This window comes from Myotis myotis, unplaced genomic scaffold, assembly GCF_014108235.1.
Source record: "Myotis myotis isolate mMyoMyo1 unplaced genomic scaffold, mMyoMyo1.p scaffold_m19_p_50, whole genome shotgun sequence".
NCBI lineage: Eukaryota > Metazoa > Chordata > Mammalia > Chiroptera > Vespertilionidae > Myotis > Myotis myotis.
Window position 1 is genome coordinate 758,681 of NW_023416358.1, and position 57,500 is coordinate 816,180.

The following is a 57,500-nucleotide window of genomic DNA, read 5'->3' on the forward strand; positions in this document are numbered from 1 at the left end:
CTTCCTCTTCCTTCCTTCCTTCCTTCCTTCTCCTTCTCTCCTTCCTTCCTCCTTCCTTCCTCCTTCCTTCCTTCCTTCCTTCTTCTTTCCTTCCTTCCTTCCTTCCTTCCTTCCTTCCTTCCTTCCTTCCTTCCTTCCTTCCTTCCTTTCTTTCTTTTTCTTTTTTAAACACATGTTTCTTGCAGGAAACCTGACATTTTGGAAGCCTCCCTCTCCCCTTTGAAAAAAACAAAAAAACTATGCTAGCCCTGACCGGTGTGGCTCAGTGGGTAGAGCGTCGGCCTGCGGACTGAAGGGTCCCGGGTTCGATTCCTGGTCAAGGGCATGGACCTTGGTAGCGGGCACATCCCCAGTGGGGGGCGTGCAGGAGGCAGCTGATCGATGCTTCTCTCTCATCGATGTTTCTAACTCTCTATCCCTCTCCCTTCCTCTCTGTAAAAAAATCAATAAAATACGTTTTTTTTAAAAAAACAACTATGCTAAGAATTTACAAACCAGACCTAGCAGGTTTGACTCAGTGGCTAGAACGTGGGCCTGCGGACTGAAGGGTCCTGGGTTCGATTCCTGGTCAAGGGCACAGGCCCGGGTTGTGGGCTCAATCCCCAGGGTGGGGCGTGCAGGAGGCGGCCAGTCCATGATTCTCTCTCCTTATGGATGTTTCTCTCTCTCTCTCCCTCTCCCTTCCGCTCTGAAATCCATAAAAATCTATTTTAAAAAGAAATACAAAAACCGCACTGGACGGTTGCATTGGTAGATAACAGACATTTCTGGAAATTCGATGCATGTCTGAACGATGCTGTCGGTTCAGGACTGGGGAGATGGGAGGAGGACCCTTGGGTCAGACTCTGGGGGTGGCAACTCCCATACTTTTTATTGTATTTTTTTAAAAATATATATATTTTATTGATTTTTTACAGAGAGGAAGGGAGAGGGACAGAGAGTTAGAAACATCGATGAGAGAGAAACATCGACCAGCCGCCTCTTGCACGCCCCCCACTGGGGATGTGCCCGCAACCAAGGTACATGCCCTTGACGGGAATCGAACCCGGGACCCTTCAGTCCGCAGGCCGACGCTCTATCCACTGAGCCACACCGGTCAGGGCAAGTCCCACACTTTTTAAATCAAAGGCCATGACCTTCACTGACCGTGAACTGGGGAGATCAAAGGGTGTTTGCGAGCAGAGGGGGTGTTTGCAGTCCCAGCGGGGGATCCGTTTGCCACCCTTTCCCTGAAACTTGACCTTTGATGAAACGCATCTCCTGCCTCCTCATTAGCTGAGGCCTCTTCTTTCATGGGGCCCAAGGGGGGTCCTCGTTAATTGTCAGCCACTGAGTCAGGGTCCTGGGGTGCTGGGGTCCTGGGGTGCTGGGGATCTGGGGGTCCTGGGGTGCTGGGGGGCTGGGGTCCTGGCGGGCCCGGGGGACACATCAGTAGCTGCCCCAGGAGAATGGCTCCCTGTTCCAGCACCCACATCCCTGCCCTGGGGTTGAAAAAAATATGTTTAAATGTATTTTTTTATGGATTTCAGAGAAGAAGGGAGAGGGAGGGAGGGAGAGAGAAATATTAATGATGAGAGAGAATCATGGCTCAGCTGCCTCCTGCACGCCCCCCACTGGGAATGGAGCCCACAACCCGGGCAGGTGTACCCTTGACCGGGAATCGAACCCGGGACCCTTCAGTCCGCAGGCCGACGCTCTATCCACTGAGCCACACCAGCCGGGGCCCCTACCCCCATGTTCAAACTGGACGTTTCACACTTTGTTATCTTTACGGCGTTTCCCCTGGAATCGGCCCATCTCCCCGGCTGTGTTTAGCCGGAATCACCCGGTTTATTTATATCCAGAAATGCCAAGTCATATGATTTGAAAAAAAAAAACACCAAAAAAACAAAACATGTATTACCTCTGACAATCCCTTTGGGGGTTTATAGAAATCAGAGAGAGATGAGCAGCTTGGGGTGACCTGATAAGAGAGAGGTTTCCTGATATTGGGGTGTGTGTGGGGGGGCCGGGGGGAGCCCCCCCAAATTGATGTGTCCACGTCCTGACCCCCAGACCCGGGGAACAGAACTCTGGGTCAGGGTGGGCCTCCCTCCAAGGACAGGGTCCGAGTCAGACACAGAAGAGCCCTGGCTGGTGTGGCTCAGTGGGTAGAGCGTCGGCCTGCGGACCGAAGGGTCCCGGGTTCGATTCCCGGTCAAGGGCACCTGCCCGGGGTTGCGGGCGCGATCCCCAGTAGGCGGCGTGCGGGAGGCGGCCGGTCCATGATTCTCTCTCATCACATGGATGTTTCTCTCTCTCCCCCTCTCCTTTCCTCTCTGAAATCAATAACAATATATATTTTAAAAAATAAATAAAAATTCAAAAAAAGAAGAGAAAAAGGATTGAGAGACAGAAGAGGAGAAGCCACGTGGAGATGGTGGCAGAGACGGGAGGGAGGCGGCCACTGACCCATGGATGCCTGGAGCCCCAGGGAGAGGATGGATGGATGGATGGCTGGATGGATAGATACATAGACACATAGATCGGTAGGTAGGTGGGGGGGGTAGAGAGAGAGAGAGAGAGAGAGAGAGAGAGAGAGAGAGAGAGACATCAATGTGAGACACACACATGGACCGGCCCCTCCTACATGGGCCCCCGACCAGGGCTATTGAAGACTTCCTGATGGAAGGTTGACCAGATGTGTTGACAAAAAGGACGTTCCCAGGAAAGGCCACCAGGGGGCAGGCGTCCGTGGTTGCCATGGCGACGGGCGTCCGGTGTCTGGGGCCCTGACGTTCTGAGAGAGGCCGGGAGAAGGGATGCCATGCACTTCAGTGTGTGTGTGTGTGTTGGGGGGGGGAGGCGAGGACGGTCCCAAATAGTGTGTCTCCACCCCCCACCCCCACCCCACAGATTTGTCCAATCATGGATTTCCCAGGAAACGGGTGGCGAAGTGTATTCTCTTGAATAACACACATGATCCCCGTCATGGTGGGCATTTGCCCAGCTCTTGCTGTGTCTAAGAATTTAGATGGATTGGATTATTTAAATTAATGGCCTCCCGTTACAGGTATACCATTATTGTAGATTGATTGATTGATTGATTGATTTCAGAGAGGAAGGGAGAGGAGGAAACATCAATGATGAGAGGGAATCCTTGATTGGCTGCCTCCAGCTCATTGGACCGAGCCCGCAACCCAGGCGTGTGCCCTTGACCGGAATCGAACCCGGGACCTCCTGGTTCCTAGGTCGATCGATGCCCAACCACTGAGCCACACAGGCCGGCCGGGTGTGGGTACATCATTATTACCCAAAGTTTTCTGTCTGGCCGAGGACTTGCAGCCACGGGTCTGCAGGGCAACGAGGCCCTGGGCTGAAGAACACCCCAGATTCTGTATCCTCGGCACCAAGGGGGGGGGGGGGTTTGGGGGAACCTGCTCTCACGCCGGTTTTCGGGGAGGGGTTCAGGGTTTTATCTGCGTCTCTGCAGCCCTGGAAGGAAGCGTTGAGTCACCCCCTTCTGGGGGAGGCAGCCATGACCTTCAGGGCGCCTTGGGGAGCCAGGGCTGCTCACTGGACTGTGTCTGCCTCCAGGAAATGTCAGACTTAGAGGTTCAGTGCCCTTCTCACGGGGTTGCTACCCGTCTCCGCTAGACGAACCCCCCCTCCACATGCACCCCACATCCCAGCCTGCAGAGAGATCCAGGTTTGCTTTTCAAAGGCTCAGGGACCCAGGCTCTGGTCCAAATGTCACCCCTTAATTCGAGCAGACAGGCTGCCCCCCAGCGTGGAACGGAAGGGGCCTGGTTTTCCAAGACGTGTTGACTCCACGCTGCCAGGAAGAATCTGGGCTCCGGCCCTGGCCGGTGCGGCTCAGTGGACGGAGCGTCGGCCCGAGGGCTGAAGGGTCCTGGGTTCGATTCTGCACGCCCCCTATTGGGGATCGAGCCCACACCCCGGGCATGTGCGCTTGTCCGGGAATCGAACCCAGGACCTCCTGGTTCCTAGGTCGGCGCTCTAACCACTGAGCACACTGGCCAGTGCCCCCCGCCCCCTTTTTCCCGTATTTCCAGCCTCAGCCAAACCTCCCCTGATGAAAACCAAGCAACGGGCCTGGTTAGGAGACGCACAGCACAAGCGGCGCGTGTGTCTCTATTTTATCTTACTTAATTTTAATTTAATTTAATTTTGTTTTTTTAATATATTTGTACTAGAGGCCCCGGTGCATGAATTCGTGCACGGGTGAGGTCCTGCTGGCCTGCCCCGATCCGGGCTGGCTGGAGAGGGGCGCCCCGCCCCCCGGTCGAACTCCCGTTCGAGGGGACAATTTACATATTAGCCTTTTATTCTATAGGATTGACTTCAGCGAGGAAGGGAGAGGGAGAGAGAGAGAGAAACATCGATGATGAGAGAGAATCACGGACGGCCGCCTCCTGCACGCCCCCTGCTGGGTACCGAGCCCGCAACACGGGCCTGTGCCCTTGACCGGGATTCGAACTCGGGACCCTTCCGTCCGCAGGCCGACGCTCTACCCACTGAGCCACACCGGCCTGGCCAATTTTATTTTATTTTTTGACTTTCTGCATATTCGGATGAGAAAAGAAATGAGACATCTCAGAAATCAGTACACACACACAGAAAATGAGGCCAGAAATAGACGCCGTCGCGCACGTTCCCCAATTAAGGCCCCAACGAGGCGCCTGTGTGAGTCAGAGGCGAATCCGAAGGCGCAATTAGCTGGGCTTTGGCAAACACGGCGTCTTTGCAAATGGGGAAATCGCCTGTTTTGGGGAGCTTTAATTTCCGCCGGATCCGCCCGGAGTGGGGGTGCGGCGACTCACGGAGGTTGGATGCCTTGGGAATCCACCCCATGTCCTAACTCGTAGATTCGGGCCTCTCTCTCTCTCTTTTTAAATTTAAATTATTGGGACCTGGCCGGTGTGGCTCAGTGGGTAGAGCGTCGGCCTGTGGACTGAAGGGTCCCGGGTTCGAATCCCGGTCAAGGGCACATGCCCGGGTTGCGGGCTCCATCCCCAGTAGGGGGCGTGCAGGAGGCGGCCGGTCCATCATTCTCATCATTGATGTTTCTCTCTCCCTATCCCTTTGTCTTTCTGAAATCAATAAAAACATGATTATTTTTAAAAATATATATATTTTATTGATTTTTCACAGAGAGGAAGGGAGAGGGATAGAGAGTCAGAAACATCGATGAGAGAGAAACATCGATCAGCTGCCTCCTGCACGCCCCCCACCGGGGATGTGCCCGCAACCAAGGTCCGTGCCCTCGACCGGGAATCGAACCCGGGACCCTTCAGTCCGCAGGCCGGCGCTCTATCCACTGAGCCACACCGGCCAGGGCTACCTGGCAATTTCTGTTAAATTTCTTCGTCTTCGTCCAAGAACGCCGCCCCGTGCATCCCGCTGCCTGAGGCCGCCAGGACGCCCCGGGGAAGGTCAGAGGCCGAAGGGACGAGGGAGCCACTGGCCCTCAGTTCGGGCGAAATAATCGTCCCCCGTCGGGTACAGATTGTGCCGCGAGGAACCCGTTGGACACTGATTTCTTTCGAACTCAGTGCAGCGTCCGTGTTCATCTCTGTCGGGCGCGTCGTCTCGGGTGTGTGGCTCAGGGGTTGAGGGTCGTCAACCTGGGAACCAGGAGGTCACGGTTCGATTCCCGGTCGGGGCACCTGCTGGGGTTACGGGTTCGATTCCCGGTCGGGGCACCTGCTGGGGTTACGGGTTCGATTCCCGGTCGGGGCACCTGCTGGGGTTACGGGTTCGATCCCCCATCGGGGCGTCGACGAGAGGCGCTGATCGATGTTTCTCTCTGTGTCTCTCTTCCTTGGTCTCTACAATCAATCCTAGAGAATAAAAGCCTGATATGCTAAGTGTCCGGTCGTCCGTTCAACCGATCAAAGCGTAATATGCTAATGATATTCTCAGGCCGCTCAAATAGTCGCTGTGACGTGCACTGACCACCAGGGGGCAGACAGTCGACCGGTCGACCAGTTGCTATGACGTGCACTGACCACCAGGGGGCAGATGGTCGACCTGGACCCTTTGGGGGACGTCGGAGAGCCGGTTCCAGCCCAATCCCGCAGGCCAGGCCGAGGGACCCCACTGGTACACGAATTTGTGCACCGGGGCCTCTGGTAAAAATATATTCTTGCGTGAGCATTAAAAAGAGAAAATTCAGCCCTAACCGGTGTGGCTCAGTGGATAGAGCGTCGGCCTGCGGACTGAAGGGTCCCGGGTTCGATTCTGGTCAAGGGCATGTACCTTGGTTGCGGGCACATCCCCAGTGGGGGGCGTGCAGGAGGCAGCTGATCGATCTCTCTCATCGATGTTTCTGACTATCCCTCTCCCTTCCTCTCTGTAAAAAAATCAATAAAATATATTTTAAAAAAATTAAAAAATTTAAATATATATATTTGTATTAATTTCAGAGAGGAAGGGAGAGAGAAAGAGAGAGAGACATTCATGAGGAGAGAGAATCATGGACCGGCTGCCTCCTGCACGCCCCCTGCTTGTTGGGGATGGAGCCTGCAACCCGGGCCTGTGCCCTTGACCGGGAATCGAACCTGTGACCCCCTGGTTCCGAGGTCGACGCTCTAACCACTGAGCAACACCGGCCTGGCGATTTTTTCATAATTTTTTTCGATCGAGGAGCCTGCGCTTTGCACACAGACACGCACCCCTCCAAGCTCTGACCTGGATGGGTCCAATCCGATCTGTCCTACAAGGGTCACTGGTTTTATCCCCCGGGGCTGAGGATCCAAAGGTAATCGGATTACGGAGACGGCTGAGCTGTGTTGGGCGTCGCTGGCACAGAGGGTTCAGCCTGTGCCCAGGGCCGGGGGGTCGGAGGGGGGGGGGGTAGGGGGGTGGCTTGCAGGGCGCACAGAGCTCGGATCATGATGCATCCAGATTTGCTAATGGCAGGCAGCCAACCCCTGAGACAACAACGATTAATCATAATGACCTCTGTCTTCATGGGCCAAGATGATGGCTTGTGACCGGCCGGTGTTGCTCAGTGGGTAGAGCGTCGGCCTGCGGTCTGAAGGGTCGCAGGTTCGATTCCCAGTCAAGGGCACAGGCCCGGGTTGCGGGCTCCATTCCCCAGTCGGGGGCGTGTGGGAGGCAGCCGGTCCATGATTCTGTCTCATCGTGGATGTGTCTCTCTCTCTCTGCCTCTCCCTTCTTCTCTGAAATCAATAAAAAAATACATATTAAAACGAACACCACAGGCAACGGACATGGTGAATGTCACCCAGAGGCCCATGTGTGACCAGGGTGCAGAAATAGCTCCCAACCCCATATTTTTGTTGCCTCCTCTGAACTGGATTGAATTCACAAATGCCTCCTTTGTGCAAGAAAGAGACAATGGTGGCAGCTACAAGGACTGGTTTTCACAGCCCGGCGGGTCGGGTCTCATTTGCACTCCTCGGACCCGGGAGAGAGTGTGCGCGCATCATCCCAGCGACCCATCACGGATAATCACCAGCCCCAGGTGCCCAGGGTGTGGGCCTGGTAGCGTGTCTCGCGAAATACGCTATTATCTCCTGACCTGGCTTAGAAAACATCTCACATTTATTTATATTTTCAATTTCTTTCTTTTTCAAATTACATATTTCTTTTTTTTTTAAATTTTTTTTTGGAATTTTTGTGAGTTTATTTTGAGCCAGAACATAGGTCTTATTTTTGCGTGTCCTCACTGGAGGATATTTTTCCCATTGATTTTTATTTTCATTAATAATGAATTAATTTTTAAATATATTTTATTGATTTTTTACAGAGAGGAAGGGAGAGAGATAGAGAGTTAGAAACATCGATGAGAGAGAGACATCGATCGGCTGCCTCCTGCACATCCTCCTACTGGGGATGTGCCCGCCACCAAGGTACATGCCCTTGACCGGGAATCGAACCCGGGACCTCTCAGCCCGCAGGCCGATGCTCTATCCACTGAGCCACACCAGCCAGGGCTCCGTTGATTTTTTTTAGATAGAGACACACACAGAGAGAGAAACGTCGATGTGAGAGAGACACACATCCATTGGTGGCCTCCTGCACGCGTTCCGACCAGGGCCGGGGGTTGAGCCTGCAACTGAGGTACATGCCCTTGACCGGAATGGAACCTGGGACCCTTGGGTCCGAGGGCGGATGCGCAATCCATTGAGCCGAACGGTCGAGGGTGGAAATACCTAACTTGTGGATGGTTCCTTCATGGTGGTGCCAATCGTGACGAGCACCAAAATTATAAGAAAGAAGAAAAAAAGAAAGAAAAAAAGAAGCCCTGACCGGTGTGGCTCAGTGGGTAGAGCGTCGGCCTGAGAACTGAGGGGTCCCAGGTTCGATGCCGGTCGAGGGCATGTACCTGGGTTGCGGGCACATCCCCAGTGGGGGCTGTGCAGGAGGCAGCTGATCGATGTTTCTTTCTCATCGATGTTTCTAACTCTCTATCCCTCTCCCTTCCTCTCTGTAAAAAATCAATAAAATATATTTTTTTAAAAAAAGATGGATATGTTTTTTAACAGGAATTTTCAGGGTCAATGTTGGTGTGAAGGTGGAGCCCTTCCTTCAATCTTTCTCTTTCTCTCTTTTTCCTTAAATATTTTTATTGGTGTCAGAGAGGAAGGGAGAGGGAGAGAGAGAGGAACATCCATGATGAGAGAGAATCACAGATCGCCTGCCTCCTGCACGCCCCCTAGTGGGGATCGAGCCGGCAACCCGGGCGTGTGTCCTGACCGGGAATCGAACTGTGAGCTCCTGGTTCGTAGGTCGACGCTCAACCCCTGAGCCACTGACTTCGTGGTATTGGTCATCTTTGATGGTGCCTAAAATTGATGCTGATCTGCGCCTTAAACCATGTTTAATAAGATCAGAATAAAAGGTGTTGTCTAAGAACCCAAAGCTCAAATGTGCCTGATCTTATTTTCCGAGTAATAAGGGCCTGTTAGCTTAGCAAAGCACATCATCTCTATCATTATCACCACCATCATCACCATAATCATCATCACTATAATATTCATCACTACCATCATCAATATCGCTATCATCAATATCATCATCACCATCACCATCAGCAGCATCATCATCACCAACACAAGTATCACCATCATCATCATCACCGTCATCATCATCATCGTCATCATAGTCTCCATCCCCATCATGATCACCATCACCATCTCTGTCATCACCGGGATGACCACCTGCATCAGCCCTGGGATTGTGTTCATCACCATCACCATTGTCACCATTATCACAATCACCTACATCACTGTCATCATCAATCGTGTCATCACCATCATCATCATCACCATCACCTTCATCAGTCATCATCAATAGCACCATCACCATCATCATTACTATCATCATCAATATCACACTCACTATCATCATCATCACCATCATCACCATCAACATCACTATCACCATCATCATCACCATCATCACCACCATCATCATCACCATCACCATCATCACCACCATCAACATCACCATCATCATCAACACCATCACCTTCATCAGTCATCTTCAATAGCACCATCACCATCATCATTACTATCATCATCACCAACATCACCATCACTATCAACATCATCATCACCATCATCATCACCATCATCGTAATCATCTCCATCATCACTATCATAATCATCATAACCATTATCACCACCATCAACATCACCATCAATATCAGTTACTATCATAATCATCACCACCACCATCTCCATCAACACGAGCACCAATATTATCACCATCATCTTCATCATCACCATCACCATCAACATCTTCACCACCATCATCACCATCACCATCACCATCACCATCACCACCATCACCATCACCATCACCATCACCATCACCATCACCACCATCACCATCATCACCATCACCATCACCATCACCATCATCACCATCACCATCACCATCACCATCACCATCATCATCACCATCATCACCATCACCATCACCATCACCATCATCACCACCATCATCACCATCACCATCACCATCACCATCATCACCACCATCATCACCATCACCATCACCATCATCATCATCAACATCACCATCATCACTATCACCACCATCTCCGTCAACACCAGCACCAATATCACCATCATCTTCATCACCACCATCATCACCATCACCATCGACATCATCACCATAATAACCACCATCTCCATCATCTCCTTCGTTCCCATCAGCAGCATTACCATCACCTTCATCATCACGATCAATTACCAGCACCATCTTCACGATCAGCCCCATCATCGTCGTCATCATCATCATCATCATCACTGTGTTTCTGAGAGGACAGCCTGACCCAGGGGGACCTTTTCCGTCTCTTTCCCTCTCTTCTTTTATCCCCGAAAGACACTGATCTAATGCTTTTTTGGGGGGGAGGCTATGGGGGGGCCTTGGGAGCATTCTTGGTGACCCAGAAACAACGAACAGTGATGACGGACCCTTCTCCTGGGACCGCCTCTAATGGGTCTGGCTTGAGCCTCCGGAACAAATATATTCTTTGTTGAGCTGTCACTCCCTGGCTCCTTGGGAATAAATCGATGAAACTTGAACGGAACGTGGTTTAATTTTCTCTCCGTTTAGTTTCCCTTCCACAAGCCAGGGTGTCTCTCTCTGGAGGCACCTTCTGTCCTGAACCGGCTTGAGCTTAGAAATGCGCATTTCTGTCAAGTTGTCCTTCTGGGGACAAAAAAAAAAAAAAATTATAATAAAAAATGCCAGAAGTAAGGGCTGAGCCATCTGGAATCGCAAACACGCCCTTGGCCCCACGGACTCATTCGGAAATAATGGCTTTGGCCAGGTGGTGTGCATCTGTGAGACTGAACTCAGAAGCGTCAGAGAAGGCGTCCCCCCATCCCCCTAGCTCCCCCCAAAAGCTGTGCTGGAGACATACACTAGGAAAAAAAGGTGGAAGAAAAAATGGAAAACAATTCTGTTTAGCCCGGCCAGTGTGGCTCAGTGGTTGAGCGTCGACCTAGGAACCAGAAGGTCCCGGGTTCGATTCCCGGTCAAGGGCACATGCCTGGGTTGTGGGCTGGATCCCCAGCAGGGGGCGTGCAGGAGGCGGCCGGTCCATGATTCTCTCTCCTCAAAGATGTCGCTATGACGTGCACTGACCACCAGGGGGCAGACAGTCGACCGGTCCATCAGTTGCTATGACGTGCACTGACCACCAGGGGGCAGACAGTCGACCGGTCCATCGGTTGTTATGACGTGCACTGACCACCAGGGGGCAGACAGTCGACTGGTCCATCGGTTGCTATGACGTGCACTGACCACCAGGGGGCAGACAGTCGACCGGTCCATCAGTCGCTATGACGTGCACTGACCACCAGGGGGCAGACAGTCGACTGGTCGACCAGTCGCTATGACGTGCACTGACCACCAGGGGGCAGACAGTCGACTGGTTGACCAGTCGCTATGACGTGCACTGACCACCAGGGGGCAGACGGTCAACTGGTCGACCAGTCGCTATGACGTGCACTGACCACCAGGGGGCAGACAGTCGACTGGTCGACCAGTCGCTATGACGTGCACTGACCACCAGGGGGCAGACAGTCGACCGGTCCATCAGTCGCTATGACGTGCACTGACCACCAGGGGGCAGACAGTCGACTGGTCGACCAGTCGCTATGACGTGCACTGACCACCAGGGGGCAGACAGTCGACTGGTCGACCAGTCGCTATGACGTGCACTGACCACCAGGGGGCAGACTGTCGACCAGTCGCTATGACGTGCACTGACCACCAGGGGCAGACAGTCGACCGGTCGACCAGTCGCTATGACGTGCACTGACCACCAGGGCTCTCGTACATTCAGGGAAAAGGGTTTAATCGTTCAGGGCACCTGTCACAATTTGGCACTTTGTCACCCAAAGATTTAAGGCAGAATCTTTCGGTCTCAGGGGGTGACACCCAGAGTGTCTTTGGCTGCGAGACTTCCCGGGAAAGACACCCCCACATCTCATAAGCTATTGGGGAACGGCTCCCCGAGATCAGGCGGGTGTCAAACACGCAGACCCGAGATCCCTCACAGCCCTGTCCCCCTCAAAAAAGTCCGTCGACGGGGGGAGCAGCTATTCCGAGAAGGGGTCCCGTGTCCGGTCTCGGATGCCCGTCATCTGGCAACTCCTGGCCCAGAGTTCTTGCTGCAGGTGTGGGTCGTACGTGACGGCCAGGGACCTGGAGTCTTTCTCGTTGTACAGGTAGCGCCCGCCCACCCCCTCCAGGTCGGGGGTGACGGCTGCGTAGATGGAGGTCCAGGCTCCTTCGTCGGGGGTCTGTGGGGAGGAGGAAGAGGGGGGTGCAGGCCATCAGTGCTCAGAGCAGGAATTGGGGTCCTCAGCTCATGTTCCTGCTGGTGGGTAAGACTTAGCATCGTCCTGGGTCCACCAACCCACGTGGGAGGCTGGGGGGTGGGCCACCTCGCCGACCCCACGTCGAGGGCGGGTTTGTGTTCATTTATTTTTATTTTTATTTTTTAAAATATTTTTAATTGATGTCAGAGAGGAAGGGAGAGGGAGAGAGAGAGAGAGAGAGAGAGAGGAACATCCACGATGAGAGAGGATCATGGACCGGCCGCCTCCTGCATGGCCGCTACTGGGCATCGAACCCGCAACCCGGGCCTGTGCCCTTGAGCGGGAATCGAATCCGTGACCTCCTGGTTCCTAGGTCGATGCTGAACCACGGAGCCACACCGGCCAGGCCATTTGTTCATTTTGATAAGCAGATGCGTATATAAATTCATGATGTTGCCCTGTCTTGTGTGGCTCAGTGGGTAGAGCGTCGGCCTGCGGACTGAAGGGTCCCGGGTTCGAATCCCGGTCAGGGGCATGTACCTGGGTTGCGGGCACATCCCCAGTGGGGGGCGTGCAGGAGGCGGCCGATCCATGATTCTCTCTCCTCATGGATGTTTCTCTCTCTTTTCCTCTCAATTAAAAGATAATAATAATAATAATAATAATAATAATAATAATAATAAAGATTCGCCGGACGTTTACCTTGAAGAACAACCAGCCGAACAGCTTCTTGACCAGACGGGTGCCCCAGAACACGTGCTTGTAGAGGTCCGTGTCGACCACGCCGGGGTCGGCCACGTTGGCGGTCACGTGGCTGCCCTGGGCGGCCAGCAGCCCCTGGAGGTGGTAGGTGAAGAGGACCAGGGCCAGCTTGCTCCTGGCGTAGGCGCCGTGCGGGGAGTAGCCGCCCCTACGAGAGACCAGGGGGAGGAGTCGCCCCGCGGCCGGTTCCTGGCCAAGTCCGAGTTCTAACCTCCGTCCTACCCACGCTAAGGCCGCTCAGCTGCTCGCTGTGACGTGCACTGACCACCAGGGGGCAGACAGTCGACCAGTCGCTGTGACGTGCACTGACCACCAGGGGGCAGACAGTCGACCAGTCGCTGTGACGTGCACTGACCACCAGGGGGCAGACGGTCGACCAGTCGCTATGATGTGCACTGACCACCAGGGGCAGACAGTCGGCCGGTCGACCAGTCGCTGTGACGTGCACTGACCACCAGGGGGCAGACGGTCGACCAGTCGCTATGATGTGCACTGACCACCAGGGGCAGACAGTCGACCGGTCGACCCGTCGCTATGACGTGCACTGACCACCAGGGGGCAGACAGTCGACCGGTCGACCAGTCGCTATGACACGCACTGACCACCAGGGGCAGACAGTCGACCGGTCGACCCGTCGCTATGACGTGCACTGACCACCAGGGGGCAGACAGTCGACCGGTCGACCAGTCGCTATGACACGCACTGACCACCAGGGGGCAGACAGTCAACCGGTCGACCAGTCGCTATGACACGCACTGACCACCAGGGGCAGACAGTCAACCGGTCGACCAGTCGCTATGACGTGCACTGACCACCAGGGGGGAAACAGTCGGCCGGTCGACCAGTCGCTATGACGTGCACTGACCACCAGGGGGGAAACAGTCGGCCGGTCGACCAGTCGCTATGACGTGCACTGACCACCAGGGGGGAGACAGTCCGCCGGTCGACCAGTCGCTATGACGTGCACTGACCACCAGGGGGGAGACAGTCCGCCGGTCGACCAGTCGCTGTGACGTGCACTGACCACCAGGGGGCAGACAGTCCGCCGGTCGACCAGTCGCTATGACGTGCACTGACCACCAGGGGGGAGACAGTCGGCCGGTCGACCAGTCGCTATGACGTGCACTGACCACCAGGGGCAGACAGTCGGCGGGTCGACCAGTCGCTATGACGTGCACTGACCACCAGGGGGCAGACAGTCGACCGGTCGACCCGTCGCTATGACATGCACTGACCACCAGGGGGCAGACAGTCGACCGGTCGACCAGTCGCTATGACGTTCCCCCTCCCCATGTCCATTGCAACCGCCTGCTGCACTCCCAAGGGGTGTTTCCTGTCCTTTTAATTTTTTATTTTTAATACTAGAGGCTTGGTGCACGAAATCCGTGCACTTGGGAAGGGGATCCCTCAGCCTGGATTGCGACAGGGTGCAGGCCAGGCCGAGGGACCCCACGGGTGCACGATGTGGGCCGGGGAAGGACCATGGGAGGGCTCCAGGGCGTGTCCGGCCCGTCTCGCTCAGTCCCGATCGGCTGGACCCCAGCAGCAAGCTCACCTACCGGTTGGAGTGTCTGCCCCCTGGTGGTCAGTGCACGTCATAGCGAGTGGTTGACCGGCCTTAGCATATCATTAGCATATTACGCTTTGATTGGTTGAATGGCTGACTGGTCGACTGGACACTTAGCATATTAGGCTTTTATTATATAGGATTTTGTTCATTGACTTTGGGGAGAGAAGAAGGGAGATAGAAACATCGATGATGAGAGAGAATCATGGACCGGCTGCCTCCTGCCCGCCCCCTACTGGGGATGGAGCCCTCAACCCGGGCCTGTGCCCTTGACCGAGAATCGAACCCGGGACCTCCTGGTTCACAGGTCGATGCTCTAACCACTGAGCCACGCCGGCCAGGGCCTAGGTGAATGAGTTTTTAAACGATTCCGCCGTCCCATTTCCCGGGCTGTTGGATGACTGCCTAACAGCTCTCGGAAGACACCAGAGGCAAAGCGCATTCTTCAGCCTCGCCACGTGCGAGATGATGGCGATTATCAGCGTGTTGGTCTGCAAGGCTTTCCACGAAGGCTGAACGGGCCGCTGTGGGCAATGAGCTTCAACGTGGGATTGGAAAACAGTTAACCAATGAGCCGATACCGTCGTTATAATTATCACCAGGCGGCGGGATCGTCAAAAAAATGGGTGGTGTGCCCTGGCTGGTGTGGCTCAGTGGTTAGAGCATCCGCCCCTGCACCAAGGGGTCTTGGGGTCAAATTCCCCGTTGAGGGCCACATACCTGGGGTGCAGGTTCAATCCCTGCTCCCGGTCAGAGTTCAGAGTGCAGGGGGGGGGGGCAACTGATTGATGTGTCTCACATCAATGATTCTCTCTCTCTCTCTCTCTCTCTCTCTCTCTCTCTCTCTCTCTCTCTCTCCTCCCCTCACTCTAAAAAGTTAACGGAGACCTAGCCAGTTTGGCTCAGTGGATAGAGCATCGACCTGCAGACTAAAGCGTCCCGGGTTCGATTATGGTCAAGGGCACAGGCCCCAGTTGCGGGCTCCATCCCCACCCAGTAGGGGGCGTGCAGGAGGCGGCCGATCCATGATTCTCTCTCATCATGGATGTTTCTCTCTCTCTCCCTCTCCCTTCTTCTCTCTGAAATCAATAAAAAATATTTAAGCCCTGGCCAGTTTGGCTCAGTGGATAGAGCGTCAGCCTGTCGACCGACGGGTCCCAGTCAAGGGCACAGGCCCGGGTTGCAGGCTCGACCCCCCCAGGAGGGGGCGTGCAGGAGGCAGCCGATCCGTGATTCTCTCTCATCATCAATATTTCTGTCTCTCTCTTGCTCTCCCTCCCTCTCTGAAATCAATAAAAATATACTTTAAAAATAAAAATGTCAAGGATTGGGGAACATATCCGCCAGTGAGGATGAACAAAAACAAAAAGAAAAAGCAAAGAAAAAGGTTGATGACATGAATGACCATCGATCTGGTCAGGAGGGCAGAGCCTGGAGTGTCAGAGTGTCTGCAGGGCCAGGTGACATTGAATTGCAGCATCGCTGTCAGGACGGATGGACGGGGGCCTGCCCCCTGCACCCACCTGCCCTGAAGGTCGTCCAGGGCCAGCTCCCCGACGTAGTGCGTCGCCGAGGACATGCTCACCACCCGGGCGCTGCGGCCAGGGCGCCCCGACTCCCTCAGGGTGTCCAGGAGCAGGTTGGTGAGCAGGAAGTGACCCAGGTAGTTCAGGCCGAAGTGTTCCTCAAACCCGTCTTCCGTCTGCCTCTGGGGGACCATCATCACGCCGGCTGGGGACACAGGGAATTGGGGGAGCGTGAGCTGAGACAGGGTGAGGAAGGCCTGTCCCCTCTGGATCGGTGGACCTTCCACAGGAGACACCAGGATCCAGGCTTCCCTCGCTGCCCAGGGTTCATCTGGAAGGTCGCCCGGAAAGACGTCCGGTCTAATTAGCATTTTATGCTTTTATTATTATAGACTAGAGGCCCGGTGCACAAAAATTTGTGCACCTGGGGGGGTCCCTCAGCCCGGCCTGTGCCCTCTCACAGTCTGGGACCCCTCGGAGGTGTCCACTTGCTGGCTTAGGCCCCCTCCCCAGGGGATTGGGCCTAAGCTGGAAGTCAGACATCCCTCTGGCAGCCTGGCAGCCCTCGGGGGATGTCCACTTGCTGGCTTAGGCCCACTCCCTGGGGGATCAGGCCTAAGCTGGCAGTCAGACATCCCTCTGGCAGCCCGGGAGCCCTTGGGGGATGTCCACTTGCCAGCGGGGCGCAGGCCTAAACTGCAGTCGGACATCCTTAGCGCTGCTGAGGAGGCGGGAGAGGCTCCCACCACCACCGCTGTGCTGGCAGCCGTCAGCCTGGCTTGTGGCTGAGCAGAGCTCCCCCAGTGGGAGCGCACTGACCACCAGGTGGCAGCTCCTGCATTGAGCGTCTGCCCCCTGGTGGTCAGTGTGTGTCACAGCGACCAGTCATTCCCAGTCGTTCTGCTGTTAGGGTCAATTTGCATATTACCTTTTTATTATATAGGATAGAGGCCCGGTGCACAGATTCGTGCACCGGTGGGGTTCCTCAGCCTGGTCTGTGCCCTCTCACAATCCGGGAACCTTTGGGGGATGTCGGAGAGCCGGTTTCGGCCCGATCCCCGCAGGCCAGGCCAGCCCTCCCTGCCTCTTCCCTCTGAGATTCATCAGTCTGTTCCTTGTTTCCATGACTGTGCATTGAGCGTCGGCCCCCTGGTGGTCAGTGCGCGTCATAGCTACTGGTCCAACGGTTGAACAGTTGTTTAGGCTTTTATATATATAGATTTTTTTAAAAAATATATATTTATTGATTTCAGAGAGGAAAAGAGAAGGAGAGTTAGAAACATCAATCATGAGAGAGAATCATTGATTGGCTGCCTCCTGCACACCCCTCACTGGGGATTGAGCTTGCAACCCGGGCATGTGCCCTTGGCAGGAATCGAACCCGGGACCCTTCAGTCCGAGGTCTGATGCTCTATCCACTGAGCCAAACCAGCCAGGGTGCTTATTTTTTTGTATATTATTTTAAGGGAATGTTTAGCCCCGGCCGCTGCTGCTCAGTGGTTGTGCATCAACTTACGAACCAAAGGTTCAGGGTTCGATTCCAAGTCAGGGCACATACCCGGATTGTGGGCTTGATCCCCGGTAGGGGGCGTGCAGGAGGCAACCAATCCTTCTCTCTCTCTCTCTGTCTCTCTCTGTCTCTCTCTCTCATCCTTCCGCTCTGAAATCAATAAAAATATATTGTTAAAAATCCTATATAATAAAAGGCTAATATGCAAATAGTCCCTTCCACTAGGAGTTTGACCGGGAGTTCGACCAGGGGATGGGGCCAGCCAGCCAGCTGCCCACAGCCCCTCCCTGCTGCCAGCCCAGCCCCATCGGCCCGATTGGGGCCGGCCGGCCGGACCCCTCCCTTGCACGAATTCGTGCACCAGGCCTCTTGTCAATAAAATAAAGTAATCGACCTCTGGGATTGGTCAGAGCTCACCATTGTTGATCAGCACGTGGAGAGGCAATTTCTTCTCCTTGAACGTGAGGACGAATTCCCGGATGGACCGCATGGACGCCAGGTCGCAGTAGGAGAACTCCACTGAAGAGACGAGAACGCCCGGTTATCTTCCCAGCATCCCCAGGGGCTAGGCCAGGGGTTCTCAACGTTCTTAACGCCGCGGCCCTTGAACACAGCTCCCCATGCTGTGGGGACCCCCGACCATAACATTATTCTCGTGGCTGCGTCATCGCTGTCATGTGGCTGCTGTTATGAATCGTCATGGAAACGTCTGATCTGCAGGATGGATTTTCATGGTGACACATGGAACACCATGAAAGCTCAGTGATCAATCACAAAAACAATATGTGATTATAGATGTGTTTTCCGACGGTCTTAGGCGACCCCTGGGAAAGGGGCGTTCAACGCCCAAAGGGGCCAGGACCCACAGGTTGAGAATCGCTGGGCTAGAATGACAACAATGTCACTCAATTGCTTGGGGTTCTTATATGACAAAGATATTGGGATGTAGGTCCCTTGATTGGGGTCCTTATATGACAAAGATGTTGGGGTGTGAGTCCCTCAATTAGGTCTCTTATATGGCAAAGACGAGATTTCACTTCATTGATTGGGTCTCTAATAAGGCAATGATATTGGGATGTCACTCGACTGATTGGGGTCCTTATATGGAAAGATATTGGGATGTCACTCAATTGATTGGGGTCCTTATATGGAAAGATATTGGGATGTCACTCAATTGATTGGGGTCCTTCTATGGAAAGATATTGGTATGTCACTCAATTGATTGGGGTCCTTATATGGCAAAGATATTGGGATGTCACTCAATTGATTGGGGTCCTTATATGGAAAGATATTGGGATGTCACTCAATTGATTGGGGTCCTTATATGGAAAGATATTGGGATGTCACTCAATTGATTGGGGTCCTTATATGGAAAGATATTGGGATGACACTCAATTGATTGGGGTCCTTATATGGAAAGATATTGGGATGTCACTCAATTGATTGGGGTCCTTATATGGAAAGATATTGGGATGACACTCAATTGATTGGGGTCCTTATATGGAAAGATATTGGGATGTCACTCAATTGATTGGGGTCCTTATATGGAAAGATATTGGGATGTCACTCAATTGATTGGGGTCCTTATATGGAAAGATATTGGGATGACACTCAATTGATTGGGGTCCTTATATGGAAAGATATTGGGATGTCACTCAATTGATTGGGGTCCTTATATGGAAAGATATTGGGATGTCACTCAATTGATTGGGGTCCTTATATGGAAAGACATTGGGATGTCACTCAATTGATTGGGGTCCTTATATGGGAAAGATATTGGGATGACACTCAATTGATTGGGGTCCTTATATGGAAAGATATTGGGATGACACTCAATTGATTGGGGTCCTTATATGGAAAGATATTGGGATGTCACTCAATTGATTGGGGTCCTTATATGGAAAGATATTGGGATGACACTCAATTGATTGGGGTCCTTATATGGAAAGATATTGGGCTGTCACTCAATTGATTGGGGTCCTTATATGGAAAGATATTGGGATGTCACTCAATTGATTGGGGTCCTTATATGGAAAGACATTGGGCTGTCGCTCAATTGATTGGGGTCCTTATATGGGAAAGATATTGGGATGACACTCAATTGATTGGGGTCCTTATATGGAAAGATATTGGGATGACACTCAATTGATTGGGGACCTTATATGGAAAGATATTGGGATGTCACTCAATTGATTGGGGTCCTTATATGGAAAGATATTGGGATGTCACTCAATTGATTGGGCTCCTTATATGGAAAGATATTGGGATGACACTCAATTGATTGGGGTCCTTATATGGAAAGATATTGGGATGTCACTCAATTGATTGGGCTCCTTATATGGAAAGATATTGGGCTGTCACTCGATTGATTGGGGTCCTTATATGGAAAGATATTGGGCTGTCACTCGATTGATTGGGGTCCTTATATGGAAAGATATTGGGATGTCACTCAATTGATTGGGGTCCTTATATGGAAAGATATTGGGATGTCAATCAATTGATTGGGCTCCTTATATGGAAAGATATTGGGCTGTCACTCGATTGATTGGGGTCCTTATATGGAAAGATATTGGGCTGTCACTCGATTGATTGGGGTCCTTATATGGAAAGATATTGGGATGTCAATCAATTGATTGGGGTCCTTATATGGGAAAGATATTGGGATGTCACTCAATTGATTGGGGTCCTTATATGGAAAGACATTGGGATGTCACTCAATTGATTGGGGTCCTTATATGGAAAGACATTGGGCTGTCACTCAATTGATTGGGGTCCTTATATGGAAAGACATTGGGATGTCACTCAATTGATTGGGGTCCTTCTATGGAAAGATATTGGGATGTCACTCAATTGATTGGGGTCCTTATATGGAAAGATATTGGGATGTCACTCAATTGATTGGGGTCCTTCTATGGAAAGATATTGGGATGTCACTCAATTGATTGGGGTCCTTCTATGGAAAGATATTGGGATGTCACTCAATTGATTGGGGTCCTTCTATGGAAAGATATTGGGATGTCACTCAATTGATTGGGCTCCTTATAAGGCAAAGATATTGGGATGTCATTCAATTGATTGGGCTCCTTATATGGAAAGATATTGGGATGTCACTCAATTGATTGGGGTCCTTATATGGAAAGATATTGGGATGTCAATCAATTGATTGGGGTCCTTATAAGGGAAAGATATTGGGATGTCACTCAATTGATTGGGGTCCTTATATGGAAAGATATTGGGATGTCAATCAATTGCTTGGGGTCCTAATATGGGAAAGATATTGGGATGTCAGTCAATTGATTGGGTCCTTATATGGGAAAGATATTGGGATGTCACTCAATTGATTGGGGTCCTTATATGGAAAGATATTGGGATGTCAATCAATTGATTGGGGTCCTTATATGGGAAAGATATTGGGATGTCACTCAATTGATTGGGGTCCTTATATGGAAAGACATTGGGATGTCACTCAATTGATTGGGGTCCTTATATGGAAAGATATTGGGATGACACTCAATTGATTGGGGTCCTTATATGGATAGATATTGGGATGTCACTCAATTGATAGGGGTCCTTATATGGAAAGATATTGGGATGTCAATCAATTGATTGGGGTCCTTATATGGGAAAGATATTGGGATGTCACTCAATTGATTGGGGTCCTTATATGGAAAGATATTGGGATGTCACTCAATTGATTGGGGTCCTTATATGGAAAGACATTGGGATGTCACTCAATTGATTGGGGTCCTTATATGGAAAGATATTGGGATGACACTCAATTGATTGGGGTCCTTATATGGAAAGATATTGGGATGTCACTCAATTGATAGGGGTCCTTATATGGAAAGATATTGGGATGTCACTCAATTGATTGGGGTCCTTCTATGGAAAGATATTGGGATGTCACTCAATTGATTGGGGTCCTTCTATGGAAAGATATTGGGATGTCACTCAATTGATAGGGGTCCTTATATGGAAAGATATTGGGATGTCACTCAATTGATTGGGCTCCTTTATGGGAAAGATATTGGGATGTCACTCAATTGATTGGGGTCCTTATATGGAAAGATATTGGGATGACACTCAGTTGATTGGGGTCCTTATATGGAAAGATATTGGGATGTCACTCAATTGATTGGGGTCCTTATATGGGAAAGATATTGGGCTGTCACTCAATTGATTGGGGTCCTTATATGGAAAGATATTGGGATGTCACTCAATTGATTGGGGTCCTTATAAGGCAAAGATATTGGGATGTCAGTCAATTGATTGGGGTCCTTATATGGAAAGGTATTGGGATGTCACTCAATTGATTGGGCTCCTTATATGGAAAGATATTGGGATGACACTCAATTGATTGGGGTCCTTATATGGCAAAGATATTGGAATGTCACTCAATTGATTGGGGTCCTTACAAGGCAAAGATATTGGGATGACACTCAATTGATTGGGGTCCTTATATGGAAAGATATTGGAATGTCACTCAATTGATTGGGGTCCTTATATGGGAAAGATATTGCGATGTCACTCAATTGATTGGGGTCCTTATATGGGAAAGATATTGGGATGTCACTCAATTGATTGGGGTCCTTATATGGAAAGATATTGGGATGTCACTCAATTGATTGGGTCTCTTTTTTAAAATATATTTTATTGATTTTTTACAGAGAGGAAGGGAGAGGGATAGAGAGTTAGAAACATCGATGAGAGAGAAACATCAATCAGCTGCCTCCTGCACACCCCCCACTGGGGATGTGCCCGCAACCAAGGTCCATGCCCTTGACCGGAATCGAACCCGGGACCCTTCAGTCCACAGGCCGACGCTCTACCCACTGAGCCACACTGGCTAGGGCTGATTGGGTCTCTTATATGGCAAAGATGAGATTTCACTCCATTGATTGGGTCTGTAAGATGGCAATGATATTGGGATGTCACTCAAATGACGGGCCCCTTATATGACAAAGATGTTGGGGTGTCAGTCCCTTGATTGGCTTCTCTTCTAGGGCAAAGAGGGGGTGTCAGTCATTTCACTGGCGTCCTCGTATGGCAAAGATTAAGAATCTGCAAATCACGGAATTTCTTCTATTACCAGCGATATTTTCCCATTGATTTTTAGAGAGAGAGAGGGCGAGACAGAGAGAAACATTGATGGGAGAGAGACACCTCGATGGGCTGCCTCGTGCATGCGCCCCGACCAGGGCCCGGGCCGGGGAGGAGCCTGTAATCCCGGCACATGCCCTTGACCTGTAATCGAACCCGGGACCCTTTGGTCTGTGGGCCGACGCGCTACCCACTGAGCCACACCGGCCGGGGCCCGGCAGATTTTTTTTTTTTTTCCGTGACACATTCCTGCTCTGAGTCTTCGCCGACTGACTCTCCCCCCGGAATCTGGGGCCGGATTTTCACAGAAGGACAGCGTGTCCACTCCGATATCCTCGCAGCCGACAGCCCGGCTAGATGGTCTGGGACTCCGTGGTCGGCCAACCGCGGCTCGCGAGCCACCGGCGGCTCTCTGGCCCCCTGGAGCGTGGCTCTTCCTAAGCCTTAGGAGTCCCCTCATTCAGTGAATCACAACGTACCTGCCTATAGAGTTTTAAAAAATTTGGGGCCAATCAATTGAGTGACATCCCAATATCTTTCGAAATCTCAAAAGAGATTTCAATCGTCGTCCTGTTGATATTTGGCTCCATTGACTAATGGGTTTCAGACTCTGGGTCACGATTTGGGCTCTGTGTGTGGGGGGGACATTCCCCAAGGGACTCAAGGTGCCTCTGACTCACTGAAACAAGCAGCTGTGACTATTCTTCTCCATCCTGCCTCCTCCTGGGATGCCCCCCTCTGCCTCCCCCCTGGCTCAGGGCTGTGTCCCCCGTCCTGTTCTGTCTGGAATGCAATCGCCCTGTCGCTCAGAGAGGTTTAAATTGCAGGAGGCGCCTCGCTGAGTCACCCTCTGCCTCTCCCTGTGGGTTTTCTCGACGAGGAGCATGTGATGGTGGCGCATAACACCTGCTCACGATATGGCCTACATCTGGGATCCCGTTTGCCGGGAAACGGAGATGAATTGGCTTTGAGCAAAGAAACCCAGGTTGTGTCGGAGAGAGACAGAGAGAGAGAGACAGACAGACAGAGAGAGAGAGAGAGAAGAAATCAGGAAATTCATTCTCTTCCCCTTTTGTATGCATTTTGTCTCAAGAGCCTGGTGTCTGTGTGTCTGTGTCTGTGTCTGTGTGTGTGTGTGTGTCTTCTCTTTGTGTAGCTGAATTAATTTAAAAATATATATATATTTTTTTATTCATTTCAGAGAGAAGAAGGGACAGGGAGAGAGAGAGAATCATGGATCGGCTGCCTCCTGCACACCCCCTACTGGGGATGGAGCCTGCAACCCGGGCGTGTGCCCTTGACCGGGAATCGAACCCAGGACCTCCTGGTTCCTAGGTCGAAGCTCAACCTCTGAGCCAGGCCGGCCTGGCCGTACCCTATTCTTCGTCCAGCCAACAGGGAACTTCAAACACACCCCTTCTCGGATCCCCTGGCCCCGAATGCTGATAGGAAGGCGTCAGACAACAATTGGTCTTCCACAGGGAAATATAGGTTGTCCGAAAACTCACGCAAGATTTGCATTCTGCATGAGCATTCACAGCAACAACGAAAAAATAAATAAAAGCCTGATTGGACTCGGTTTATTGAATCAGATTCTAATATCTGTTGCCCTTGGATGTCAATCCCTTCGATTCGATCAGCATCACCAAGGACCAATGATGGCCCAGGAGCAGGGACAGGGAAGACCAATGAAGACCGCGGGTTTGCGTCTGTGCCAGCAGAGCCGTGGAGGCCATGGACCCAATGTGCTATTTCATATATAAACCCTAGACTGTCTGCTTTATGAATCAATAAAAAATTTACAATTTTTCATTATAAACCTGCGTTTTCTATCAAAATGACTTCTTTCGTGAATTTTGGGACACCCTTTATATATATACACTATATACATATCCCATGTTCAAAGGCTGTTAAATTTCAACAAAAGAGTGTGTATGTGCCAGCAGAGCCGTGGAGGCCACGGACCCGATGTGCTGTTCCATCCATAAACCCTAGACTATGTACTTGATGAATCAATAAAAAAATTACAATTTTTATTATAAACCTGTGTTTTCTATCAAAATGACTTCTTGCGTGAATTTGGGGACACCCTTTACAACCAGCTCTCGGAACTAAGGAAATGGGCGGGTAGCTGCTCTCCCCAAGGACATCACGGGGAGTGAGTCAGAGAACATGACTCAGGAGCTAGAGGCTGTGGATTCACATAAGACTCCCAGGAGGGTGTCTCCGGGGCCAGGAGGGTGTCTCCGGGGCCAGGAGGGTGTCTCCGGGGCCAGGAGGGTGTCTCCGGGGCCATGAGCTGTGCATGGGGCTCCCACCGGCCGGCCGGTCAGAACAGCCGTCCCACCTGCGGGCTTGGCCCCGGAATGTTCTGGACACTCACCTGCCACCACGGGGGGAGCCTGTCCCGTCGGCCAGAGATTCTACACAACAGGGTCCACCTGGTTTGGTGAGAAATCACCTCCCATACGACGTACGGACCGATTTCAGGGGGCCTGGTGGGAGCTCATACAAGTTGGATCTCTTTGGGGTGAGAATCTGACATTTAAAAAAAATTTAATAAAGCCCTAGCCAGTGTGGCTCAGTGGTTAGAGCTGTCGGCCTGCGGACTGAAGGGTCCCGGGTTCGATTCCCAGTCAAGGGCACATGCCCAGGATGTGGGCTCGGTCCCCAGTAGGGGGCGTGCAAGTGGCAGCCGATCCATGATTCTCTCTCACCATGGATGTTTCTCTCTCCCTCTCCTCCCTTCCTGTTTGAAATCAATAAAAATATTTTTTTAAAAAATCCTTTATAATAACAGGCTAATATGCAAATCGACTCCTTGACCGGGAGTTCCACCAGGAGTTTGACCAGGCCTTCCCCAACCTGATCGGGGGTGGGGCCCGCTGGCCAATCATAGAGGCCCGTCCCCCAGACGCCCCCTAAATCGGCCCCAATCGGGGTGAGCAGGCTGGACACCACCTGTGCATGAATTCCTGCACCAGGTCTCTAGTTTAAATATATATTTTTATTGGTTTCAGAAAGGAAGGGAGAGGGGGAGAGAGAGAAACATCCATGATGAGAGAGAATCATGGACCGGCCGCCTCCTGCACGCCCCCTACTGGGGATCAAGCCTGCAACCCGGGCCTGTGCCCTTGACGGGAATCGAACCCTGAACTGCTGGTTCATAGGTCAGTGCTCAACGGCTGAGTCATGCCGGCCGGGTTATCATGTCTTCTTGGCACAGTCTGTCTGGCTCCTGCACGGAACAGAGCATCTATGTATATGAACGCCTAAGCCCATTCGACTGTATGATGAGTAGCTATGACGCGCACTGACCACCAGGGGGCAGACACTCCGACCGGTAGCTATGATGTGCACTGACCACCAGGGGGCAGACACTCCGGCCAGTAGCTATGATGTGCACTGACCACCAGGGGGCAGACGCTCTGACTGGTAGCTATGACGCGCACTGACCACCAGGGGGCAGACACTCCGACCGGTAGCTATGACACACACTGACCACCAGGGGGCAGACACTCCGACCGGTAGCTATGACGTGCACTGACCACCAGGGGGCAGACACTCCGACCGGTAGCTATGATGTGCACTGACCACCAGGGGGCAGACGCTCCGGCCGGTAGCTATGACACACACTGACCACCAGGGGGCAGACACTCCGACCGGTAGCTATGACGTGCACTGACCACCAGGGGGCAGACACTCCGACCGGTAGCTATGATGTGCACTGACCACCAGGGGGCAGACACTCTGACCGGTAGCTATGACACACACTGACCACCAGGGGGCAGACACTCTGACTGGAAGCTATGACACACACTGACCACCAGGGGGCAGGCACTCCGACTGGTAGCTATGACGCGCACTGACCACCAGGGGGCAGGCACTCCGACTGGTCGCTATGACGCGCACTGACCACCAGGGGGCAGACGCTCTGACTGGTAGCTATGACGTGCACTGACCACCAGGGGACAGATGCTCTGACTAGTGGCTATGATGCGCACTGACCACCAGGGGGCAGACGCTCCGACTGGTAGCTATGACGCGCACTGACCACCAGGGGGCAGACATTCCGACCGGTAGCTATGACGCGCACTGACCACCAGGGGGCAGACGCTCCAACTGGAAGCTATGAACTGCACTGACCACCAGGGGGCAGACATTCCGACCGGTAGCTATGACGCGCACTGACCACCAGGGGGCAGACGCTCCAACTGGAAGCTATGAACTGCACTGACCACCAGGGGGCAGGCACTCCGACTGGTAGCTATGACGCGCACTGACCACCAGGGGGCAGACGCTCCAACTGGAAGCTATGAACTGCACTCACCACCAGGGGGCAGACATTCCGACTGGTAGCTATGACGTGCACTGACCACCAGGGGGCAGACATTCCGACCGGTAGCTATGACACGCACTGACCACCAGGGGGCAGACACTCTTACCGGTAGCTATGACGTTCACTGACCACCAGGGGGCAGACATTCCGACTGGTAGCTATGACGCGCACTGACCACCAGGGGGCAGATGCTCCAACTGGAAGCTATGAACTGCACTGACCACCAGGGGGCAGACAACGCAGGAGCTGCTGAGCTTTGGTGACTTGGCAGCTGTAGTTCTCGGGTGACACACCCAGAACCACAGAGGAGGGATCCCGATTCCGGGGTGCTTCCCCCGAGAACCGCCCTCTCGCCATCCGGGACCCCTCGGGGGATGTCAGGGAGCCGGTTTCGGCCCGATCCCCGCAGGCCAGGCCGAGGGACCCCACCGGTGCCCGAATCCGTGCACCAGGCCTCTCCTGACTCGATAATTACCAATGAGACGCTGAAGAAGTGCTTTGATGAATTTAATGACAGGCCTTTTAAAGGAAGAGCCAGAAAATGCAAAAAAAAAATCTAATGAAAAACATACATCATGATGGAGCTATTCACCCGGGGGCAAGGCATTTAGATTTCCTTCCTTTCAGAAATTAATTACGGAGAGAGAGGCCTGTGGACTCAGAGCGTCTCCTTCTGCCTTCAATTAGGGCTTAATTTTCTCTCCCCGGGACAAAGCGCCCGTTCCATGATCCACGCTCTCGTGGTGACGCTTCCTCTAATCTCAGCTCAAAAAAAAAAAAAAAATGGATTCGTCCGGCTGGTGGGGCTCAACCCATGAGCATCACCCCGTGAACCAGGAGGTCCCGGGTTCGATTCCCGGTCAAGGGCACACGCCCGGGTTTCTGGCTCCATCCCCAGTTGTGGGGCGTGAGAGACACACATCGATGGGTTGCCTCCTGCACGCGCCCCGACCAGGGCCCCCGGGCCAGGGAGGAGCCTGTAACCCAGGTCCGTGCCCTTGACCTGGAATCGAACCCGGGACCCTTCAGTCTGCAGGCCGACGCTCTAACCACTGAGCTACACCGGCCAGGGCTGTTTTTCTTTTGTTTTTTTGTTTTTTTTGTGTGTGTGTGTGTGTGTTTCAACCAGCGGAGAGCATTGTGGCAGCCGGCTGTCAGCCCCAGTCATGTCGTCTAGGGTATATTGGCCGTGAAAGAGAGAAAAGGATGGTTTTTATTGCCGACGCAGAAAGAAATGAGAACCAGGGGACGGCCAGTCAATGCCACCAGGGTCACTGGCTTCAATGTTAGGAGGGAGCGTGGCCCATTTTCAACCTTCCGCGTGATGGCTCAGCTATTTCGGGCAGAAAAAAAATAAAATAAAATTCTGGGCAAAAATTAAAAAGTAAATAAATAAAAATAAATAAATACAAACAGCCCGGCCGGCCTGGCTCAGGGGTTGAGCGTCGACCTGCGAACCAGGAGGTCACGGGTTCGATTCCCGGTCAAGGGCACAGGCCAGGGTGGCCGGCTCGATGCCCAGTCGGGGGCGTGCAGGAGGCGGCCGGTCCATGATTCTCTCTCATCATTCATGCTTCTCTCTCTCTCTCTCACTCTCTCTCTCTCCCCCATTCTCGTTTCCTCTCTAAAATCCATAAAAACATTAAAAAAAAAATTTTAAATATTTTTCTATTGATTTCAGAGAGGAAGGGAGAGGGAGAGAGACAGAAACGTCCACGATGAGAGAGAATCATGGACCGGCCGCCTCCTGCACGCCCCCGACTGGGGATTGAACCCGCGACCCGGGCCTGTGCCCTTGACCTGGAATCGAACCCGGGACCCTTCAGTCCGCAGGCCGAAGCTCTATCCACTGAGCCACAGCAGCCAGGGCCAGAAGAACATTTTCAAAAAGAGAGACACAGTTGGAAACTGCGGGCCGATGGCCAAAGAGCAATGCCTTTGCCCTGCATGTGACTGTGAGTCAGTGTCTGCAGCCTCAGAAGAATCCCTTAGCCAGGACGCAGGGCAGGTCAGATGAGCCATCGTGGGTCTCTCAGAGCGAGAGGCCGAACATCCGTGGAAAAGAATTAAAAAAAACCTCATTGGACAGATGGGTTCTGACGGAGGGAAGAGAAGATACAGGGCAAAGAGGTCGGGACTCGAACCTGGGACCCTTCAAGTCTGCAGGCCGACGAGGAAGAGCTACCTAAACGGTCCTCCACTAGGGGGCGTGCAGGGGGGAGCCGATCCATGATTCTCTCTCATCGTGGATGTTTCTCTCTGTCCTCTCTCTCTCTCTCTACCTTTCTTTGTCTGAAATCAATAAAAATAATAGAGGCCCGGTGCACGAAATTCATGCATGGGGTTGGGGTGGGGGTGTCCATCAGCCCAGCCTGCATCGTCTGAATTCTGGGGCCCCTCGGGGGATGTCCAACTGCGGGCAGTCGGACATCCCTCTCCCAATCTGGGACTGTTGGCAACTAGCCACTCCCCTGCCGGCCTGATCGCCCCCAACTGCCCTCCCCTGTTGGCCTGATCACCCCTAACTGCCCTCCCCTGCCGGCCTGATCGCCCCTAACTGCCCTCCCCTGTGGGCCTGATCGCCCCTAACTGCCCTCCCCTGTTGGCCTGATCGCCCCTAACTGCCCTCCCCTGCCGGCCTGATCGCCCCCAACTGCCCTCCCCTGTTGGCCTGATCACCCCTAACTGCCCTCCCCTGCCGGCCTGATCACCCCTAACCGCCCTCCCCTGCCGGCCTGATCGCCCCTAACTGCCCTCCCCTGCTGGCCTGATCACCCCTAACTGCCCTCCCCTGCCGGCCTGATCGCCCCTAACCGCCCTCCCCTGCCGGCCTGATCACCCCTAACCGCCCTCCCCTGCCGGCCTGATCGCCCCTAACTGCCCTCCCCTGCCGGCCTGATCGCCCCTAACCGCCTCTGCCTCAGCCCCCGCCACCGTGGCTTTGCCTGGAAGGACGCCCGGAAGATGTCCGGTCTAATTAGCATATCACCCTGTTACAGGAATACATATTTAAAAGAAAATAGCAGCCCATTCCCCGGCGACATGTCTGCGAGTGTGGATTTTCTGTAACCCCAACAACAGGTGGGATGAAGACGCTGATAAGAATCCTGCCGTCTTTTCTGAAAACATGCGTTTGCAAAACCGTAAGACAGGGCCATTTCTGTCCCTGAATGTTGCTGCTGAAATAAAATATAAATATATATGTTTTTTTTTTACGCCCTGGCTGGCATGGCTCAGGGGTTGAGCGTCCACCTAGGAACCAGGAGGTCCCGGGTTCGAATCCCGGTCAAGGGCACAGGCCCGGGTTTCGGGCTCCATGCCCAACCAGTCGGGGGCGTGCAGGAGGCAGCCGGTCCATGATTGTCTCTCATCGTGGATGTTTCTCTGTCCCCCTTCCTCTTTGGACTCAAGTAAGAATATATTTTAAAGAAAAAGCCAAAGAAATGAGAGGATCCTTGTTCGACGTCTGCATCCGATCTGCCACCATCTGTTGTTTTTGCTGGAGACAATCCAGCCTCAAAGAGACACGTCGCTGGGAAAACAGAACCAGGTTTTCAGAGGATTTTTTTTTTTTTTAGATGTTGGTGGATTTGGGGCGACACGGGTCCCCCCAACACAGCCCGCAGCCACTTCCCAGCGTCTACACGGTACCGTGGCCTGTGCGTCATGATCACTGAAGTTTTCTGATTCTATTAAAATGAAAACCAGCCCTGGCCGGGGTGGCTCAGTGGATAGAGCGCCGGCCTGCGGACTGAAGGGGTCCCGGGTTCGATTCCCGGCCAAGGGCATGGACCTGGGTTGCGGGCACATCCCCAGTGGGGGGGCGTGCAGGAGGCGGCTGATCGATGCTTCTCTCTCATCATCGATGTTTCTGACTCTCTGTCCCTCTCCCTTCCTCTCTGTAAAAAAAATCAATAAAATATATTAAAAAAAAATAAAAGTAAAAATGAAATGAAAATCAATGGTGTTAATTTGCATCTGGGGGGGATCATTGGCCCGTGTGTGTGGGGGGGGGAAAGCAACAGTTAATGGCACCCTGGATGGTGTGGCTCAGGGGTTGAGCATCCACCTAGGAACCAGGAGGTCCGGGTTCGATTCCCGGTCAAGGGCACAGGCCCGGGTTGCGGGCTCCATCCCTAACCAGTCGGGGCCGTGCAGGAGGCGGCCGGTCCATGATTCTCTCTCATCATGGATGTTTCTCTCTCCCTTCCTCCCTGAAATCAATAAAAAAAATATGTATTTTCATAAGGTGTGTACCCATGGATTTTGGGACAACCTATATGTGCTATGCAGACATGACAATGACAGTCAACGTAGGATAAGACATTGGGTTGAATCAAGATATCGGAAGCTTCTCTCCCCGCATTTTAAAATATTTTTCTTTTTTTTTTAAATATATTTTTTATTGATTTCAGAGAGGAAGGGAGAGAGAAACATCGATGATGAGAGAGAATCACGGACCGGCCGCCTCCTGCGCGCCCCCGACTGGTTGAGGATGGAGCCCGCAACCCGGGCCTGTGCCCTTGGCCGGGAATCGAACCTGGGACCTCCTGGTTCCTGGGTCGACGCCCAACCACTGAGCCACACCGGCCGGGCCTGGGTTATCTTTCCGTCCGATTCGCCCCGCCCTCTGCCCCACTTTGCAGAGCGAGGGTTTGTGCTGAGTCAACCTTGGCCCCCGGAAGGCTGAGTCGGGGATTTTGGGAGAAGACGCTGGTGACCTATTTCTGGTCCCAAAGCGGCCACTTCAGGCTCTGACTGGGGTTGGGCTCCCCATTGGGCAGAAGGGGAGTCCGGGAAGGTCAGACAGGAAACGGGGGGGGGAGAGAGAGCGAGAGAGAGAGAATCAAGGACCGGCCGCCTCCTCCACGCCCCCCACTGGGGATCGAGCCCACAACTCGGGCCTGTGCCCTTGACCGGGAATCGAACCCGGGACCTCCTGGTTCATCGGCCGACGCTAACCACTGAGCCACACCAGCCGGGCAGCGTTTGAATTTTTTGTTCTTTTTGTGTGTGTGCGGTTTGCTTTGTATTTTACTTTCTGATTCTGTGATACATTAGCAAGTCCATTGGCTGCAAATGTCAGAGAATAAAGCACCCTGGCAAGAACTAAGGAAAAAAATATCAGCCCGTCTCCGTCCCCAGAAAGCAAACGCCGCCAAAGACACGTCCCTAAATTTCATCCATCGCTTCCTGCAGCCAAACCTGAACCTCAACAGGCACAACGGAAGCCCCCAAGTCATTTAAACAACGCCTTCTAGAATATTCTCCAACTGCCTTCTAGAACATTCTCCAACCTCCTTCTAGAACATTCTCCAACCGCCTTCTAGAACATTCTCCAACCGCCTTCTAGAACATCTCCAACTGCCTGCTAGAACATTTGTCAACCACCTTCTAGAACATTCTACAATAACCTTCTAGAACATTTGTCAACCGCCTTCTAGAACATTCGTCAATCGCTTTCTAGAACATTCTACAATCACCTTCTAGAACATTCTCCAACCACCTTCTAGAACATTCTCCAACCGCCTTCTAGAATGTTCTCCAACCGCCTTCTAGAATGTTCTCCAACCGCCTTCTAGAACATTCTCCAACTGCCTTCTAGTCTCCTCTAAAATCAACAAAATAAAATTTTAATTTACCAATTTTAATCAATTTTATTGATTAATTTTTTAAAATTGAGGGCCTCTCTTCGCGTGGCATTCATTTCCCTCACGCGCAGGCGCACCATCTCTCCCCACTGATACCGGCAGCGAATGTCCTAGCAGCCGATGGCCGCGTCCTTCGTCTGGGACTGACCTGCTGTGTGTGCGAAACGGAACATATCTCGCTTTCGGGGAATGAGAAAAGCAGGTTTATTCGCGTGACGTTTATTCACTGACGTTGCTATTCAGCGTCTGGTTTGTTCATGTTCAAGGAAAATATATTAATTTTCATTAAAATGCTCTATTATTTCATGTTCACGACGACTCGTTTATCTCAGCCCTTTGCCTTCAGCAGGTCTCCATCGGAATAAAACTACGTTTTCCGTGAAAACGAAAGCTTTCGTTTTCTTACACGTCAACCTGGTTTATCTGGCCCCGTGTTCGCCTTTGAGTTGGACGCGCGGGGGCTGGGGCCACTGAAAACTATTTAAACAGCCACAGATGAGCCTCCCAAAAACCCCCCATTCCTTTCCTGGGTAGGTGTGCGAGCGAGGGCGGGTGAATTATTCTTAAAACGATCTTATTTTGTGTGATTTTAATTCATTTAGAGTTTGTAAAAAAAAAAAATCCCCCAAAGAATAGCGCGTGAAGGAGACACAGCGCCCCCTGCAGGCCGCGCCCGCCAGCCTGCCAGTCCTCTGGGGACAGGACGCAGAGAGGGGCCATCGCCACCAGCCCTACCTTTCTGGTTCCCGGTCTCCTCTCTGATCTTCCTCGCGACCTCGCGGCCTTTCGCGGCGTCGTTTCCGGCTGACGGAGAAGAGAAGCAACAGTCAGCGACCTCCTTCCATTTTATTCGTTTTGTTACTTTATTTTATTATTTTAGGTTATTATTATTTCGTTGTATTTTTTTACTTATTTTATGGTATGTAATTTATTTATTTATTTTATTATTATTATTTTCTTTTATTATTTTTTATTCTATTTTATTTTGCCGGCGGCGGCAGGCGGCCGGGGGAAGGGAGGCGCTCCGGGCGGCAGCTGGCAGCGTCTAGGGACCCTACCTGTGCATGAATTTTGTGCACTGGGCCTCTCTCTCTCTCTCTCTCTCTCTCTCTCTCCCTCCTGTCCTTCCGTTCTATCTGAAATCGCAATGGGAATAAAAAAAAATATCTTCTGGTGAAGATTAACAAAAAAGAAAAAAAAAAATAAGAAGACTTTGACCCGAAACTAGAAGCCAAATCTGAACTGACATCTGCTGGAGTTAAAGTATTGATTAGAGCAGCGGTTCTCAACCTTCCTAAGGCCACGACTCTTGAATACAGCCCCTCATGCTGTGGGGACCCCCAACCATAAAATTATTTCCGTTGCTACTTCATCACTATATCTATATCATCTATATCTATATCTATAGCTATAGCTATAGCTATATCTAAATCTCTATCTCTATCTCTATCTCTATATCATCTATATCTCTATATCTGTATCTATATCTATAACTATATCATCTATATCTATATCTATATCTATATCTAAATCTATATCTATATCTATATATTTGTCTATATCTATATCTATATCACCTATATCTATATCTATATCTATATCATCTATATATCTATATCTATATCTATATCTATATCTATATCTATATATCTATATCTATATCTATATCTATATCTATATCTATATCTATATCTATATCTATATCTATATCTATATCTATATCTATATCTGTATCTATATCTATATCATCTATATCTATATCTATATCTATATCTATATCTATATCTATATCTATATCATCTATATCTATATCTATATCTATATCTATATCTATATCTATATCTATATCTATATCTATATCTATATCTATATCTATATCTATATCTTTATCTATATCTATATATCTATCTAAATCAGTGGTTCTCAACCTTCCTAAGGCCGCGACCCCTGAACACAGCTCCCCATGCCGTGGGGACCCCCAACCATAACATTATTCTCGTGGCTACGTCATCGCTGTCATGTGGCTGCTGTTACGAATCGTCATGGAAACATCTGATCTGCAGGATGGATTTCCATGGTGACAGATTGAATATCACGAAAGCACAGCAATCAATCACAAAAACAATATGCGATTATAGGTGTGTTTTCTGAGGTTCTCAGGCGACCCCTGTGAAAGGGCAAGTCGACCCCCAAAGGGGTCACCACCCACAGGTTGAGAACCACTGGGTTCGGGAGCTGTTGCTGCTCTCAGGCCGAAGGTGACCATTGCCACACAGACCGATAAAAATACCCATTATTGGCCCATACAAGGCAAAGGGTACTGACTCCTGGTTAAACGTTACATGGCTAGAGGCCCGGTGCACGAATTCGTGCACAGGTGGGGTCTGGCTTGCCCGCCCAATCAGGCTGGAGGGGTCCGATCGGGGGCGGGACTGGCCATGGGGAGGGCCCGGGATGGTTGGCTGGCCAGCCCCGCCCCCTGTTCCAACTCCTGGCCGAACTCCTGGTCGAGGGGACAATGTGCATATTAGCTTTTTATTACATAGGATTATCTATTAAGAATGATAAAAAAAAAAAAAAGCCCTAGCCAGTGTGGCTCAGTGGATAGAGCGTCAGCCTGCAGACTGAAGGGTCCCGGGTCCGATTTCTGTCCTGCCACTGCCACTGGGCTCACCCCCCATGAGCCCGGCTACTGGTTGTGGGGCACTTCCCTTGTGGGAAGCGCACTGACCACCAGGGGGCAGCTCCTGTGCTGAGCAGGTTCGAGTGTCTGCCCCCTGGTGGTCAGTGCACGTCATAGCGACTGGTCGACCAGTCGACTGTCTGGCCCTGGTGGTCAGTGCACGTCACAGCAACTGGTCGACCAGTCGACTGTCTGCCCCTGGTGGTCAGTGCACGTCACAGCGACTGGTCGACCAGTTGACTGTCTGGCCCTGGTGGTCAGTGCACGTCATAGCGACTGGTCGACCAGTTGACTGTCTGCCCCTGGTGGTCAGTGCACGTCACAGCGACTGGTCGACCAGTTGACTGTCTGCCCCCTGGTGGTCAGTGCACGTCACAGCGACTGGTCGACCGGTTGACCGTCTGCCCCCTGGTGGTCAGTGCACGTCACAGCGACTGGTCGACCAGCCAACAGTCTGCCCCTGGTGGTCAGTGCACGTCATAGCAACTGGTCGACCCGTTGACTGTCTGCCCCCTGGTGGTCAGTGCACGTCATAGCGACTGGTTGACCTGTCGACTGTCTGCCCCCTGGTGGTCAGTGCACGTCACAGCAAGCAGTTGAGCAGCCTTAGCATATCATTTGCATATTACGCTTTGATTGGTTGACCGGCCGACCGGCCGACCGGACACTTAGCCTATTAGACGTTTATTCCACAGGATTTGCATGAGTCGGTGTCAAGGCCCTTACCTATGATCACGTGCATTTCAAGGAGCGCCAGGCGCCTGCAGGTCGCCAAGCCGATTCCCTCCGTGCCTCCCGTCACTATGGCAACGCGGCCGGGTTGCCGGGGGAAGACTGTGAAAGTGGAAGAACGAAGCAACATGAAATAAGAGTGAGGTTGAAGGGTTGAGGACACGCCTGGGTCAGGATGCAGCCCCCCCAGTGGTTCTAGGATGCCAACGGCGGCCCCAGTCCGTTACCTGGGGTCCTGATTGGACTCCCATTCCAAAGCCACGGAATCGCAAACATCAAGAATCTTTGGTGCCTGGCTGGTGTGGCTCAGTGGTGAGCGTCCAGCTATGAACCAGGAGGTCCCGGGTTCGATTTCCGGTCAAGGGCACAGGCCCGGGTTTGCGGACTCGATCCCCAACCAGTAGGGGGCGTGCAGGAGGCAGCCGATCCATGATTCTCATCATTAATATTTCTATCTCTGTCTCCCTTCCTCTCTGAAATCAATAAAAAAATATATATATATTTTTTGCAATTATATTATTTGCAATTGGGGAGGCGTGACTATGATACCTTCAATGACTATGAGTGATTAGATCTGGCAGAAATATCCCTGATAATGTCTGATCCCGCCCGTACTTATGTCTTTGGGAGAATCTGCTAGAATTTGTCGCCCAAAAGATTCGCACAAAAGTCCGGAAAAATAAATGTATAGTGTTTATTGGCACGGGCGAGACTCCTGGGTACACCTTTGCAGGAAATATATACCTGGGCATTCCAGAAACATGTATACACACTTTAAAAATATATATATATATGTGTGTGTGTATATATATATACATACATACATATACATATATACATATATATTTTGATTTCAGAGAGGAAGGGAGACATAGAAACGTCCATGATGAGAGAGAATCATGGACCAGCTGCCTCCTGCACGCCCCCTACTGGGAATCGAGCCCTCAACCCGGGCATGTGCCCTTGACCGGGAATCGAACCCCAAACTCCTGGTTCATAGCTCGATGCTCAACCACTGAGCCGCGCCGGTTGAGCTATAAAGATATTTAAAAAAAATCCATCTAAAACTTTAGACAATAAAAAAAATATATTAAAAAATATCAATGCACCCTTATTCATCATAGAAAGATCTTATCCGCTTACAGGGGCTTAATACGGGCGTTATTCCAAAGAAAGCCAGCGAACATTGTTCCAGCAAGAACGTGGATGAACCTGAAGGTAACTGCACCAAGTGGAAAAATACAAAATGAAAATAAAAAGCAAATTCGAAAGGGTTCCTTTGAGTAGGTCTCCGTTTATAGGATATCGTGGGGTGCTTTTTTTTCGTATGTTTTTATTTTTTTTTTTCCATTTTATAGGACAATAGAGGCCCGGTGCACGAATTCGTGCACGGGTGGGGTCCCTTTGCCTGGCAGCAAGCTCACCTACTAGTGGGAGTGTCTGCCCCCTGGTGGTGAGTGCACGTCACAGCGACTCGACGACCAGTCAACAGTCTGCCCCCTGGTGGTCAGTGCACGTCACAGCGACTGGTTGACCCGTCGACTGTCTGTCCCCTGGTGGTCAGTGCACGTCACAGCGACTGGTCGACCTGTCGACTGTCTGCCCCCTGGTGGTCAGTGCACGTCACAGCCACTGGTCGACCCGTCGACTGTCTGCCCCTGGTGGTCAGTGCACGTCACAGCGACTGGTCGACCACTCGACTGTCTGCCCCCTGGTGGTCAGTGCACGTCATAGCGACTGGTCGACCACTCGACTGTCTGCCCCTGGTGGTCAGTGCACGTCACAGCGACTGGTCGACCCGTCGACTGTCTGCCCCCTGGTGGTCAGTGCACGTTATAGCGACTGGTCGACCAGTTGACTGTCTTCCCCCTGGTGGTCAGTGCACGTCATAGCGACTGGTCGACCGGTCGACTGTCTGCCCCCTGGTGGTCACTGCACGTCACAGCAGGCGGTTGAGCAGTCTTAGCATCTCATTAGCATGTTACACTTTGATTGGTTGAACGGACGACCGGACACTTAGCCTATTAGGCTTTTGCTCTATAGGATTGTTGAAATGACACTGATGTTACACTCAGAGAGATAAGTGGTCAGGACGAGGGGGGATATGGGGGTACGGAGTGAGGCAAAAGGAAGGGGGCGGAGCTCCAATTTTTTGGGGAGGACAGCCTTGTTCTGTGTCCAGACCATAACGGGGAAATTCCAAGCCTCCGTGTTAGGACTAGGGTTCAGGGTTCAGGGTTAGGGCTGGAGTTAGGCTTAAAGTGTATGGTTTCGTGTTAGGGTTTAGGGTTTGATTTAAGGTTAAGGGTTAGGATTAGGGTTTAGGGTTTGAATTAGGGCTAGAGTTTAGGGTTAGGTTTAGGGTTTGGGTTAGGATTAGGGTGCTAGGGTTTGGGTTAGGTTTAGGGTTTATGGTTTGGGTTAGGGTAAGGGTTAGGGGTTAGGATTTCGGTTATGGCTTAGGATTTAGGGTTAGATTTAAGGTTTAGGGTTTGGATTAGGGCTAGAGTTTAGGGTTTGGGTTAGGGCTAGGGTTTAGGGTTAGGTTTAGGGTTTATGGTTTGGGTTAGGGTAAAGGTTTAGGGTTAGGATTTCGGTTATGGCTTAGGATTAGGATTTAGGGTTAGATTTAAGGTTTAGGGTTTGAATTAGGGCTAGAGTTTAGGGTTAGGTTTAGGGTTTATGGTTTGGGTTGGGGTTAGGGTAAAGGTTTAGGGTTAGGATTTAGGGTTAGGGTTAGGTTTAAGGTTTAGGGTTAGGTTTAGGGTAAGGGTTTAGGATTAGGATTTAGAGTTAGGTTTAAAGTTTAGGGTTTGGGTTCGGGCTAGGATTTAGGGCTAGGGTTTAAGGTTTGGGTTTAGGGTTTGGGTTAGGTTTTCGGGTTGGGTTCAGGGCAGTGATGGCGAACCTATGACACACGTGCCAGAGGCGACACGCGAACTCATTTTTTTTTTTTTGGTCGATTTTTCTTGGTTCAATGCCATTTAAATATATAAAATAAACATCAGAAATATAAGTCTTCGTTTTACTATGGTTGCAAAGATCAAAAAATTTCTGTATGTGACACGGCACCAGAGTTAAGTGAGGGTTTTTCCAAACGCTGACATTGCCGAGCTCAAAAGGTTCGCCATCACTGGGTTAGGGTTTGGGTTCGGTTTTAGGGTTTGGGTTCGGTTTTCGGGTTGGGTTTAGGGTTTGGGTAGGTTCAGGGTTTGGGTCAGGGCTAGGGTTTAGGATTTAGATCAGGGTTAGGTTTAGGGTTAGGGTTGGGTTTAGGGTTTAGATTTAGGGTTCAGATAGAGGGTTAGGGTTTAGATTCAGGGTTCGGGCTTAGGGAGCAGCCTGGTTTCATCAGCCTCCGCCCATGGGTGCCGTGTTTCTCAGATTTCCGCCAGACTCTCCCCGCACGGAAGGCCGTGACTTGTGCGCGTTTGGGTTCCTTGAACCGAAAGTGGGACCTCCCTTCCCGGTTCCGTTGGGCCGGCTGCAGATGGACAACTTCAAAGTGGACCCTGGGAACAGGTCTCTGTTAGGCCCCTTTTGCTGAAACTCGAGTGGATGCCACAGAAAATTCTTGTCGTGCCGAACGCGCACCCCAGAAACCCCATCTTTCCTCATCACATTTCCTTTTATTTTAAAAAAAAATTATATATTTTTTATTGATTTCAGAGAGGAAGGGAGGCAGAGATAGAATATTAATGATGAGAGAATCATGGATCGGCTGCCTCCTGCACGCCCCCTGCTGGGGATGGAGCCCGGAACCCCGGGCCTGTGCCCTTGACCGGGAATCGAACCCTGACCTCCTGGTTCCTAGGTCGACGCTCAACCACTGAGCCACCCTGGCCGGGATCAGATATACTTTCAAAAATCCTTTTCCATTTTATTGAACGTATTGGGGGTGACACTGGCCAAGAAAATTATTCAGGTTTTAGAGGCACAGTCCCAGGACACATCATCTGTATACCGTCTTGTTTTGTTTAAATATTTTTATTGATTTCACAGAGGAAGGGAGAGGGGGAGAGAGAGAGAGAGAGAAACATCCATGAGGAGAGAGAATCATGGGCCGGCTGCCTCCCACACGCCCCCCACTGGGGATGGAGCGCACAACCAGGCCATGCGCCCTTAACCGGGAATGGAACTGGGGACCCCTGGGTTCCTGGCTCAATGCTTGAGCCACGCCAGCCGGCTTTGGGGGGAGAGGGAGTCTGTATTTATATCAAAGCGTGACCCCCCAATACCGCCTCCCCTCCGTTCCCCTGTGGCTACACCAAGCCGCTGTCACGGCCCCCAAAGAACCCGCTGTTCACCGCATCCCCAAACGTCACCACCGGCTCGTGGTCCAGCCCCCACTCCCCCTCGTCCTCCTCCTCGGGCTCCGGCTCCGCCCCGCCGCCACTGCCACGCGCGTTCTCGTACAGAAACACCTGCTCGTCCACGCGCGCGGGGGCCAGGCGGTTCCGCTTGGCGCGCACCACGGCGGCCGCGGGTCCGAAGAGGTGCTCCGGGGGCGCGCACGTGGGCGCGACGCACCAGTATTTCTGCAGGACCTTGGGCAGCACCGGGAACAGCGCCTGGCGCTCGCACCACCACTTCAGGGGGTCCTCGTCGAGCCCCAAGACCTTCTGCGACTTGAAGTTGCTTAGTTCCTCCAGCACCTGCGCGTGCCTCTCCTCCTGGTCCTCCGCGGCCCCCGCCTGCGGGCAGAAAATCTCCGCCAACATGTTGTTGATGACGCTGGAGGGCGGCGGCGGCGGCTGCGTCATGGCGCACGGAGGCATGGCGCACGGAGGCGGGGCGCTCGGGGCTGTGGCGCACGGGGGCGCGGGTTTCTTTTCAGGGGGCTCCTCGGGCGACCCGTACAGCTGCTCCTCCGCGCCCTGATGCCCGCCTTCCTTCATCTTTTCCAGGAGGCCCTTGGCTTCCTCCAACACGCGGCTCTCCACCTGCTGCCTCTCCAAGGCGGACAGGAACGGGAGCTTCTTGTAGCGCGGGTCCAAGAAGGTGGCGACGTTGAGGAACATGTCCACATCGGGCGCCTCCTGGTAGGTGCGCGCCAGCTCCTGGGCGATGAGCTCCTTGGCCATGCTGACCTCCTTGGAGTCCAGCTCTCGGGCGCTGAGCGTGGTGTTGAGCAGCATGTGCAAGAGAGGCTTGACCATGCTGATGGTGGGGTACCGGGAGGCGCAGAGCATGTCGGCCACCTGCTTGAAGGGCTGCAGGAGGCCCGCGAGCGCCTCGATGCCGGCCCACTCGGCCGCGTCCAGCATGAGGTGGTGGCTGTTGCTGTCTTCCACCAGCACCGCGGCCACGGCGAACTGCTGCTCCCTGAGGCGCGTCAGCATGGCCAGCGTGGCGCCCCACCAGGCGACGCGGTCGCTTACCAGCATGCAGTGCGGCTGCTGCGGCTGCTGCTGCTGCTTCTGCTTCTCCAACAGCAGGTACCTGGCCACGGGCGACTGTTGGAAATACTCCACGAGCCGCCGGCACCGCGCCAGCAGCGCGCGCAGCTTGGGCAGCTGCAACGCGCGCTGGATGGCGGCGTCGAACGCGCACCCCAGGCAGCGGAGGTGCACGGGCACGTCGAGGAGCGCGCAGGCTTTGGCCACGTCCTTCCCGCCGTCGGTGGTGGCCGCGGACACCTTGGCGCCCACGCCCCAGTCGATGAAGGCTTCGTAGAGGACGCGCGTCATGGTCTCCGCGGCGTTTTCATCCGGGACCTCGAACGTCTTGAGGCAGCGGGAGCCGTAACCGTGGACCCCAGGGGGTCCGGGGGACGGGCCTTTGGGGGGCGCGCCGCCGCCTCCCCCTGCGCCTCCGCCGAGGCTGAGAAAGTGGGCGTTCAGCGTGACGTAGTTCCGGTTCTGCTGGTGGCTTCTCCAGTGTTCCAAGGTGATGGCGCACCAGGGGGCCTTGGAGAGGTCTTTCAGCACCGCGTCCCGGACAGCTCCGTAGCGCACGGGGATGGCTTTGCTGAAGAATTTCCTCCCGGGCAGCTCGTACCAGGGGTCGGCCGCCCGCAGGAGCGCGCGGAACGTGGGCTCCTCCACGATGGATGCGGGGTACAGCCCCTCGCAGATGAGCCCCAAGACGGCCGCCGTCAGCTCCTGCTGCCTGGTGTCCTGCGCCGTCAGCTGCTGCTGTGCCGTCGCCCCCGCTGTGTCCGGCGGCGGCTTGAGCTTGGAGAAGGCGGTGGCGAAGGCCTCGCGCATCTGCTCCGTGTTGCTCTTGACCAGCTCGCAGAACTCCTCCGCGTGGTTCTTCTCCAGGTGATAGGAAAGGTTCGAGGTGTTGCCCGAATAGGCGATCTGGGCCCGGCAGATGCGGCAGTAGATTTTTTTCCACTGGAGGATGCAGCCCGCCGCGTCCGTGTCGAAGCCGAAGTATTTCCAGACTTTGCTCTTGGCGCGCGGGTGCGCCACCAGCTTGAGGTCCGACGATGGCGATGATGATGATGATGACGACGAGGGGTGCGCATTGGGGTCCGGGGGGGTTTTGGCCTCCATCGTCTCTCCGGGTCTGAGCTGGGTGCCCCCGGGGCCGCCACCGCCGAGTCTCTCAGGCGTGATGACCTAGTGAGAGGCGGCAAGACAGACAGACACACAGTGAAAAGGTATCGGAGACAGGCCTCGCCCCCGGCTGGTGTGGCGCGGTGGATAGAGCGGCGGCCTGTGGGCTGAAGGGTCGCGGGTTCGAGGCCAGGCCAGGGAACCAAAAAAATTAAATTAAATAAAAACAAAGAAAAACAGAAAAAGTAAGTCATTTGGGGCATAGCCAGCATTTTTTATTCCCGTGTTTAATTTTCTTTTTATTTATTTATTTTTTAAATATATTTTATTGATTTTTTACAGAGAGGAAGGGAGAGGGATAGAGAGTTAGAAACATCGATCAGCTGCCTCCTGCACGCCCCCCACTGGGGATGTGCCCCCAACCAAGGTACATGCCCTTGACTGGAATCGAACCCGGGACCCTTCAGTCCGCAGGCCGACGCGCTATCCACTGAGCCACACTGGTTAGAGCTAATTTTTTTTTTAAATAATTCTTTTAGCCCTGGCTGGTGTGGCTCAGTGGATACAGCGTTGGCCTCAGGACGGAAGGGTCCCGGGTTCGATTCCGGTCGAGGGCACGTGCCTGGGTTGCCGGCTCGATCCCCAGTAGGGGGCGTGCAGGAGGCAGCCGGTCCATGATTCTCCCCTCTCCCTTCCTCTCCGAAATCAACAATAAAAAATAAATTTTAAAAAATTCTTTTTTGTTGAAAGTATTACATCTGCCCTCTTTTCTCCCCTCTCCCCCATTAATCCCTCCAGCCCCTCCCCTCCCTGCCCCAAGCATTCACCCCCCCCCCCATTGTCTGTGTCCATGGGTGACGCATCTATACACACAAGGTCTTTGGTTGAGCTATTCCCACCCTCCCACCCACCCTCCCCCGCCTTCCCTCTGAGGTTCCGGACTCTGTTCCATGTTTCCATGTCTCTGGATCTATTTTGTTCATCCGTTTATTTGGTCCCTTAGCTTCCACCGATGAGTGCGGTCATGGGATACGTGTCTCTCTCCGACCCTCAGCATCCTGCTCTCCAGGTCCCTCTGGGCTGACTCAAAGGGTAAGAGATCCACCTTTTTCAGGGCTGTATAGTATTCCACGGTTCAGATCAAGCACATCCAAGGCGCGGCCAGCCAGCCAACAACAACGAATATTTCTGCGCCCGGCCAATAGGACAGTATGTCGGGAACGTTGTAATAAATAGCAATTTCGTCCCTTAATTTTTACACTATCCTGTTAGACGTAATTATTCGTAAGGAACTATAGCGTTCGCCAATGACTCTCGTCGTGTGGAATTCATGTCCCTCGCGCCAGGGGCACCATTTCTCTCCACAAATACCAGCGGCGAATGTTCTAGAGGCCCACGGCCGCGTCCTTGGTCTCGGGCTGACTTGCTTGGGGTGTGCAACGGGAAATATCTCGATTTCGGGGGAACGAGAAAAACAGGTTTACGGGCCTGACGCTCATTCATTTGGTGTTGTTACTCAGTGTCTGGTGGGTTCATGTTCAGGAAGGCACATTCATTTTTTATTTTTTATTTATTTTTTAAATATATTTTGTTGATTTTTCACAGAGAGGAAGGGAGAGGGATAGAGAGTTAGAAACATCGATCAGCTGCCTCCTGCACACCCCCCACTGGGGATGTGCCCGCAACCAAGGTCCATGCCCTTGACCGGAATCGAACCCGGGACCCTTCAGTCCACAGGCCGACGCTCTATCCACTGAGCCACACCGGCCAGGGCCACATTCATTTTTTATTCAATTGCTCTATTGTTTTATGTTCGCGACGACTCGTTGATTTCAGCCCTTTGTACTCAGCACGTCTCTATGGGAATAAACCTAGGTTTCTAGGCAAATGGAAGCTTTTGGGGTTATTTTTTTGCAGCCACGTACACGCAAACCTTGTTTATCTGGCTTGTGTGCGCCTTTGAGTTTGAAACCAGGGGCTTTTTTTTTATCCACTCGACTGCGGGAGGGCCCTTGGGCTCACCCCCCACGACTCCCCCTTTTTTTTAAAAAAAAAATAAAGGGTGTCCCTTCACATTTGTAATATCTTATTCAATAAAAGGGAAAAAAATAAAAATAATAAAGGGTGTCCCAAAATTCACGCAAGAAGTAATTTTGATAGAAAACACAGGTTTATCATTAAAAATTGTAAATTTTTTATTGATTCATAAGGTATACAGTCTAGGGTTATGTATGGAATAGGATGTTGGGTAAATGGGTCACCATGTCGCGATAGCGAGCACCGTGAACTGTTACCGTCTGAGCAGCCGCATATCGGTCGTGGACAATTTCCACAAAAGAGTGCGTAGGTGCCAGCAAAGCCGTGGAGGCCATTGACCCGATGTGCTATTCCATCCATAACCCTAGCCTGTCTGCTTTATGAATCAATAAAAAATTTACAATTTTTAATGCTAAACCTGTGTTTTCTATCAGAATTACTTCTTGCGTGAATTTTGGGACACCCTTTATATATTTATGCGTTGAGCGCCTGCGCCCTGGCGGTCAGTGCGCGTCATAGCTACCGGTCGGAGTGTCTGCGCCCTGGTGGTCAGTGGGCGTCATAGCTACGGGTCTCCCTCTAATTCCAGGTTCTCACCCCAAAATTGAAATGGCTAACGGGTCCTCTTGGTCAATGATTAGCTCGCCGCCCAGGGCAAAGGTCAAAGGTTCCTCCTCCAAAATGACATCCAAGCCAGGCAAACGGGAACGAGGTGAAAAGGGACCGGGCAGGAAGCCACTGGCAGCCCGAAGAGACGGTCCCCGTCCAGTTTCTAAAATGACGTCCATCTGGCCCGGCTGGTGTGGCTCAGTGGATAGAGCGCCGGCCTGGGGACTGAAGGGTCCCGGGTTCGAATCCAGCCAAGGGCATGGACCTGGGTTGCGGGCACATCCCCAGTGGGGGGTGAGCAGGAGGCAGCTGATCGATGTTTCTCAATCATTGATGCTTCTAACTCTCCCTTCCTCTCTGTAAAAAATCAATAAAATATTTTTTTTTTTTTAAAAAAAGAAAGAAAACAAAATATTTACTTCTGTGCAGAGCGGCCGGACACACCCACCCTTCTATGGGGAAAGAGAGGGGGTTGGAAAGCATTTGCACAATAATGCAGGCTATTGGCCATGCGTCTCCCACTGCCAAGCTGGTAAGTTCCAGGCAATGCTGGGGGGAGGGGAGGGAGGGGGCTGGGGGGATAGGAAGGGGGTGGGGGACCCGGAATGGGGAAGCAGGAAAGCTGAAATGACCCAGGAAATACAGCGCTGGCCTCAGGCCCGGGAGGAACCAGCCGCACCTGTTTCCCAATAGAGTTGCTGTCCCCCCTGAAACAGCGGTTCTCAACCTGTGGGTCGCGGGCCCCTCTGGGGGTCGAATGCCCCTTTCCCAGGGGTCGCCTCAGACCGTCGGAAAACACACCGATAATCACATATTGTTTTTGTGATTGATCACTGAGCTTTCATGGTGTTCGATGTGTCACCATGAAAATCCATCCTGCAGATCAGATGTTTCCATGACGATTCATAACAGCAGCCACATGACAGCGATGACGCAGCCACGAGAATAATGTTATGGTCGGGGGTCCCCACAGCATGGGGAGCTGTATTCAAGGGTCACGGCCTTAGGAAGGTTGGGAACCACTGCCCTGACCGGTGTGGCTCAGTGGATAGAGCGTCGGCCTGCGGACTGAAGGGTCCCGGGTTCGATTCCGGTCAAGGGCATGTACCTGGGTTTCGGGCGCATCCCCAGTGGGGGGCGTGCAGGAGGCAGCTGATCGATGTTTTTCTCTCATCGATGTTTCTCACTCTCAATCCCTCTCCCTTCCTCTCTGTAAAATAATCAATAAAATATGTTTAAAAATAATAATAATATGAAGGGACAGGAAAAAATATCCAATAAAGTTTCAAAACACAGAATAAAGAACTGAAATGCATGAATACGTCACACGATATGTTTATATACTGTATAGGGGGTCCCCCCTAGGACCCTAAGAAATGCAAAAAACTCACTGTTCATAATTCATTCTCGAATTATTCCCCCTTAAAAATCAAATTGGCCCCGGCCGGTGTGGCTCAGTGGATAGAGCGTCCGCCTGCAGACTGAAGGGTCCCGGGTTCGATTCTGGTCGAGGACACAGGCCCGGGTTGCGGGCTCGACCCCCAGTCGGGGGCGTGCAGGAGGCAGCGGATCCATGAATCTCTCTCATCATGGATGTTTCTCTCCCTCTCTCCCCCTTTCTCTCTGAAATCAATAAAAATATAGTTTAGGGTCGGGGCGGCCAGGGGATTGTCAGGGGAGGGGGAAAAAAAAAAAAAAAGGTGACATCTGTAATACTCTTTGTCATACGTTAAGCAATAAAACTATTTAAAAAATAAAATAAATATACATTTTAGAAAGAAATCAAATTGACCCCCTGAGGGGCGTGCGCCCCACGCTGGCCACCCCTGGCTTAGAGAGTAAGATGACGCCCAGCCCACCCGCTGGCAAGATTTCTGGGTTTTAAGACACAGAACTAACGGCACCTGCACCAGGTCCCGGTGCAGGTGCCCAGCCCCGCCCACCCCACGTGCGCGCGCCCGGACCCACGCGAGTTGCAAGAACGGATGGCTCGGTGCCTCCCAAACTGCAGAGAAACAAAGTTGCCCCTGAACCGAAAAGCCCTCCCTCCCATCCCTGCGGGACACCCGCCGCTGGGCCCCGCGCGCGCTAGGCCGGTCCGACGCCATCCGGGCTGGAGACCACGACTCCGGGCCGCGCGCCCCTTCCCCGTTCCAGGGGCGGAGGCGGGGCGCGATGGAACCGGACAGCCGCCGCTCGAGGTCTGGTTCGGGGAGTCCAGGCCTCCCACCCAGCGGTGGGGGAATCCGCGGGGCTGGAACCTTGTGCGCCCAGGGCGCGCGCGCGCGGGGTTTGGAGAGGCCCCAGGGCGCACGACCCCCAGGCGCGCGCGCGCTCGCGCTCGGCCCGGCCCCTCCTCCCCGGGCGCGCCCCGGAGTCAAGGTCACGCGGGGCCAAGACCACGCCCCGGCCGGGTGTCGCCCACGCGGCCGCCGCTCCCCGGTTGTCCCCGCTCCGCGCGGCCACCCCCTCGCCCCCCGGCCGCTGACCTGGCTCCGTGAAGCCCCCGAGACAGCGACGCAGCAGCTGCGCCATCATCACCGCCACGCCCGCCGCGTAGACGCGCAGCGCCGCGCGCGCTGCAGACAAAGGCGACATGGCCGCCCGGCCTCCGTTTCCGCGCCGCACGCCGGGGCCTGGGCCGCCCGGGACCGACCCACCGGAGGGCGGAGGGAACCCGCCCAGGCCCCGCCCCGGCCCGCGTCGGCCCCGCCCCGCCCCGCCAGGGCCGCGACCCAGACCGGCAGCCCCGCCCCTAAACCACGGGTCTGCCCCTGCCCGTCAAGGATCCCCGCCTGGGTCCCCGCAAAACGCACCCCCACTCCCCGAATCCGGGAAAAGAGACAACCCCCACCCCCAACTAGGATCACAGGACAACCACCCCCTCCTCCCCCTAACCTTCTGCTTCAGTGAACTCCTGTCCCCAGCGCGGATCCCGCCCAAACCAAGGGGCCTCCCCAACCCCCGGCCCAGACCCCCACCCACCCAGTCCATCCACCTCGCCAAGGACTCCCTCCCGGGACTACGGGACGCCCCCTCCTGCCTGGACCAGGCGACCGCCATCCCCCCCCCCCATACATTGTACTAATGATAATGGCTTGCTTTCAATTTTCATTCATTCATTCATTCACTTATTCCCTCACTCATTCATTCATTTACCCATTCACTTATTCATTCACTTACTCATTCATTTATTCATTCACCTACTCATTCACTTACTTATTCACTCATTTATTCATTCACTCACTCATTCATTCATTCACTCACTCAGTCCATGATTCACTCATTCACTCACTCATTTACTCACTCATTCACTCATTCATTCATTCCCTCACTCATTCATTCACTGATTCATTCACTCATTCATTCATTCTCTCATTCATTCATTCATTCATTCACTCACTCATTCATTCACTCACTCATTCATTCATTCAACAGGATGTTTGCTTTCCAGACCGACCAAGGACTCAGCTGGACCCCCAGGAGGACGAACCATAAGCCAAGCTCCGCCCATTGCTTCCCGAGGCGCCTGGACTTGCCCGTTGGCTGCGACAATGATACCATTTTCCAGGAAGGACTCGTTGGCATCCATTCCCCCAGCATTTGTCCAAAGGCCTCATTGGGAAGCCAGCCATTTTGCTCCTGGATGAAAAATACGTGAGAAATACTTGGCAAGAAACCCTCGCTGGCTGTGCCATCCTCGCTTAGAAGTAATTAATGCAGCCCGGCTGGCGATGCTCAGTGGTTAGCGTCGACCTATGAACCCAGAGGTCACGGTTTGATACCCGCTCAAGGGCACATGCCCGGGTTGCAGCTCGATCCCCAGTAAGGGGCGTGCGGGAGGCAGCCGATCCATGATCCTCTCTCATCATGGATATCTCTCTCTCTCTCTCCCTCTCCCTTCCTCTCTGAAATCAATACAAATCTATATATATAAAAGCCTAACATGCAAATTGTCCCCGCGGGAGTTCGACCGGGGGACCGATCGCCTGCTTGCTATGACGTGCACTGACCACCAGGGGTGGCGCGGAATGAATTAAGGCCCCGGCCAGCAGCTGGCAGGCCCCGATCGGCCCTGATCGCCAGCCAGGCCTAGGAACCCTGCCTGTGCATGAATTTCATGCACCAGGCCTCTAGTGTGTGTGTGTGTGTGTGTGTGTGTGCGTGTGTGTGTGTATGTGTGTATGTTCTTTGTTGAGCCCTAATTTAAAATTTGCCATTCAAAGCATTTTAAATTTATGTTCTACTTCTGGCACATCCTGTAGGTATATGTCATCGCAATAAGAATTTTGCGAAATACATAGAACATGGCTCTCTCTACTCCCTCCTCACCTGCAAACTGGCGAAACCATACAACGCAATGCACACGCACACACACACATACACACGCACACACACATGCACAGGTACATACTCATGGATTGTGTGATTCTGTTGATATACATACTAGAGGCCCCGGTGCATGGAATTCGTGCATGAGGGGGTGGGGTGTCCCTCAGGCCAGCCGGCACCCTCTCGCAATCCCGGATCCCTTGGGGGATGTCCGACTGCCGGTTTAGGCGGGATCAGGCCTACACCGGCAGTTGGACATCCCTCTTGCAATCGGGGACCAGCTGGCTCCTAACCACTCTCCTGTCTGCCTGCCTGGTCGCCCCTAACCACTCTGCCTGCCTGCCTGATCTCCCCTAACCACTCTACCTGCCTGCCTGATCGCCGCTAACCACTCTACCTGCCTGCCTGATCGCCCCTAACCACTCTCCTGTCTGCCTGATCACCCCTAACCACTCACCTGCCTGCCTGATCACCCCTAACCACTCGCCTGCCTGCCTGATCGCCCCTAACCACTCTACCTGCCTGCCTGATCGCCCCTAACCACTCTCCTGTCTGCCTGATCGTCCCTAACCACTCTGCCTGCCTGATCGCCCCTAACCACTCACCTGCCTGCCTGATCGCCCCTAACCACTCTCCTGTCTGCCTGATGGCCCCTAACCACTCTACCTGCCTGCCTGATCGCCCCTAACCACTCACCTGCCTGCCTGATCGCCCCTAACCACTCTCCTGTCTGCCTGATGGCCCCTAACCACTCTACCTGCCTGCCTGATCGCCCCTAACCACTCACCTGCCTGCCTGATCGCCCCTAACCACTCTCCTGTCTGCCTGATCGCCCCTAACCACTCTACCTGCCTGCCTGATCGCCCCTAACCACTCTCCTGTCTGTCTGATGGCCCCTAACCACTCTACCTGCCTGCCTGATCGTCCCTAACCACTCTACCTGCCTGCCTGATCGCCCCTAACCACTCTCCTGTCTGCCTGATCGTCCCTAACCACTCTACCTGCCTGCCTGATCGTCCCTAACCACTCTACCTGCCTGTCTGATCGCCCCTAACCACTCTGCCTGCCTGCCTGATCACCCCTAACCCCTCTGCCTGCCTGATCGCCCCTAACCACTCTACCTGCCTGCCTGATCGCCCCTAACCACTCTCCTGTCTGCCTGATGGCCCCTAACCAATCTACCTGCCTGCCTGATCGTCCCTAACCACTCTACCTGCCTGCCTGATCGCCCCTAACCACTCTCCTGTCTGCCTGATCGTCCCTAACCACTCTACCTGCCTGCCTGATCGTCCCTAACCACTCTACCTGCCTGTCTGATCGCCCCTAACCACTCTGCCTGCCTGCCTGATCACCTCTAACCCCTCTGCCTGCCTGATCGCCCCTAACCACTCTACCTGCCTGCCTGATCACCCCTAACCACTCTGCCTCCCTGCCTGATCGCCCCTAACCACTCTACCTGCCTGCCTGATCGCCCCTAACCACTCTGCCTCCCTGTCTGATCGTCCCTAACCACTCTACCTGCCTGTCTGATCGCCCCTAACCACTCTGCCTGCCTGCCTGATCACCCCTAACCCCTCTGCCTGCCTGATCGCCCCTAACCACTCTACCTGCCTGCCTGATCACCCCTAACCACTCTGCCTCCCTGCCTGATCGCCCCTAACCACTCTACCTGCCTGCCTGATCGCCCCTAACCACTCTGCCTCCCTGCCTGATCGCCCCTAACCACTCTACCTGCCTGCCTGATCGCCCCTAACCACTCTGCCTCCCTGCCTGATCGCCCCTAACCACTCTACCTGCCTGCCTGATCACCCCTAACCACTCTGCCTCCCTGCCTGATCGCCCCTAACCACTCTACCTGCCTGCCTGATCACCCCTAACCACTCTGCCTCCCTGCCTGATCGCCCCTAACCACTCTACCTGCCTGCCTGATCGCCCCTAACCACTCTGCCTCCCTGTCTGATCGCCCCTAACCACTCTGCCTGCCTGTCTGATCACCCCTAACCACTCTGCCTGCCTGTCTGATCGCCCCTAACCACTCTACCTGCCTGTCTGATCACCCCTAACCCCTCTGCCTGCCTGATTGCCCCTAACCACTCTGCCTCCCTGCCTGATCGCCCCTAACCACTCTACCTGCCTGCCTGATCACCCCTAACCACTCTGCCTGCCTGCCTGATCGCCCCTAACCCCTCTGCCTGCCTGATCGCCCCTAACCCCTCTGCCTGCCTGATCGCCCCTAACCACTCTGCCTGCCTGATCGCCCCTAACCCCTCTGCCTGCCTGATCGCCCCTAACCCCTCTGCCTGCCTGATCGCCCCTAACCACTCTGCCTGCCTGATCGCCCCTAACCCCTCTGCCTGCCTGATCGCCCCTAACCCCTCTGCCTGCCTGATCGCCCCTAACCCCTCTGCCTGCCTGATCGCCCCTAACTCCTCTGCCTGCCTGATCGCCCCTAACCCCTCTGCCTGCCTGATCGCCCCTAACCCCTCTGCCTGCCTGATCGCCCCTAACCCCTCTGCCTGCCTGATCGCCCCTAACCCCTCTGCCTGCCTGATCGCCCCTAACCCCTCTGCCTGCCTGATCGCCCCTAACCCCTCTGCCTGCCTGATCGCCCCTAACTCCTCTGCCTCGGCCCCTGCAGCTGCATCTGGAAAGACGTCCAGAAGGTTGCTCAGCCACCCGGTCTAATGAGCACATTATGCTTTTATTATTACACATTTTTAACATATTTTTACTGATTTCAGAGAGGAAGGGAGAGGGAGAGAGAGAGAGAGACATAGACACATCCACGATGAGAGAGAACCCTGGACCGGCCGCCTCCCGCACGCCCCCCGACTGGGGATGGAGCCCGCACCCCCCGGAACCGAACCCTGCCCGCCTGGGCCACCGGTCGGTGCTCAACCACTGAGCCACCTGGTTTGTCTGTTGATGCAAATTGCATGGCTTCTCACCTTTTTTTTGGGGGGGGGGACGCATGGCAAGATCAAAGGGTTGCATTCTGGGTGCGGAAAGGCCGAGAAAACCCGCACCCCGGCCCCCAGGGGTGGGGGGGTGTCAGACAGTCGGTTAGCAGCTGAGGTGCTTGTGTCAGGGCCACCGGCTCACCCCCCCTCCCACACACACACACAGGGGCGTTCATTGGCCGCCGCGTGTATTTATAGCCCGTGTCCCACTTTCCCTGGAACGGGCCAGGGCATGGATCCCTGCACCATTTTTATTTTTATTTATTTTTATTATTATTATTTTTTTTTAAAAAAGGTGTTTTTGGCGTTTTCAAAGCGGGCACAGCTCAGGGACTTAAGGTTCCCCGTCCAGGGGACGCGACCAAAGGAAGGTGTTGGGCACCCCCCCCCCCCCCACCCCGGCATCGTCGGGCCCGCCTGCTCCACTTTCCAATGCAATGTGGGTTTCTTGGGGAAAAGTCCTTCCGGCCCTGGCTGGTGTGGCTCAGTGGGTAGAGCGCCGGCCCTGCGGAATGAAGGGTCCCGGGTTCGAATCCTCCCGGTCAAGGGCACAGGCCCGGGTTGCGGGCTGGATCCCCAACCAGTCGGGGGGTGCTGGAGGCGGCTGGTCCGTGATTCTGTCTCATCGATGATGTTTCCATCTCCCTCTCTCCCTTCCTCTCTGACATCAATAAAAATATATATATAATAAACAAAATTAAAAGAATAATAATTCCTTCTAGAAAGACATGAATTGTGCGTCTCCCAAAGCGAAGGCATTTCCAAGCAGAGCTATAGGTGAGTCTTTTTTTCTTTCTTTCTTTTTCTTTTTTAAAATACTAGAGGCCCAGTGCATGAAATTCGTGCACGGGGTTGGGGGTGGGGGGTGTCCCTCAGCCCGGCCTGCACCCTCTCCAATCCGGGGACCCTCGGGGGATGTCCGACTATCGGGCCGAAACCGGCAGCCGGACGTCCCTCTCGCAATCTGGGATCGCTGGCTCCTAACCACTCCTCTGCCTGCCTGTCTGATCGCCCCTAACGCCTTCTGCTTGCCAGCCTGATCGTCCCCTAATGGGTCCCCTGTTGGCATGGCTGCCCCCTAACTGCCCCCCTGCCAGCCTGGTCGCCACCTAACTGCCCCCCTGTCGGCCTGGTCGCCACCTAACTGCCCCCCCTGTCGGCCTGGTCGCCCCCTAATTGCACCCCTGCCTGCCTGGTTGCCCCTCAACTGTCCCCCTGTCAGCCTGGTCACCCCCTTACTGCCCCCCTGCCTGCCTGGTCACCCCCTAACTGCCCCCTGCCGGCCTGGTCTCCCCCTAACTGCACCCCTGTCGGCCTGGTCACCCCCTACTGCCCCCCTGTCGCCTGGTCGTCCCCTAACTGCCCCCCTTCAGCCTGGTCACCCCCTAACTGCCCCCCTGCTGGCCTGGTCGCCCCCTAACTGCCCCCCTGTCAGCCTGGTCGTCCCCTAACTGCCCCCCTGTCAGCCTGGTCACCCCCTAACTGCCCCCTGCTGGCCTGGTCGCCCCCTAAATGCCCTCCTGTCAGCTGGTCACCCCCTAACTGCTCACCTGCTGGCCTGGTCGCCCCCTAAACTGCTCACTGCGGCCTGGTCACCCCTAACTGCTCACCTGCTGGCCTGGTCACCCCCTCTAACTGCTCACCTGCTGGCCTGGTCGCCCCCTAACTGCCCTCCTGTCAGCCTGATCACCCCTAATGTTCACCTGCTGGCCTGGTCGCCCCCTAACCACCTCTGCCTCGGCCCCCTCCACTGTGGCTTTGTCCAGGAGGTAGTCAGAGTCCGGAAGATGTCCGGTCGACCCGGTATAGGTAGCATATTACCCTTTTATCAGTATAGATATTTGTATTGATTCCAGAGCGGAAGGGAGAGGCAGAGAGAGAGAGAGAGAAACATCCATGATGAGAGGGAATCAGGGACCGGCCGCCTCCCGCAGGCCCCCCGACTGGGGATCCAGCCCGCAACCCGGGCCTGTGCCCTCGACCGGGAATCGAACCCGGGACCCTTCCGTCCCCAGGCCGGCGCTCTACCCACTGAGCCACACCGGCCAGGTCTCTCTTGTTTCTGATAAGCGTAGGGGAGTCATCAGCGGGTTAATTATTGGAGCCTGGCCTCCGGGACATGCCTTTAAGGGGCCCCGTTGTCGTCGTTGCTGCCGTGAATTATTCATCGTCGCTGGTTGCCCGTCCTGAGGGTTTTCGAGGAGACGGGTGGACCCCAAGGGCAGATCTGTAGCCTTCACGCGACCTTACCTTCCGGGTCGAGGCTGCCGGACCGAACTCATTGTTCCCCCCCCACCCCTGTGTTTTTGGGCGTGGAACCCTTCTATTCCGAAAGACTGTATGGCTCAGTGGGTAGAGCGTCCGCCTGCGGAATGAAGGGTCCCGGGTTCGAATCCCGGTCGAGGGCACAGGCCCTGGGTTGCGGGCTCCATCCCTAGTCGGGGGCGTGCAGGAGGCGGCCGGTCCCTGATTCTCTCTCATCATGGATGTTTCTCTCTCTCCCTTCCTGTCTGAAATTAATAAAAAAATATATTTTATAAAAGAAAGAAAGACTGTGTGTGTATAAAAGGATGAAGATTAATGCATGTGGGTCTAGTCGCATAGGGTCATGCAGGGTCCATCTGCCCCTGAGATTCCTGGCACAGAGCCCTGGCCGGTGTGGCTCAGTGGGTAGCGCGCCCGCCTGCGGACGGAAGGGTCCCGGGTTCGAATCCCGTCAAGGGCATGTACCTGGGTTGCCGCTGATCCCCAGTAGGGGGCGTGCAGGAGGCGGCCGGTCCCTGATTCTCTCTCGTCATCATGGATATTCCTCTCTCTCTCCCTCTGCCTTCCTCTCTCAAATCAACAAACATGCAAAATTAAAAATCAAGATTAAAAAGCCACGCCAGGGTAGTCTCGTTTTCAGCAGCCGGAGGCCACGTTCCCGCGACGTTTTATTTTATTATTTTTAAACATTCTTTATTTCGCTTTTTAAGCGGTGGACACGCTTGGGAAGGTGGAGACGGCGGCCGAGGGAAGGCTGCGATGATTAATATTTTGCTAGTAAATATTTTTTTTTTTATTGATTTCAAAGAGAAAGTGGAATCGAACCCGGGACCCTTCAGTCCGCAGGCCGGCGCTCTATCCACTGAGCCACACCAGCCAGGTTTTAAATTTAAAAAAAAACAACAAACTTCCTTTTCTTTAAATAAATATATTTCATTGATTTTTTTTTACCGAGAGGAAGGGAGAGGGAGAAACATCCATGATGAGAGAGAATCATGGACCGGCTGCCTCCTGCACGCCCCACACTGGGGATCAGCCCACAACCCGGGCGTGTGCCCTTGACGGGATTCGAACCCGGGACCCTAAATTCAGTTCACAGGCCGACGCTCTATCCACTGAGCCACACCAGCCAGGGTTTAAATTAAAAAAAAAAAATACTTCCTTTTTTTAAATAAATATATTTCATTGATTTTTTTTTTTACCAAGACGAAGGGAGAAAGATAGAAACATCCATGATGAGAGAGAATCATGGGCCGGCTGCCTCCTGCACGCCCCCTACTGGGGATGAGCCGCAACCCAGGTACATGCCCTTGACGGGATTCGAACCCGGGACCCTTCAGTCCGCAGGCCGACGCTCTAACCACTGAGCCACAGGGGTGAAGGGGGGGGCCAGGGCTCAGGGGGTTTCCCGTGCGTTCAGATCCAACTCCCAGCACTGACCCATGGAACAAACAGGCCTTCTTTCATCCTTCTCATTCTCTTGCCTGAATTGGGGGTATGTCTCCAAAGGACGATGCTGATGGAACAACATCTGGGGGTCGGGGTGGGGGACTGTGGGGGGGAGTGGGGGTCTGTCTTTGTCAGAAATCAAATTCGGAAACGCGGGCGACACCCTCGGAAAGGTGGAGACGGCGGCCCAGGGAAGGTTGCGATGATTAATTTTCTAGTCTCACAGCGGCGGAGAAGGTGTGGATAATTCCAGAATGTAGGGAACTGGGTACCCCCTCCGCCCCGAGCCCCCCCATGAATAAAACCCTCCAATGGCATTTCGGAAAACTTGGCCACCTCCCGGCTCTCCATGGCTGAGCTAAGGGTCTCTGGGGAAGAGAGACACATTTTGAAATAAAATAATAACTAGTTTGGAGTCTATTTCCGTATTTCTCTCTCTCTCTTTCTTTCTCACCCTCCCCCCTCTCTCTAATAATCAATGGAAAAAAATAGACTCTGGATGGGTGGGTGGACGGACGGATGGATGGAAAGACAGATGGGTGGACAGTTGTGTGGATAGACGGATACATTCACGGATGGATTATTAATAAACACACAATATTGGCCCGACTAGTGTGGCTCAGTGGTTGAGCGTTGACCTGTGAACCAGGAGGTCCTGGGTTCGATTCCCGGTCAAGGGCACATGCCCGGGTTGCCGGCTTGATCCCCAGTAGGGGGCGTGCAGGAGGCAGCCGGTCCGTGATTCTCTCTCCTCATGGATGCTTCTATCTCTCTCCCTCTCCCTTCCTCTCTGAAATGAATACAAATATATATTTAAAATATCTACTATATATATAAAAGCCTAATATGCAGTGTGTCCCCTGGGGCGTTCGATGGACCAGGAATTTGCTCACTTGCTATGACGTGCACTGACCACCAGGGGGCGGCGTGGAATGAAGGGAGGCCCCGGCCGGCAGCCAGCAGGCCCCTTACCTGTGCACGAATTCTGTGCACCGGGCCTCTAGTGTTTAAATGAAAAGGGTTAGGACATCTGCAGCCGGGGAAGTCACAAGATCTTGCAGGCCTTATGCAATGAGCAATGTTTCGAATATAAAAATATCTCAGTCTTGTTCCAACGCGTGTCGACAAAGAACCGGGAGCCTTATTCCTCTATTTTACAAA

At 53.3% G+C, this 57,500-nt stretch overlaps 2 protein-coding genes across 2 annotated transcripts; both read right to left on the reverse strand.

Annotated features, from left to right (window-relative positions):
- Positions 1 to 11,824: 11,824 nt before the first annotated feature.
- On the reverse strand, positions 11,825 to 48,004 carry DHRSX (dehydrogenase/reductase X-linked). The gene is made up of 7 exons (XM_036311148.1): positions 47,823 to 48,004; positions 36,176 to 36,283; positions 33,502 to 33,570; positions 18,094 to 18,195; positions 16,164 to 16,371; positions 13,014 to 13,221; positions 11,825 to 12,293 (listed from the first exon to the last, which is right to left on the reverse strand). The coding sequence occupies exons 1-7, from the start codon at positions 47,929 to 47,931 to the stop codon at positions 12,090 to 12,092; spliced, it is 1,008 nt and encodes a 335-aa protein (XP_036167041.1). The 5' UTR covers positions 47,932 to 48,004; the 3' UTR covers positions 11,825 to 12,089.
- Positions 40,038 to 47,953, reverse strand: ZBED1 (zinc finger BED-type containing 1). Its single transcript, XM_036311147.1, has 2 exons — positions 47,823 to 47,953; positions 40,038 to 42,750 (listed from the first exon to the last, which is right to left on the reverse strand). The coding sequence occupies exon 2, from the start codon at positions 42,682 to 42,684 to the stop codon at positions 40,444 to 40,446; it is 2,241 nt and encodes a 746-aa protein (XP_036167040.1). The 5' UTR covers positions 42,685 to 42,750; positions 47,823 to 47,953; the 3' UTR covers positions 40,038 to 40,443.
- Positions 48,005 to 57,500: the final 9,496 nt, after the last annotated feature.

Coding starts and splice junctions, on each gene's coding strand:
- DHRSX (XM_036311148.1), bottom strand. CDS start 47,931: ATGTCGCCTTTGTCTGCAGCGCGCGCGGCGCTGCGCGTCTACGCGGCG. Junction 16,372..18,093: donor CCACGTGCTGATCAACAATG/GTGAGCTCTGAC, acceptor CTGTGTCCCCAG/CCGGCGTGATGATGGTCCCC. Junction 12,294..13,013: donor TCGGCTGGTTGTTCTTCAAG/GTAAACGTCCGG, acceptor TCCTCCCCACAG/ACCCCCGACGAAGGAGCCTG.
- ZBED1 (XM_036311147.1), bottom strand. CDS start 42,684: ATGGAGGCCAAAACCCCCCCGGACCCCAATGCGCACCCCTCGTCGTCA.